The sequence below is a fragment of the Hemicordylus capensis genome, chromosome 3, assembly GCF_027244095.1.
Source record: "Hemicordylus capensis ecotype Gifberg chromosome 3, rHemCap1.1.pri, whole genome shotgun sequence".
In the NCBI taxonomy this organism is placed as follows: Eukaryota; Metazoa; Chordata; class Lepidosauria; order Squamata; family Cordylidae; genus Hemicordylus; species Hemicordylus capensis.
The window spans coordinates 152718940-152791028 of record NC_069659.1 but is presented as its reverse complement, the minus strand read 5'-3'; the positions used below and the strand labels follow the sequence as shown (position 1 = coordinate 152791028).

The window sequence follows — 72089 nt, the reverse complement described above, 5'->3', positions numbered from 1 at the left end:
CATGATTCTTTCATTCATCATTGGAGCTTAGCTTGATCTAAGTCCAAGGTTTTTAAAAATACACTTTTTGTGTTGGTTTTTTAGGCAAATTGTAAATATCTGTAACTCGCAGTACTTCACCCCTCTTAATCCCACGGTAAAGCCTGCTGTCTGGGAAAGCTCCTGCACTAACAGATCTTATTCCTGTGGGATGCTTTGGCTAATGTCAGATTCTTTTAGAACAACCTGTGTGCTGAGTGTGATGCTGGTGGGTTTACCTATCAGGATGTTTACATTGTTTTCCACAAACATTTTTAAAAGGATCTTTCCATTATTCTCCCCTCCCACAAAGAGCATTTTCCAGGGATTGCTTAATTGTTTCCTCATTATATGGAAGCAAGTCCCACTGAATTTACTTCTTTCTAGGTGTGCCCATAGAAGGCATCATCTCATACTATGTGGGAGATGGCAATGGCAAACCCCTCCTGTATTCTACCAAAAAACCCACATGTCTTTGTGGTCACCAGGAGTTGACAGCGACTTGATGGCACAACTTTACCTTTACTCCAGTCCAGCATCCTCTTTCTCACAGAGCTCAGCTACATGCTTCCACAAAGCTTCAAAGTGCAGCAAGGAAATCCCAGAAACCATTCCCACCCAGTGCCAACGTATTGTTGCGGTGTATATTGCCCTTGATTTCCTCAAGGAAATCCTAAAAATTATTCCCATCCAGCACCAAGAAACCATCATTCCGGTGTAGACTGCTCTTGAACATGGAGGTTCTAAATCAGAGACAAACTGCCAGTGAATATTAAAACGTCACTTACCCATACTTGAGAAATGAAGCCTCCATATTCAAGAGCAGTCTACATCAGAATTATGGTTTCTTGCTGCTGGGTGGGAATGATCTTTAGGACTTCCTTGTGGTCCCTTCTTCGGAACTTCCTAGCATGGGGTCCTTGGTCCCAATATTATACATCTTTATTCAGAAGTAAGCACCAAAGAAATAAATGAGGTTCCCCACTCAGAAGGGCTCCCCGCTTCTGTTCTTTGCTGAGGGTCTGGGAGGAAGTGCAAAAAAGAGAATTGACATTCTTGCCTAGGATCTCTGCCGGTCCTGATTCCTTTGTATGCTTATTCAGAAGTAAGCTCCAGTGGAATCAATGGACTTACTTTGCTGAAGGCCTCAGCTTCTCCCATTTGGTTGGGGTGTGTGTGTGAGAAAACAAATGCCCATGAAAGGAAATGGAGGGGGAGGAGGGGTTGTTTAACTATACAAGTGCCAGAGTGCTCATAGACGGTCCTTTATCAGGCACCGATGTTCAGAACCAGGAAGTCACTCGCTAGAAATTGCCAGGACTTGCTCTTCCCAAACTCGGGCTTAAGAATTCTCAGTGGGCAGACTCAGTTATGCTCTCAGATAACTTCCCCTTAGTTATTTCCCCTTTTATTATGGGGATTTCGAACAGTAACTCCTCAAAAATTACTAGATTGATGTTCTTCAAGCCAGCAAAAGGCATCAGTCTGTTATGGACCTGAAATTTGGGGGAATGCTGAAAAGACATCAAACTTTTAAAAAATATGCATTATCTGTGGTGAAAAAACATGGCCAACACTTCGAAACTTCTTTTTAGGAGTTTTGCAATGAATGTCTACCCAATTCAGAGGAGTGGTGTCTCTTGTCGCCTGGTTGATGTGTGAATGATTTCAGACGGATTGGTTGGATACTTTTGACTTTATAAGCAATAGAATGTCCAGAGCTTATAATGGCAGACGGTTGAAAACACTCTCCAGAAGGCTGAAAACCACTCTCTATGACTGTGCCAGTATAATAAACAGATATCCCCCAAACAGCATGTGTCTGCAGTACTCTCACTTCACAAGAGTCCTGTAAAAGGCTCCCCTCTTAAAGCCTCCTGCTACTTGGGAAACCGGGAGCTGCAAAACAGTATACACTGTATGTATGTACAAACAAACCCACTTTGCTCATGTGTGATTATCATACATATTTAAAAGATTGCAACTGTATAATGCTGAGATCTTTTAGCAAATGTTGAGGTCTACAGCAAGCCCCTTGCACATATTTTGTCCAGTCCTTGATGGGCAGAGTAAATGTCTGCCTTTTGGAGAAGCAATTTCATTCACTGCTGATTGCGTCCGGTCTGAGTGCAGCAAAATGATCTCGAACAACATCTGTTAATGTCAGCAGGAAAGCTTTTCCTATCCTAATTGTATCAAGGTAGGATGTGAAATATGTCGACTCATTACATAAATTACAGCTGCCTTGCTGAATACAGCCAGTATTCCAGACATCATTTAATGATCATTTGTGAGGCAGACATCCCACTTTTGCTGAAACATTAATTTATGAAGAAAATTTGGATGTATTCATTAAGGGAAAAATAAGGCTATTCTTTAAAAATTCAAAAATAAAGCTAAGGGAGCCCAGACCAGTTTCAGCTGGTCATGAGATCCAACGGGAGCCATGTGGCTCCTGGCAGTGGCACAGCGGAGAGCTCTAAGTTGCTTGCTGCTTAACCCGGGTTTCAGGTGCAGGAGCACCCTCCAAGAGTGTTAAACTATTGTGTGTTGGTGCAGTGCGGCTGCGCGCTACACTGACTCATGAGTAGCCTACTGACGGGGAGGCTACAACAAGCCGCCTGGAGTCGGGAGGCTCTCCAAAAGGCACCACGCATTTTGTGTGGTGCTTTTTGGGATTTCCGGGGGCCCAAGAGGCCCCAAAGCCCCACCACCCCAACCGGCTCCACGGCGGAGCTGGTAATCGTCCGGGTGGCTGAGCCCAGGGAGGGCTCCCTGATCGTCTGTGGGAAGAGCGGGTTAGACCCACTCTCCTTGCAACCCCCCTTTCGGCTCTACACACTGCTTATGTGTAGAGCCTCAATGTGTTTCCTGTAATATTAAATGGTAACTCTAAATCTGCTGTGCTATGTTTAAACAATTTGGAAAGCATGTGTTCTTTTTCTGTCATTTAGGGACAACAAAATAATTAATGAGGCTATTCTCACAATGGGGGAAAACTGGGCTAAAGGAGCCCTAGCCTGGTTTTCCCCTATCGTGAGAACCACTGGGCTCACAGGAGAGCCCAGTGGCTCTCTGGCAGCTAGCCCACCAAAGAAGACCTCCCCTTAACCCAGGTTAGCGGAGCTGGTTTTCTGGTCGTGTGCCGCCGCGGCGGGGCTAAAACAACAGCAGATGCAGATTCCCACTTCCTCAGTCACTACAGTTGAGCAAGGCGATCAGAGCCTGATGACCATTCCTATCAGGTAGAACTGAGCCAAAATTACAGATTTTGGGGGAAGGTGTTTGGCAGTGGGGATACCTGCCTTTGTCAGCAGATTTTCAAATGTGCCTTTGCAGATGTTTTCTTATTCATTTACACTGAATGAGAGTCATTCAGTGTAAATGAATAAGAAAACATTACCTTTGTTGATGTCATCACACAGACACATTTCTTTGGCTACGAAGTGTAGCAATATTATCCCATTTACTACGGCTCTTCACATGATTAGTGTGATGAGCCAAAAGGGGTTCGGCGGGGAGAGTGGCTTTGACCCTCTCTCCCTGCAGACGATCACTTACCCCGCTTCAGGCAGGAGGATCACCCCTGCCAGATGAGTGGCAGCTGGACTCTGTGTCTTGCCCAGCAGCTCTGGAGGTCAGGTGAAGGAAAGCACCACCGTGTGGCACCCCACCCGAGCCCCAGTAATGTACCACGCTAGTGTGCGTTACATTCCTGGGATCCCCCTCCCCGCTCCGTCCTCCCGAGTGTGCCCACCAAGGCTGCAAGAAGCCGCAGCAGACACACAGCAAAAAACCCTGAGGTTAACGGAGCGCAAGCTCCATTAACCTCATTTAAAGAGGTGGCTCTGTAAGTGGGCCTGTCACTGAGCTATCGCCAGGAGCCACATGGCTCCTGGCAGTTCTCATAACCAGCAGAAACCAGGCTGGGCTCCCTTAGCCCAGTTCTTGCTGGTCGTGAGAATAGCTTCACTATATAAGTTCAATTAGATTTTTATCACCCATGTGTCTAATCAGGAAAAACAGCGCAGCAGCATATGCTAGAAAACACAATTGTCCTGAGCAGGATCAAAAACAAAAATATCACAGAACTGGAGGAGGGGAAGGAGATTCTGCTCCACATACATAGTTAGTTTCTACCTAAAACTGAAAATTATTCAGCTTAGCTTAGTCCAATTAAAACATTGCAGGTTTATAAATTGTGGAAACCCGCTTCAACTGGTGAAATTTCTCTTTAAATACATGATCCAGTCTTCTATGTATGGATTTGATTGGTACATGTATATTATACACCCACCTGCATAAGCAATGGAATTAGGAACCTACAAGCCATCTACAACCTGAGTAAGGAAACTTCCTCAAAACCAGCTTCATCTTGGAACAAGCATGCAATGAACTGCAGGAAGGCACGTAGGCCTCATCACAAGACTTTAGTGAATGTGGCCAGACCTAAGTACCTAGAGACTCATCCCCTATATGCCCCTTGACCTGTTGGTCATGCTCCATTTTGCTCTTTGGCAACTCCTGTTGAGAAGGCCCTGCAGAGCAGATTTTCTGTGCATCACCTGCTGTGGGCTCTTGCGGCCCCAAGAATTCACGCAGGGTCCATCTGGTGGGTAAATATTAAGGTAACCTCTAGGTTGGCCATGTATGTTTACAAAATACAGGCAGGGTATGTTGTTGCAAACACAGTGCTAAAGTCATTTTCATCATTCATTAGCTTATGCTTCCTGCTGCCTTTAGGCTAAAACAGCTGGATCCTTAGGTGGCACGTTAAAAAGTCCAAGCCCTATTTTAATCAAGCCAAAGGACTCACATGCTCAGCTGAAGTGAACCCAGTGTAAGACTGCACTTATATTAAAACCTGTTTTGGTTTCTATGAGAGACCAGTGTGACAAACAGGATAAAGAGAGTGAAACTGGGCTGCCCGAGTCAGGGTTAGGCTGGTCGTGAGAAATGGTAGGATCCTCACAGATCCCTCCACGCTCTGCCCGCCAAAGCCCCTTAATCAACCCGATTGTTAGTCGAGGTTAAGGGTGCTCTCCCACCCTTAATCCAGCTACCGGTGATTCCTTGGGCTGTTTCTGTGGGGGGAATCCCCAATGCAACGCATGTGCCGCACATTGTATTGAGAGAGGCCTGGAGGCCAGAACAACAAGTTCCAGCCCTGGATCTCTCCACCTTGCTCCATGCTTCATGGAGCTGCATGGAGCAGGGCTGCCCATGTGGGTGTGTGGGAGGCGCACCAAAGAGGACCTGCTTGGTCATCTGGGGGGAAGGGAAGGTGAAGGCAGCTTCAGTGTTTGATTTTTGCTGAGGAAAGGCACACCATTCTTCACCAGTTGCAATTCTCAAGTTATTTTAGCTGCAGTTTAGCTTTAGTGTATCCCTGAAATACAAACGTAGACAAATACAAAGTTTTCTAGCATATGATGCTGCTTTCTTCTTCCTGATTAGACACATGGGCGATAAACATCTAATCTGAATGCATGTAGTGAGTGGGATAATATGGTTACACTTCATAGCCATAACTATATCTCGTTGTAATCAATATGGCTATGCAGGTATTTTGGGATCTTTGATTCTGATTCTAAATTGTGACCTGCCTTCATTTTTAACTTTGTTTTACACTTAAGTATTGATTTGTGAACCATTTTTAACAATCTTTTTTAAAGGACAAAAGAAGCAACATCTTGAGGCTATTCACAAGATTTGGGGAAAACCTGGCTAGGGTTTCCCCCACTGTGAGAACCACTGGGCTTGCCCGTGAGGTTCCCCAGTGGCTAGCCTGCCTAATAACCCCTCCCCTTAAACAATGGTAATGGAGGAAGCACTCTGTTAACCTTGTTTTGTTGATCGTGTGTCACCGCCGCACGACTCCGCGCCACGGTGACACGCTAATAGACCGCCTGACTGGGAGGCTACAACCAGACTCCCGGCTTTTGGGGTCTCCCCAGAATGCCCCGTTCACTCACGTGGGGCAGCCTGGGACTTCCAGGGGCAGGAAGTCCCCAATCCCTGTCACCCCTACTGGCTCCATGATGGAGTTGGTAGTCGTGTGAGCAATCGATCTGGCTGCCAAGGATTCCTCATTGGATCGTCTGCTGGGAGAGCAGGCTTGACCTGCTCTTCCCGCCAAACCTGTCCTGGCTCTACAGATGGATGGTGTGTAGCCTCCTTGTTAGACCAGCTAATTATTAGTGGGTCTGTGAGCACAGACAAGTAGGTTGCCTCAATCCATTTTTTCCCGTTCCCAATCAACATGTGTAGATTATGCTAGTCAGGTCAAAGTAAATGGACTGCTTTGATATTTCCTACTTTTTTTTCTGTTTCACAATGGGATAATGCTATCTGAAATCACTGAAATCCAAATGATTGTTCAATACACGTTTGCAGAAGGCAACAATAAACCTGGCATGGTTTTGAGCTGGTCTGAATATGAGAAGGCCAGGTACTCTGTGCTAGATTTACAGTGCATAGGAAATACTGGACTGAAAAAATTGGTATAACAGATGCTGATGTGCAAAGTGCAAGATCTGTACCATGACACATTGGAACAAATGCAATGGCTTTTGTTCTGCCTTTCTAATATTAAGAATAAAAGACGTCATCTGTTTATAATATGCAATATAATATATATAGAGAAAAGCAAATGTTTTCAAGTGAACACAGTATTTTGGGCCAACTCATTAGCTCTACATAAAACAGAATCAATATTTTTCATCACACTTTAAGACTTTCTTTTCCCCCTACAAAAAAAATTTAATAGTCCTGCATTGTTTTACAACTTCCACCCTTTCCTCCGCCTTCATACGACTTTTGTCTTCATGCCGGAAACAGACACTTTAATGAGCTTGTTTGCCTCTAGCACCTTAGACACATGCAGAAAAGATAGTTCAACTGCTCTGGAAGGCATGCCAATAGTTGTTGATGAAAAACAGGTCCACATATTTGGGAAGAATGATGAATGGGAGTTCATGCTTTGCTAACGGGCCATTGGGAAAATACTTCACTTTCGGAAGGGGGGAAAAATCTTGCAACAGGATAGTTTGCTTAACTTGTTGAGGATGTCAATAGCTGAAGTTAATCCTCCAGACTTAAGAAAATTAACTGTAAAAGAAATCCTTAGCATTACTTTTGTTTGGTCTCCTTTACAATTCACATAATCGGAAGCTTCCTCTTATGATATTTGAAATCTATAATCACTGTTGACAATGAGGTGTTCAAATTAAATTATGCAATGACCCCTGAATAAAACACAGCTGCAACTGAGAGAAATGAGCACAAAGACCATAGGAGGCCATTTGTATGCAGCAAGGTTGGGTTTCAGAGAGTTTCCTGGTACTGTCAGTCTTCAGTTTCTCCCACAAAGGAATAAACAGTCATGGTCTGGGCTGAGGGCCAGACTAGATGATAAACACGTGATAGCTGCTCAAAACAGCAGTCACGTGTCTAGCTCCTGATTCCTCTTCTGCAAAGTCGAAGAAAACGTACCATGTCCTAATGTCCTTCCCCTTCCCCCTTCACCACTGCTCCAGATCATTGGTGGCAGCTGACAGGACTGGAATGGATGGGAATCTCTCTAAATGCCTGCAAGCTGGTCATCCAAGGAACAGCTAGATTGTGCAGATAATGGGGGGGGGGGGAAGCATGGGCAGTGCCAGCAATATTTTATGCCTTAAAGCAAGCCCAGACAAATGACCCATTTGCCAGATATTCTCCCAGATATTTTACCACCACATCTGCACCTAATGTATGATAAAAAGTTCATTTCCACATTGCAGGATGACACAGACATTGCAGGATGATACAGACAATCTACTCCAAGGTGAGAAAGCTGACTCCAAGATAGATTAGACATCTTGCACAGCTTCAATGTATTTGTGTTTTCGTGAAGAGATTCCAACAAAAATGAAAAGGCAACATTAACCAGTGTTTTGCAGATTTTCTGATACAACTCACATGGGATCTCTTTTCTTTGTTTTACTAGAATCAAACAATTTTCCTCCACATATACTCTTAGAGCAATCCATACTCTGCCTTTTCTACTAGACTGTTATCTGAATAAAGCCATAATTATACCCAAACCAGCAGAAAACAAGGTTAGACATCTTGTCTGAGGAACGTGGAACAGGTCATTCTTTCCATGGTTCAGTACAGTTGTATCAAATCTGTATAGTGCATGGAAAATTAGTTTTGACCTTGTCGGCTTCAGCTATACCCTTCAGATATGGATCATTAAATTCAATCTTTGATGCTGCCAGCAAAAGACTCTGCAAAAGTAGTTTTCCATGTATGCGCCTAGTCTTAGATAGTAGCTTTTAATTTTCCAAACAGAAATTTGGTTTCTACCTTTCCCTGTTTTGAGAAGGCATAATTAGCTCATGTGGTGTATTTCAAATTCTAAGAAAACATCTGTAGTCAACATTTTTAAATGAAGAATTGTTCTAGGACAACAAAAAAGCCCTTTCATATTTATTAATAAGTCACCAAGTTTAAAAATCACCAAGAATGTAATCCTATACATTTGAGGTGAGACAAAGGCTGTTAATCAGACTAACTTTTATGTACATGGTTTTAGTAATATTCAAGAACATTGGGCTATACAGTTGTCCCTCGTTAATTGCGGTTTTCCCATTTGTGGATTTTGAGTATCCATGACTGGGAAATTGTGACCACCCTTGCCAACCGCAACCTGAGTACCTGCAGTTTGGTGAGGATTTTTTTTTTAACTTTTTTTTTTTTAAATGGAGGGATTTGTGGGTCCAGTGAGTCATTTCTGTGGGTCATAGTCTTTATTTTGGTCTTTGACCAGCACAACGGCACCCACCATTTCTGTGGGTCAAGGGGTCATTTCTGTGGGTCAGGGGGCAATCTTTGGGGGGGTTGGGGCAATTTTGGGGGGTTTGGGGGCAATTTTCAGGAGTCATATTAGAGGTCAGGGGGTCATTTCCAGGGTCAGGGGGAGATTTTCAGGGATCAGGGGAGATTTATTCTGTTTTTACCTTGTTTTTCGGTCATTTTGTGACCGCAGTTACCCTAAGCCCTGTGTCCAAGGATTCCCTATTGCTTCCCAACCGCAAATTCACCAATCGTGACAGTTTCCAGAATGGAACACACATGGTTGGCGAGGGATGACTGTACTTCTAATCCCTCCAAACATTCCTCACATGTGCAGCCAACTGACCAGGGTTGGAGCTACAATATGGCAGACTACAATATGGCAAAGAATCCATACCCCCTACCTCCTAAGCTGCCTTGCCCTGTCATAGGGGCATGCTCGCTCATTTTCCCCCGCCTCTCCTTTCCCATTGGCTACCTCACCAGCCACTCTTGCTGCTGCCTGGCATGGCACACCATGCTGCCCAACCACAGTGGTGTGTGGTGCTTCCACAGCCTGCTGCTGCTTCCTAGCAATACTTGGGATTCTGACTGTCTCAAGTGCTCATTCCTGGCCTCCTTGGGGTCAGAGCTGGCTGGAGCACGGGAGCATGAGCTGGGGAAGCTGCCACCACTAAACCTCTGCCATTGTCACTACCAGGGAAGTCAACCACCAGGGCAAAGAGCCCGCCATGGGAGAGCTGCCTGTGAGAACACAGACTACTGTAATTTGCCACTTTTCTTCATGTGACAGCTTCCTAACATGTTTGAGCACACAACTGCATGGAAAATTATTATGTGTGATATGGAAGTCTGCAAGCCATACCCAAGTCTATGGTAGCTTCAAAATATCATACAATCATGGATGTTGTGGTCATCCATATTATGTAGTTTCACCTTTTGCATTTAATTATTAATTATTATTATTTATTTACACAGTCAGACAGGTGTTATGGACTGGTTTGTTTTATCCAGACATCGAGTCCTTCCCAAGGACCTGGGATGCCAGAATTTTATTGTCAATGTTGTTGCTGTTGTTATAGATATTGTCGCAGAATATAGGCTGTTCCCAGTAAAGCTGCTTTTTGTAATTGGCTGATGGTGATTTCTGTGGCCCCTATGGTGTTGAGGTATTCTTCAAGGTCTTTTGGAACTACACCCAGGGCGCCAATGACCACTGGGATTATTTTGGTCTTTTTCTGCCACAGCCTTTCAATTTCAATTTGTAGATCTTTGTATTTGGTGATTTTTTTCTATTTCTTTTTCTTCTATTCTGCTATCCCCTGGTATTGCTATGTCGATTATTTTGACTTGTTTTTCTTTCTTCTCGAAGACAGTTATATCTGGTGTATTGTGTGGCAGATGTTTGTCTGTTTGTAGTCGGAAGACCCATAATATTTTTACATCTTCATTTTCTTCAACTTTTTCAATTTTATGGTCCCACCAATTTTTGGCTACAGGTAGCTTGTATTTTTTGCAGATGTTCCAGTGTATCATCCCTGCTACCTTGTCATGCCTTTGTTTGTAGTCAGTCTGTGCGATCATTTGACAACAGCTGATTAGGTGGTCCACTGTTTCTTTACAAAGGCGGCACTTGCAGTTTGTTGTAGATTTTTCTACTTTTACTCTTATTGCATTTGTTCTTAGTGCCTGTTCTTGTGTAGCCAGTATTAAACCCTCTGTTTCTTTCTTCAAGTTGCCATTCTTAAGCTATTGCCAGGTCTTGGTGATGTTTGATTTTCCATTTATATTGTGCAAATATTGACCATGCAGTGGCTTATTTTTCCATTTTTCTGTTCGTTTCTTGACTTGTTCTTTCTTTCTTGTAGGCCTGCTTTCTTTCATTGGTGTTGAATAGTTTCTCGTTATTGACCATTTGAAGTGCATCTTCTTCACTGTCCTTGATATATTCTTCAAGGCCTCTTTTCTCCTCCTCTACTGTTTGATGGACTTGCAGCATTCCTCTTCCACCTGAGCTGCGAGGGAGCTATAGCCTATCGACATCACTGCAGGGGTGCAGAGCATGATTGATGGTCATTATTTTCCTGGTCTTACAATCTAGCGTCTATAGCTCTGCCTGGGTCCAGTCTATATCTAATAACAGGTATAGCCCCGGTTTTTATGGCTTGTATGGTGTTCCTGCCATTGAGTTTGGACTTGAGGATTTTTCTAACTCTCCTGATGTATTCACTTCATATTTTTCTTTTAACTTCAGTGTGTGCGATGTTATCAGCCTGGAGAATGCCAAAGTATTTGTAATGTTCTTTCTCTTCTAGGTTCTTAATTTACTTCCATTGGGCAGTTCTATTCCTTCTGTTTTTCTTATTTTCCCTCTGTTCATTATTAATGCAGCACACTTGTCTAGTCCAAACTCCATTGCTATATCACTACTGAATATACGGACAGTGCTTAGCAGTGATTCAATTTCTGACTGGGACTTTCTATACAACTTCAGATCGTCCATGTACAGCAGGTTGTTGATTTGACTTGATGTTTTAGATGTTTGGTATCCGAGGCCTGTTTTGTTTAGTATTTGTGAAAGTGGGGTCATGGCGATTACAAACAACAGAGGGGATAGTGTGACCCCTTGGAAAATGCCTCTTCTAATGCTAACCTGTCCAAGTGTCTCGCCATTGATTGTTAAAAGTGTACTCCACATGCTCATTGTTTTTTAAAAAAAATATCTGAATGTTTTTGCTGACACCAGTTGTTTCTAAACATTTTAGTATCCATGTGTGAGGCAATGAATCGAAGGCTTTCTTGTAGTCAATCCATGCAACACTTAGATTTGTTTTTCTTCTCTTGCAATTTTCTAAAATCATTTTGTCAATCAGCAGCTGGTCTTTTCTGCCTCTGGTGTTCGGGCAATTTCCTTTCTGTTCAACTGGAAGCTGTTTGTTAGTTAATAAGTGTTGCATCACTTCATCTGCTATTATTCCAGTTAATAATTTGAACATGGTTAGTAGACAGATTATCGGTCTAGAATTACTTGGAACTGTACCTTTTGCTGGGTCTTTCATGATGAGATGAGTTTTCCCAGTTGTTAGCCATTGTTCAATATCACCTCCTTGCAAAATGTGATTGAACTGTTTTGATAGTTGTTTATGAAGGCTTGTTAGGTGTTTAAGCCAAAAGCCATGCAGTTCATCGTCGCCTGGAGCAGTCCAATTTTTAATTTTCTTTGCTCTTTCACTTATTAATTCTGGTGTTATTATAAAATCTTGCATTTGTTGGTTACATTTTTTGACCTCTTTCATCCAGCCTGCTTTTTTATTATAATCTATTGGATTGTCCCATAATTTCCGCCAGAATTGCACTGTTTCTTCTTTATTTGGTGTTTCTACATTTCTTGCAGTTTCTCCTTCTATGCTTTGGTAGAAACGTCTCTGATTCGACTGGAATTGGAGATTCTGCCTGTGTTGTGAAGTTCTGGCTTCGTATCTGCTAATCTTCTTTGACACTGCTGTTATTTGCTGCTTTATTATTTCCAGTACTTCTCTAATTCTCCTTAAATCTAGGTGGTATTTTTGGATCAGATACTATTATTATTATTTCTTGTTTACACAGTCAGACAGGTGTTATTGACTGGTTTGTTTTATCCAGACATCGAGTCCTTCCCAAGGACCTGGGATGCCAGAATTTTATTGTCAATTGTTATACATATCATCGCAGAATATAGGCTGTTCCCAGTAAAGCTGTTTTTTGTAACTGGCTGATTATTATTATTATTATTAATAATAATTCAATTTGTATATCACCCTTCCAAAATTGACTCCGGAGAGTTTACAAAGAGAAACAGCAAATAAATATGATGGATCCCTGTCCCCAAGGGGCTCGCGATCTAAAAGAAACACAAGATAGACACCAGCAACAGTCACGGGAGGTACTGTGCTGGGGGTGGATCAGGCCAGTTCCTCTCCCCCTGCTAAATAAAGAGAATCACCACATTAAAAGGTGCCTCTTTGCCAGGTTAGCAGGGGTTAACTTTCTCCATAAGACTACCTACTTTGAAGCAATCAGGAAGGTTGCCAGAGTGCCTTGCTTTCCTATGTAAATGGGGATGTCTCCTTTAAAAATATGTATTCAGTTCTCACCATGAAGTGATTACCAGTCACCCATTGATTTTTCTGAAATCTGCTCATATGCAGCTGAAATCAAGGCTTGATATTCCTACACACCCGAAACAGACAGAAGCTATGTTGGCTTTGCTGTGACATCATCACTGCTGTCTTTCTTTGAGGCCTGGTCATTCCTCAAAGTACCACTGTGCAAGAGCATAACAAAAAGCATGCCAGACAAAATATTTGTGTATCTACCTAAAGAGAAAAAGTGATGGAAAGATTGGGTAGATGCAGTAAGAAGAGAAAAGTTGTTCAGTGAGAAATCCCTGTAGTTTGTGTGTCATGACACAAGTTAGTACAAATAAGTCATTAAATGTTTATTATCTCCAATATTGTTTTTAATGCATATTTTAACTTGATTTTCCTGCCCCTTCTTCTTTTAAAAAAGGAGCAACTGTGTGGACCAGTGTTCTCTCTAATTTTTTTTCATCTGTGTGCCGAATGAGTTTTTTTCCTGGTGGCAGTATCAAGGCAGTGTGCGCGCACATGCATTCAGAGTGGGGTCTTTCTGATTCAACCTGAGAGGGATCTAAAATGAACTGAGTGGACATCCAAAAACTTGTGGGCGCATGCACATGCAGACTCCTCAGAGAGAACAATGGTGTGGAGAAGAGAGAGTGAATGGTTTCATATGAGTGGAGATGAGAAGAATGAAGGCCACAAGGTTAATGTCAGAAATAATTTTAAAAATCTCCCCTCCCCGCAAAAATTGCCCTCTTATTTGGCATGCCAGTATAAGGGGAAATTATTTTTATTTGATTTTTCTCTTCCTTTAAAAAGAAGTGAAGCAACTGTGTGGACAAGAAGGGGTGAACAGTGCTTGTTTCCTGCTCTTTTTGCCTTTTGCCCTGGTAAGAACTGAAAATAATTTCTGTCAGAAGAATTTCTCTCAGGGATGGTGAAATCTGCCCTTCCACACACCCCCAGGAAAGAGAAATCTCTTGAAAATAAAGGGCAGCCATTATTGCATTATTGCCCTATGGTATGGTTTAGCACACATCTCTGAGGTAGATTGGGCCTGTTCTATCACATAGACCTCAAATGCTTAGCTGTGTTAGTGTTGCTGCTTCTATACAACTGTGGCCTCTTCCTTCATTTTGTTTCATTTTACCATCCTCATATGGTAGATATGGACCTTACAAGGAACTTAGCGGCCACTTCTGCTTATGAGGTACAAGGTTGGGGGCTTGTAAAAGCCAAATAGGAGCACTGAAGCCTAGTAGTTCTGAGGTAAAATGAAAGAAGAGGTCACTGTCAGATAGAAGGAATGAAGGAAAGGGCCACTGTCACAGCTATGGAGCCAAGACCCATGTCATTGAGCCTGTTTACCTCAGAGACATGAGTTAATCATTCAAGTGTAATAATGGTTGCCCTTTATTTTCAAGAGATTAATCATTCCCTGGGGGCAGATTTCATCAGATTTTACCAGTTCTGATATAAATTATTCTTAGCTGTTAATAGGGTGAAAGGCAAAAAGAGCAGGAAACAGGCACTTTCTTCATACAGTTGCTCCCTTTTCTACTTAAGGGGGACAACAATAAAAAATATTTTCCCCATATTGGCATGCCATGTAAGAGGGTAATAGTTTGAGAAGAGGAGATTTTTTGGAGTTATAGAATCAGCTCCAATACTAACCTTGTGGTATTCGCTCCCCCTCATCTCCACTCCAATGTAATCTTTATTGCCAGCGAAGAAACATGTGATCATGCAGATTTCCTGGATTTCCTTTTACAAATCCTTTTCCAGCCATTTTCAGTAATCAGCACAAAACAAGTCCACACATCTCAGTCAGTTCTCCCACACATATCAGAAGGCTGCATGAAAGTTAAGCAGCACTGATGCCATAATCACTTCAACCAATGGGAGAGTGTTGCTGCTCTGCCAAGGAATTGTGAATCTTTACATAGGTTTTTTTAAAAAAAAACAAACTACTTTACGTGGGATGGAAAAAAATCACAACACTACCTAATGATGAGCTGCTTAATGGGTTAATACTCCTAAAAATGCTATCATATATGCAGTTTAGGAGACATCCCCATTCAGTAGTGCTGTACAGACCTTTTACCTTCAAAGGTTAATGTAAGGGTGCTTTATTAGTGTTCAGCTGTGGCAAATCCTGGAATGTGAACCCACCAGTTTTCCTGTAGGGGTGTGCATGGAACTTTGGCGGATCAGTTCGAATTTGAACTATCTGTGAGCTGGTCCAGTCAAACCAGCTGGAGGTCCAGTCCATTCAGTTGAACCAGGTCAAACCGATTTGACCCCATTCGAGGGGCTCTGCTTGTAAAAAGGGAATCCGGTGAGGGTTACAAGCAAAGGAGAATCCTTCCTCTAAAAGGGTTCCAAGGGTGGCCAGTGGGGGTGGTAAAAGGGCACCGTACTGGCTTTACTGTAGTTTTGGTGGTAGCAGCAGTTCTTCTAAACCCCGCTTGCACTCCCTCCCAGCAGTGCAGGCCGGCGGTGGGCTGGTTGGGGCCTCCTTGCATGTGCGGAGGTTGGAACTGGGCCGCCACTGGCCCATGCTCCGGGTACCAGTGGGGTTTTGAGGAGCCACCACCACTGCCATACCACTGCCACCAAAGACAGTAAGGTATCCTCTTGCTGTCCACCCAGATTCCCATTTTCAAGCAGAGCCCCAGGAACTGGGTCATACCAGTCCATATCAGTAATGGCATGATCCAGTTCAAACTTGAACTGGCTGCCTTTTTTTAAGGCTGGCCAGGTTCCACACACCCCTATTTTCCTTAACGGCTCTGTCAGCTCCTCAACAATTACTTCCAGAAGGAGCCCAGTCAATGAGCTAGGAGTGTCCAATGCTGCAGAACTTCTAAAGATAAGCTGGTGTGGACTTGGTCATTCCTTTGAATGGGAAACTACTGGAGCCTCATGCAGCAGCATAATATAATATAAAAACAAAACAACTACTTCCAGTCAGGAAAACCTTGTAGTAGGCTGTACTATTAGATACTTTATTTTGAAAATAGACTTCCTCGCTGGCAGAAACCTTTGGCTTCTAGTGCAGGACAATCAAGGTGGGGTCATCAGGAGGAAGAGGAGACATGGAGCATCTCATTCAGCAAAGTACAAGCACATCGTTGCTGACTGACTAGCAGTCCTTGCTGATATTCTTGGCCTACTAACCAGTTAGCAACTACATACAAGCACAGAGTCAGGGATGTGCACAAACTGAGGTTCATGCACAGGTTTGGCACCACTGGGGGAGAAGTGGTGAGCAGGATCTTTAAAATGGTTGCAGCTTCCACCACCCCATGCAGCTTCCTGCTGTGGTGGCGCTCGCCCTAAGAACCCACATGTGGAGCCAGCATGCACATGGCATCCGCTCATATGCAAATACCATGAGTGCAGTCAGCATGGTGTAGCTGACCATGCCATGTGCAACCTGACACTGCACACATGACCATGTCATGCACATGACAGAGCACATGACCTCTGAAAAGTATAAGCATGCATATGTATTCAGTACTTGGTTTGGGCCCCTTTTGCAGCAATTACTGCCTCAATGCGGCGTGGCATGGATGCTATCAGCCTGTGGCACTGATGAGGTATTATGGAAGACCGGGATGCCTCATTAGCGGCCTTCAGCAATTCTGCATTGTTTGGTCTCATGTCTCTCATCCTTCTCTTGGCAATGCCCCATAGATTCTCTATGGGGTCAGGTCGGGCGAGTTTGCTGGCCAATCAAGCACAGTACACTGTATACTTTTCAGAGGTCTGATATTGTTCTATTCTTCAATCATTGTCTTCTTGGTTCCATGTAATATTCTAATTTTCTGAGATTGTGGATTTGGGGTTTTCATGAGCTGTATGCCATGATCATCACAATTATAACAAATTAAGGCTTGACTTATCTCGCTTTGCATGTAATGCGTCTGTCTCATATATCAGTTTCACCTTTTAATTTGCATTACTGAAATTAATGGACTTTTGCACGATATTCTAATTTTCCGAGTTTCACCTGTATGTAAAAGCAGCTTCTTGCTGGATTGGGAACCACACATTAAGCTTGGATACAGATGTGCACCAGGGGCAGAGCCACCATTGGGCGAACAGGTTCAAAGAACCCGGGCCCACGGGCCATGCGGCCCCAGATATACTCCCTGTGTATGATGACAGACACGGGGGGTGTTATTTCTCTCCCAAACAGGACCATGCAGCTGAAATCAGCCCGCACTTCATTGGTAGCGTGGCCAGAATGGCTCTCCCTGCCTTTAAAAGCAGGGAGAGACACTCTGGCCTGCACTGCCCAGTGCAGTGTGGGCCGATCTCCCTTCCAAATGGGGCTGCATGGCCCCGTTTAGGAGGGAGACCCCTCCCCCACACCTGATATCAGATGCAGGGGCGTGGCTAGCCAGGGGGCCGCCACCAGACTCCCTCCACACCTGATGTGCACTAAGACAAAGGGCATCCAATGTGATCCCATTTGTGATGTGGACAGGTGCGTAGTTCCATATGTGTCCTTTCCCTGTGTCTCTGAATATGTCTATATGTTGTGCATGAGTACATAATAAACTCACACTAACTATGCCCAGTTTTAAGATATAATATGCTCAGTACATATTGGCTTATTTAGCTGAGTGGGTGACACATTCATTTTTCTATGGGTCTATAGCCCACAGTGGTTACCAGCCATTTTCTTTTTTAAAAATTTATTTTATTCATTTGGCATATTTCTATACTGCCCAAAATGCAAGTTCTCTGGACTGTTTACAGGACAATAAAAACCAATAAAAAGATTAACACATTAAAATTTAAAATATTAAAACTATTAAAACACAATTAAAACAATATCTAATTAAAAGCTTGGGTGAACAAATGCATCTTGACTGCCCTTTTAAAAGTTGTAAGAGATGGGGAGGCTCTTATTTCAGCAGGAAGTGTGTTCCAAAGGCTCAGGGCAGCAATGGAGAAGGCCCATCCCCGAGTAGCCACCAGAAGAGCCAATGGGAACTGCAGACAAACCTCTCCAGATGATCTCAATGGGTGATGCAGTTCATAGCAAAGAAGACATTCTCTTAAATACCCAGGGCCCAAGCTGTTTAGGGCTTTATAGGTTATAACCAAAACCTTGTACTTTGCCCGGAAACTTATCGGCAGCCAGTGTAGATCTTTTAAGATAGGAGTGATATGATCTCTCTGAGATGACCCAGAGACCAACCCGGCTGCGGCATTCTGGACTAACTGCAGTTTCCAGACTACGTACAAAGGCAGCCCCACATAGAGCGCATTGCAGGAGTCAAGTCTGGAGGTGACCAGCAGATGTATTACTGTTCTGAGGTCATTTATCTCATGAAATGGAAGCAGCTGACATATCAGCCGAGGCTGATAAAAGGCACCTCTGACCACCGCCTCAACCTAGGACACTAGGGAGAGTTTTGTGTCCAGAAGCACCCCCAGACAGTGTACCTGTTCCTTCTGGGGAAGTGTGACCCATTCACAACAGACAGATCAAAATCATCTCCCAAGGTCCAACCCCACACAATAAGTATCTCTGTCTTATCTGGATTCAGTTTCAGTTTGTTACCTCTCATCCAGCCCATCACTGCCTCCAGACAGGCATTTAGGGAGGTTATGCCTTCTCCTGATGATGTTGACATGGAGAAATAGATTTGGGTGTCATCAGCATACTGATAACACCCTGCACCAAATCTCCTGATGATCTCTCCCAGTGGTTTCATGTAGATATTAAACAACATCGGAGACAATATGGCGCCATGAGGGACACCATACCGGAGTTCAGTTTTTGAAGAACAACAGTCCCCGAGAGACACCATCTGGAATCTGCCTGAGAGGTAAGAGTGGAAGCACTGCAAAGCAGTGCCTCCCACCCCCACCCCCCAACCCCCTCAGATGCTCCAGAAGGATACTATGGTCAATAGTATCGAAAGCTGCTGAGTGTCAGTATCTGGCCATCTGGCAGGGAAATTCACAGTACCAAACGGAGCTGCAGAAACAAGATACAGCTCGGAACAGTTCTTCTTTATCAGGCTTGGCTGCAAGCTGTCGACATGAAAGTTGACAAACGTTGCTTTCCAGCAGTGAATAGAAAGCTAGTGATGTAATTCATAGCACAAGCCGAGAGCTCCCAGATGGCAGGAATTCAAGGCTTATCAGCCCTCTGCAAGAGGTGTTTACTATAGTTTCAAGCTGAGTTCTTCATCTTGTAACACGCCTCTGTTGTGGAGTCAGTGGAGGTTGCTTGCATAGCTCCTCTTCTGATTGGTCCGTCATGGTTTCTGCTGTCTCAGGTTGTTGTGCCTGCTCTGAATCATCAGCCGGATCTGCCTCAGCCGTTTCTTGGAAACTGACAGCCAAACTCTGCCCCTCAGACACCCCTGCATCGGCTGAAAAGTTGACAGCTTCCCCTTCCTCCTCGCTGTCTGAGATCAAGGGCGTGACACAGAGAGGTCCAAAAGGACCAACAGAGTCACACGTCCCCTGTCAATTTCCAATTGGAGATCATCCATCAGGCCGACCAAGGCAGTCTCCACCCCATAGCCCACCTGAACATCGGTCTTAAACGGGTCTAGATAATTAGTTTCCTCCAAGACTGTCTGGAGCTGGGAGACCACCACCCTCTCAATTACCTTGCTCAGCCACGGAAGGTTGAAGAAAGGCCTATAGTTGCTCAACTCTGAGGAATCCAGGGCAGGCTTCTTCAGAAGTGGTCTAATAATTGCCTCCTTAAGACAAGGAGGCATCCTGCCCTCCCTCAGAGAAGCATTTATTATCTCTACCAGGCCTTCTTCAACAACCTCCATGCCAGATAGTATTAGCCACGTTGGGCAAGGGTAAAGAGAACAGGTGGTAGGCTGCATCGCTCCAAGCAGCTTGTCCACATCCTCACGAGTCACAAATGGAAACTGATCCAGCCTAAACACATAAGAGGAGTCACTGGACACCTCCGATTCAGATACTGCAATAACTGTGGGGTCTAAATCCAAGTCGGCCCAAATATGAGAGATTTTATCCACATAAAAACCATTAAACTCATTTAAGGTAATAGATGGTTTCGAATTCTGATTCAAGGGAGGAGGGGACTCACTAGCCCTCTCACAACCCTGGACAACTCCGCCGGATGTGAACTTGCGGATGCAATACAGGCTGAAATGAATGCTGCTTGTATTGCCAGAGCATTGATCTTCAAATGTGCTCTAAGTTGTAATCTGTCAGATTCAAGTCGAGTCTTCCTCCACTTGTGCTCCAGTCATCTACCTCGCTGCTTCAGCCCCCGTAGTTCTTCCGTATACCAAGGGGCCAATTTTGAATCGGGTCAGAGGGGACGCTTAGGTGCGATCATGTCTACTGCCCTGGTGAGCTTGCTGTTTCAGTTCTCCACCAGGGCATCAACAGGATCACTGGCAGAGCCAACACTAAATCCCTCCAAGGCTTCCTAGAACCCTATTGGATCCAATAACCTTATTGGGTGGACCATTCTAATGGGCCCCTCACCACTGCGATGGTGGGGTGTGAGTCCAGCCTTAACCAGATGGTGGTCCGTCCATGAGAATGGGGAAATCACAAGAGTCCCCACCTATGGAACACCACCCTGATCAGAGTGAAAGACCAGATCAAGCGTGTGACCTGCAATGTGCGTCGGTCCCAAGACCCTTTGGGATAAGCCCATAGTTGTCATTGCCGCTATGAATTTCTGAGCTGCCCCAGACAAATCGGTCCTAAAGTGGACATTGAAGTCCCCCAGAACCACAAGCCTGGGAGATTCCAATGTCAAACCCAACACCAAGTCCGTCAGCAAAGTTAGGGACTCCATTGGGCAGCAGGGCAATCGGTACACCAAGAGAAGTCCCAGTCTATCCCTGGTCCCAAAACTTAGGTATACACATTGTATATGGCCAGACACTCTGACAGAGAACCTGGTCAGGGAGAGGTTATTCTTATAGACTGCAGCCACTCCACCTGCCCACCCACGTCCCCGCACCTGCTCCTCAACAGAATACCCTGGAGGGAGAAGCTGGGTCCAGACTGGGTCACCAGCCTCCCCCAACCAAGTCTCTGTAATACATACCAGGTCTGCCCCTTCATCCAGAATCAGATCATGGATGATTTCAGCTTTATTCTGGACAGACCAGGCATTACAGAGGAGCAAGGTGAGAGTCTATGGGAGGTTGGCACTGCTCCCCAAGGTCAAAGAGCTGACAGGGCAGCCAGAAGGGGAAACAGCTAATAGATAATTATATAAGCCAGAAAGATGGCTAATCTGGGCAGCTGACCCACAGGAACTGCTGACTCTCCCCCTCTGGCCCCGATCCTGCATAGACTCACCTGGAGGGCAGCCATAGCCCCACACACTAGGGGGCAGACAGGATGGCAAGCTGACAACAGCAGACAGCAACCATACACAGGCTCCCACCACTGGGCAGCCGCTATCTTTGGGAAGCAGATGTTAAAGCCTCCTCCTCCCTGCAAGGCCTCTGGCAACTACATTGTTTTTAAACAATTAACTAGCATACATTGCATAATGTTATGAAATAAGGACCTTTGTTTTTATAAAGACCTGTTCCAATCTAAGAAAATAATTCTACCTCATTGTACTTGGAGCATGAAATTCTACTTTACTGTCATGCTGCTATATACTTTGGGAAATGATATTTACTTTAAACCTTCTGAAAATGAAAGATGAATCCCATAGAAGACATGTTATAATAGAGATTCATTTGTTCAAGCTTAGCTACCAATGACACCAATTAAATATCTCCTCTCAACTTGTAGCATTTCACTTCCACACCGTGATGCTTTAATAAGCTTGTAAAGAGAGCTCATTTATTACTGTTTCCTTTGCATTTATTGTTTTATTGGAACCTTCTCTCCTATATATACATAGATCTGGTGAGAGAGAGGGTGTATAATTGTACCTTCAGCTAACAATCCTTACATCAGTCTTTCACCCACACATTAACTGGTGCATATTCTATCTGCCACTGCAGCTACACACTATCCACAAATATCAATGGAAGTTACAGGGAGAACCTGGCTCAATGCCTACTGAAATGTAACAAGGTTACAAACTGCAGCTCTTGCAGATGGAAATGTAAACAGCATACCGTGTTTCCCCGAAAGTAAGACCTACCCCGAAAGTAAGACCTAGCAGTAATTTCTGATGTGCCGCTAATATAAGCCCTCCCCCGAAAATAAGACCTACCCGAAAATAAGACCTAGGCGGGAGGCGGGGGTTCGTGGCCACGCGCTGGCCGCAGGGATCGAGAACAGCAGGAGACGGGGTTGAAACTTGGGGCACTACCTTGGAGTAAGTTGTTCTGTGCTTGCCTGCCGTGGCGGGGGAGGTGTGTGCAAAATAAGACCTACCCGAAAATAAGCCCTAGTGCATTTTTTGGGCCTAAAATTAATATAAGACACTGTCTTATTTTCGGGGAAACACAGTCGTTGCTGCTGTACCACTCCTGTCTTAGCCATTGATCTATTGAGCTAAGACTGCATTCTGCTGCCATTCACTTGCATGCTGAAAGTACACTTCTGCCCATTCCGACAGAAGACATACATACTCACAATGTGACACTGGGTTCTGTCCCAGTGGCATTGCTGAGATTTTCAGTTTAATTTGTCAGTGAATTGGATGTGCTCAAAGCCTCCCTATGGCAGAGAAATGCAGGTTGGGAGGAAGGCTAAGTTATCTGGCCTAGTCAATTTCACCACTGTAAATTTGCAGTGGATAGGGTTGTGCATTGTATCAAACCTATAATCAGGTCTGAAGTAATGCAAGTCCTAACAGAGCATTGTTCACTGGAAACTCCTCTGATGCAGACTACCCTCCAATTGCTGGCAAAAGTTATATTTGCTCTTGCAGGCCTGTGGAGGCTTTCCCACTGGAGTGCCTATCCACTGACCATGAGAGTGAGGGAGGATCTTGCTGATGAGTGGAAGAAGCCTTCCCTCCGCTCAGTGGCAAGAGCCATGTTCACTTTCATGGGCCTGTGGGGCTCTCTGCCAGAGTGCCCACTGCCTGCCTGTGAGAGCAAGGGATGCTCTTAATGATGGCCTGAAGCAGCTTTCCCTCCACTCAGCAGCAAGAGCCGTGTTTGCTCTTGTGGGCCTTCAAGGGCTCTCCCGCGGGAGTGCCCATCCGCCTGCCCATGACAGCAAGGGAGGCTTTCGCTGAAGACTGGAAGCAGCCTTCCCTCTGCTTGTCAGTAAGAGCAGCCTTTGATCTCACAGGTTGGTGTGTGCTCCTACTCACCAAAGGAGGAGCAAAGGCTGATGAGCAGAGGGGAGGATGCCCTGCTGCCTCCCATCTCAGTCTCCTCTCCCAGCACCCTCTTGCCAGTGAGCCCAGCAGAGCAGCTGCTTTCTCTCATGTGTGATGGGTTTGCTTCTCCTCTCTTGGGCCTTGCCGGCAAGCTTGCAAGCCAGGCAGATGGGCTGTTTGCTCTCTCATGCACGAGAAAAAGCAGCTGTTACACTGGCCTTGCTGGCGAGGTGAGAGGGTGGTGGGAGAGGAGGCTGAGACAGGAGGCAGCAGCAGATGGGGCAGGAGAAGGAAGAGGATGAGGTGGCAGCCGTGGCTGGGGACGGTGATTGGCTTGTTTTTATTTCTCATGAGAAAAGAGGCAGGAGGGGTAGAAGACGGGGGAAGTGACGGGTAGCAATGCGAATGGCCTCAGCATTGCTCCAATTTCTGCTTGGTACATCTTCTATGCATTTGGGAGCATTTCAAGCCATATTATTTGTTTGTTTGTTTGTTTGTTTGTTTGTTTTTATACCACCCAAAACATATGTCTCTGGGCGGTTTACAATGCCACCCAAAGCTTACATCTCTGAGTGGTTTATTGTTACAGTCCAGGCCTGATTTATATACTAAATATGCTCATTAGCTAGTATACAAAATTAGGTCTGGCTCATAGTGTCACCAAGTGACCAAGTTCTTTTATATTAGTGACCATGTATGATCTGGGCGCATGGAAGAAAGGAGATCAAACCATTCCTCAAAGATTCAATGGGCTTTATTGAGTATAAAAGACTAACAACATAATCTAGCAAAGCAGAAAGCAGAACCCTCTATCAATATCAGCAACAGTATTTAAACAGAACATCCTAACCACAACCAGTGTTCCTAACTACCATATGTGTGTGCACTTAAATCTTCCTAGAGCCTAATACAATTCAGATACAGACAGAAAAGGGGGCGGGGTGTAAGGAAAGCTGAGGGCTGGCATGGTTCAGGAGTTAGTAGAGGAAAAGGGTGGGGCGGGGAGATGGAGGGGAAAGGATGGGGGGGGCCCCCCAAGGCTTGTAATGGAGCAGCATATTTACCAGGATCAGAGACTTGAAAGTGGAGGTCTTTTCAGCTTGAAGTAGCGAGGCGCTTGGCGGGAGACAGGAGCATTTGCAGTTGCTCAGATCAGGGCTGAGAGCCAGAGCACCATGGCTGGGGAGTCTCTACTTCTCACTGCACAGTGAGGTCACAGACAGCTCCTGTCCATGAACAGAGTTCCTGCTGTTGCCCTGCGGCTTAGCAGCAAACTCTGGGATGGCGTGTGAGCAGATTGCCCGTAGGCACAGAACTGCTGAACTCTCTGTCTTGTAGCCTCCTTCTTTATAGTGCATTCTCCTTTGATCTTTCAGATCTCATAGGACCTATTCAAATCTCATCCTTTCCTGGGTCCCCCAAAAAGGTGACAACTTGCTGCTACCTTCTGGAAAATGTCCTTTTAATTATTCAGGATATTGGCCAGTCCAGAGAGATCTGAATCTCATCTTCTGTAAACTGTGCGCTCAGAAGGGAGGGGTGAACATTGCCCAAAGCAAATCTGCATCTCAGAGCTGCAAATTGCCTCTTCCCCCAAAAGGTGTTAAAAGTCAGGAGTTAGTGATAAAATTAGTTGTGGGACAGCAATTACATTATTTCTTGTGTACCTCTATCTAGTGTGTAATTATACATGTGTGAGACGTTCAATACATTTGGCTAGAAGCATCAGTGAGGTAAGAATTAAAGTCTACAGGTATTTACTTTGTATGCATTTACCTATGTGGAATTTCTATAGACAGCAATTGAGTTAATCACTGACAAGGATTAACACTGGCTTCTTGCAACAGGAAGGGGGAGTTCAGCCCCTGGCCTCTTCCACAGACATTTGGTAGTCAGTGGCATTTTAGCATATGAAGCATTCAGCATTCAGGCCTGGCTTTTGTGTTTCCTTGCATATCCATTTTTACAATACAATGCTGGATTGTCTCCTGTTCACAGAGCAGTTGACCTGGGCATCAGTTTACCTTGAGTTCAGGAGTTAATTCATTTCTTAATATAAAATGAAATCAGACACAGGCCTATATTTCACATACTTCTGAGTTGGTACCTCTGGTTCTGATATGTTATATGGACTGTCTATAACATTATCTGACTCATTCTAACTTTTCAGAACTTAATGCACTTCCTGTTTCAATAAAGCACCCCCCTTCCCCCATCTGGGAAACCTCCTGGTGCAGAACAGGGGGGAAATGGCTGTACCTTGTAACTATAAGGTTTGTCCGTTCTTTCCTCAGTAATTCACGAGGGAAAGGATGCAGCCTCAGGACACCTTTTCCTTTCCTGCACGTGATATGAGATTTGCATGGGTTAAAGTGTTGCAAAGTGTGACGGTATTAGGCAGTGGCTGGAAACTGTGAGCACAGCATTTTTCAATATGTTTTCCAATGCATCGTGACAGGGTTGTGTCTGTTCAAATTTCCCACCACTGCAGTGAGTTTTCCAAGCAGGGGGTGTCCATATTCCACCTGAATCACATTCACTGCCCCCTCCTCCTCCTCCATTTTGGGCCAATGGAGTCGCAGAGGGGGGTGACATGATGAGGTGTTTTCTTTAAAAAATAAAAAAAAATCTAGGCAGTTTTGTGCAAAGCCACCACTAGGGGGAGCACCATGGTGCATACTACAAGTTCTTGATTGCCTCTTGTGCAAGAACCCAAGCAATTTTTTTTAAAAAAAAAATCATATACAGAAAAGGGCTTTAGATATAAAGAAATTCTTGAACTGTGGAATGAGTCCTCCACACCCACATGACATTGAGAACAGTTTGCAGGCTTGCTGGTAAGTGATTCAGTTAACTGGGCTTCCTTGCAGTAAACAAGGGGGGGGGAGTCCATTGCCTTGCAGTAAACAAATGGGATTGCACAGAAGTAAATGATTTTGTTCAATGGGCTTCCTCTTAAGTAAGTGACCATTCTCTCTGTTGCCTTCTAGTAAACAAATGAGATTGCACAGAAATAAGTGATTTATTTCAATGGGAAAATGCAGGTCCTTCTGTTCTGCTTGTGCAAGCAAGAGCACTGGGAAATGAAAGGGAGTGGGGAATATATATATATATATATATATATATATATATATATATATATATATACACACACATACATATACATACATATATATATACACACACACACACATATGCCCTTACATATCAACAGATCCTCAATCTGCCAAATGATCCAGCCAATCCACAGTGCAAAAAAAAGGGGGGGGGAGGAGGAAACATGAATGGGTCCCCCAAAAAAGTCTGAAAAAACAAAAGGAGACACAATCAAAATCAAAAACTGAAAGCAGAAGAGAATCAGGTTGCACCTTTGTGCAAAAACCCAGACAAAAATTTTTATATATTTATATATAAGCTTTGAGGACTCTAGAGGTTACCATCAGCCTTGTGCCTTGACTGGAGAGCAGGAAGACTGGAGCAACAGGTGACTCTTTTCCTGCTTTTCCTTAGAGTAGTTTGCATGCTGGAGTCATGAGGAAGGAGCTGCAGCATACTCCTTTAGTAAGTCAGGGAATCTGATGTGGTATGTAGACAGTTATCAACTGTCTAGCAGTATTAAGGAGTGCCTGGAAGAGTGTTGTGAACCCAGATCTGGGACTCTCCCGATGGGAGGATGAGGCAGACAGTTTCAAAGGATGTGACAGAATGAGAAGACTCTACAAACTGGATGCTGGACAAACCTGTGCTCTTGTCCATGTTGGACCCATTCTCTCTTGCCAGGGGAACTGGACTCCCAGAGCCAGCATTGTCACCACAACCCAAGGAGAAGGCCATGCCTTCCTTATCTGACTCAGAAGAGTCCCTTGAGGTCAGTTCAAATAGAGTTCCCCATTGGTACTGGAGCAGGTGCTTACAAAGTCAAAGCAAGCTTCCTTCAACCCAAGATTCTTCCCCAGGAGAGTGGTGGAGCCAATCCACCCTATCTGGGCACCAGCTGTATAAATCAGCAGTCAGCTCCAAGCATCTGCTGGAGCAACATCTCTCTTACTATGCTGTGCTCAGTTCTCTTGTTCTTCACAGCTTGAACCCCTTTACTGCCCTGCTTCCATGAGAGCTGGCTAAGGTCTGTGTCCTGCCTGGAACACCTACCAAAATCTAGCTCCCTGCTGTGATGGAGGCTCTGGTAGACCAAGACACTTTGGTAGTGTTTTTGCTTGTATGCCTCAAAGGTGTCTCCTTTAGTGGAAAATAATTCACAGAATAACTGACCATTTGCTGCCCTTTGGTGATGCTCTGCTCCAGAATCTGCCAGCTGAGGTAGGTTGCCTCACCCTGCTTATACGAGGGCTGGCCTCATGGCATCCTACATGGTAGCAGCTTGATTTAGGAGGAGAGGGATGCAAGGGGCTGTTCTGTGCTCGCTTCTCTGTGTATGCAAAGTGTATGCAGGTCTTTAAAGAGAATAAGTAACATCATAAATCTTTCTTCCTTATGTTGATGCATTGTCTTCCCCTTGAAACATTTTCTCTCTCTCTCTCACGTTTGCAACAGGCTCAAGTCGGGGACTTGAGCCTTTTATTAAAGTGTGTCAGGATAGCCTGATAATGGAATGGTAATGTAGAAGAAACCCATTAGCAAAATGTGGAAGGATACATGTAACTTTCAGGCAGCATAACAAAGGCAAGCTTGTGTCGAATGCAGAAGAAACAGAATCCCTATAAACAGCCCAAGGGTTTGAAAAACCATTTACTGGCTCACATTATACAGTGACCCACTCTGAAACCACTGATTAATAACTCAGCTGGAAATTCAGCATATGTCCTGTGAGGTTCTGTTCCTTTCCCAAGGGAGTATCCATCCTGTACATCTTTTCACTGTGGCATCATTGCTGGCGTGTGTGTTGGTGTCCCTCTGTCTTCAACAGCTAGTCAGGCAACAGTCTTTGTGCCTGAATAATTTTTATTTCATGTTTGTGCATGTGTCAGGAGAAAGGTATTTAAACAAGAAAAGTCATGCCTCTATATTATTTATTCTGTATAACTTAAAGGCATATGTGTCCCTTCAAAGCACATATATAGATTTCACTTTAAAAAAAATGTTATGTAAATGTAAAAACAAAAATCCATACCTAGGTCAAAAATGGATACCAGGCATGGCAAAATTCAGTGCTCATTTGCAATATGAACAAAAATCAAAGCCTAAACCCATCAGGAATATGTCTGTGGTTGCTCTATAGAGCAATGGAAGTTACTTCCCTGATATTGCTACTAGTCTCTTGAATCAGTATAGGTAGCTTGACATTGGCACAAAAAGAATGAAGGAGGAAGGGAAACCTCACCATAGAGGGAGAAGTGGGGCACAAAAGTCAGCTCACTCTGTTTCCCTTATTCCTAATTGCATCCACTTCCCCATATTCCATTACTAGTGCTGTGCACAGGTCAAATTATTAACCCAATCCCAATAATGATCTAGGCCATTCTTGCATTGTGCACATGGTGCAAGGAATAATCTGGATGACACTGAGCTGATAATCAATACGACTAGATGCACAGGGATCGGGGTGCTTACCTTTCAACGAAGAACCAGCTTCTCTGAAGAAATCAGCTGTTTTCTGAGCAGCCACAATGGCAGTGTTAGAAATTGCTGCCCTTCCTTCCCTGGTTGCTCCCTCAGTGCACCAGGATGTTTTCTACATTACACACTGCAACAGTTTCACAATGTGTCTGCTAAGTGCCCCTCTGCATTGCCTGTGTTTTGCCATTGCAGTCACTGCGCTGTCAGCAAGGTGCCATATTTCTGATGGCTTCTTTCGGGTTTTATTGATGTGTTGCAGCCCTATAACGTTGTATATGCATTGCAGGAAAATAGCTGCATTTTTCCATTGTAGGAGGCTTGCTCCGTAGTTTATGCATTGCAGTGTGGTGTGGTGTGGATGGTTCAAATCACAGTGCAACAATTTGTTGATTTTTACAGCCCATTTCCATCTCGTGCACTATATATATAAAGTTCCCCTCCATTGTGCCCCATTACAACCTCTAATGTTCACCAAGGGCAGCCTATGGCTTTCATATGTGCCACTTAAAGCACTTCTGAGTCCTTCTCATGGTGTGCTTTGTGAAAAAAGCAGTTTTAAATGTGCCAATCAATGCCAAAGTAACAAGCATTTTAAGATTCTTGTTATCTTTGAGTCACCTGCATAAATAGGTGTTCTGCTTGAAGTGCATTTTTAGTCCTCTGCTTACCATTTGTTCCCCAAAGAGTTGTACACATTTACAAATGCCTCTCTATTTTTGCCACCCAATTCATAGGCAGTGAAAATTGTGGGGACGGGCCAAAAAGCGATCTTTTTGGCCTTGGATCTAATGTGACTCTCATCACTGGTGGTGGCAGTAAAGCTTCACCTGGCAAAAACCACTCAGAATAATGCTATGTGATCTCATAGTCTTGCTTGGAGCGAGGTTGTGAGAGAAAGTATGGCAACCACAAAACAGTGGTGGCAGCACAATATCAGGTAAGGCAGATTTTGGCTTCCATTTCACCCCTGAGTCCAAGATTTCAGCTTCGCAAAACAATGTTTTAATCTTTTCCTTTTCATCTGGAAGTTTCTTTTCCAGTCACAATTAGCAAGCACTGCATCTTTATTTTTATTTTATTTTATTTATCTATTTATTACATTATAAAATTGTGCTGCCATGTTTTTGCCTCCCTAATAATGGACTGCACTGCAATGGTTCTGATTTGCCGAGTTCTGAGTGCTTGAGTTTCATTGCTCAGAACCTCTCATAGCAACTCGCTAGCAGTGGAGTTACTATGAGACGGTTTTTGCTTGTTGTTTGTTTGCCTCCTTTTTATCTGAAACTTGTTGGGCTTGATAAGGAACCCAAGGGTTCCTCTCTTTTTGTGCCTTTTTGTGCCTTTTTGGTGGCACCCCCAGCTCCTGGTTTTCCTTCTTTTACTAAAATAGCCCAAAGCCTACCTGTTTCAGCTGGCCTTTGGGGTTCAGAGTTAAGTGGGAGAAAGGATGGGGAAATTTCGTGAATTCTGCTTTGTTGACTCTCTCTCTCTCTCTCTCTCTCTCTCTCTCTCTGTTGATTTTGTTGCTCATTCTAAGGCAAGCTATAAATTCAAATTATAAATAAAGGGCACTATGTAAAAAAAAAATCACGATTTAAAATTCACTGAAATTGGTCAGTAGATTTTTCAAGTGGAGGGGGAGTGTAAGGGGAATAAACCTCCATCCCACCACCTGGAAAAGCATCCAGGGTTTTTGCGGCTGGCTGGCTGGCTATTGAAAAACACTTACCATTCATGATAAAAGAATGGGCAGGCAGCCACTGGGTGTTAGGCAGACAAATAAAGTACATATTCACAGGCCTGCCTTGTGCCGAAAGCAATCAGAGAGTTAAAATCATGCATCTTGTTTTAACAGGAAGGTGGGAGAGGTGAAAGTGGGGGAGAACCCAGAATGAATTTGAAATCACATTATGTTACCTATAATTTTTTTTTAAACTTCCTGCCTTGTAAAAAATGGTGTACCTGCCCTGTGGTAATAGAAGCTTTGTGGATTTGCAGACAATGGGGCAACAGACAGAGTCACCTGATCCACCTTTCAGACCTGGTGAGAACTAGAGAATAAAACAGGCTACAAAACACCTGAAACTGCTGGCACTGGGAACATTTCCTGTCGAATTTAGTCGGACAACAGACACAAAGCCTGCCCTGTAATTAAATCCCACCATGATCTACATTTTCCAGTCATGTAATTAATACTTCCTCTCTACAAAGCAATGGAATAATTTAAAAAGCAGATTCCCCCCCTCCAAACCTTCTTTCTCTCTCCAAGCCAGGGTCTATAAGAGAGCTTGGCATGCACCTTTTAGCTACAGGGAAGTGATTTGCCTGTTCCATTTGCTAACAGAAAGCTGCAATTAGATGCTCAGTGCTCTCTTTGTCCTAGGAGAAGAAAATGATACTTCCTTCCTGTTTAAAAGCCGTGAGTGGAGCAGGAGCCGGGGTTGCGAGGGGGTGGGGGGGAGGAGAAGGAGAGCTCTATCTATTCAGCAAGGTTTTATGGAATTTATAAACAGAGGGGGCCAGGAAGGTTGCCCCAACAGAGTCAATATTGTCCTACAACACAAAAGTCAAGGTGTAGCCAATTATTGGAACACAGAATGCTATTCTCTAGGGAGACTTTTGTATTGATTTCCCTGCTCAACAGATGCCTTATGGGATTAGTGCTGGAACAGAGATCTGTGTGACAACCCTCCCTGTCCTGTTTACCACAGTCTTCAAGAATGCAGATGTGAAAAGTGGTTGTCAAACAGACACTCACTAAAACAGGCACCTATTTTTGATGCATTCATTCAATAACTAAAATGTGCCAAAACATGGGAAGCCATGGTCATTCTGTGCATTGTTCTGGGTAGACTGTCAAGCGTTTGAAGAGCTAGTTTATACTAAGGATCAGCAGATAGTTCTGGCTTACAAAAATTCTGGAACAAAATAACTACAAAATCTGGATCAGAATCTGGCAGCACACATGAGCAATACATTACAACCATCATAAAATGGCAGCTTTGAAGCCCTACAGAAGTTGGCTTATTTTCTTTGCCAGGATGCAACTCCTATAGATGAGGACATAACTCAGTGGCAGAAGGTCCCAAGCATCTCCAGGTAGAGCTGAGAAGACCCCTGTCAGAAACCCTGCAGTGCTGCCATCAGTTACATAAGAGCATAAGAACAGCAAACATAAGAACAGCCATGCTGGATCAGGCCCAAGGCCCATCTAGTCCAGCATCCTGTTTCACACATTGGCCCACCAGATGCCGCTGGAAGCATAAAGGCAGGAGTTGAAGGCATGCCCTCACTCTTGCTGTTACTCCCCTGCAACAAACATATTGACCAGGGGTCAAGAAATGTTGGCTCTGCTCACTAGCCAGATAAAAAAAATTACTTTCTGAGCTATGTTTGTACATTATTCATCAGGATTCCCTCCCCCCCATTCATCAGGCATCATTTTTCACTCATCACAGTTAAGTCAGCTAGTCAGATTTCCTGAGCCCTGTTAATGACTGTGATGGACCAAGAGTCTGATACCACAGAAAAGAGTTTTATGTGCTTAAGCCTGCACTGGGATGTGAGAGATGTTTTGTTTTCAGCCTAGTGCCAACACCAAGCTGTGAAGGAGGGAAATACACATAAACAATTTGGACTAGTTAGGGAGCCTCTTCACAGCAAGAGGACAGAACTTTTAGGTGTGCAATTTAAAGAAGCTAGGGCTTCACTTAAACAAAAACAAAAAAATAATGAAACAGCCCTAAGTTATCTGCCCAGTCAAGAACTCTTTCTCCATAATATTGCCATAACCATCTACTCATTAGAAACATCAGCAGTATAAAGCAATGTGGTCATTCTCTAGAACAGAATCCAAGCACACTTCCATATGCCAGCTTTTTTCCAGCAGTCACACCACTGTGCCTATTCCCATGCTGATTACTCCTCATCTGCATGTACTAATAAGATGAGCATGGATGTGGGGACATCAACTGTTGTAGGTTCCAAGTGACGGTATCCCCAGACTTCTGGGATAAGTACTTCTTCTATATTTCCTGGTTTAACTTTGTTGCTGGGAATGTTTACATCTAGAAGTGCCCCAAATGACTTTCTCCAAACCACCCATGGAGACTATGGCTGGAGAGAGATAAATGCTAGATATTTCGAAAGTGGTATGACAGAGGCACTGTTGCCCATGCTCATCCCAACATTGTCTCTGATAACAGGTTTTTGGGTTTTTTTGTAGTGCCTCAATCACCTGAAAAACCTGTGTTTAACTTGAAATAACGGTGGGGCAAAAGAAAATGTGTGTGTGGCAAACGATGCCTCTGTCATATCCTCCTCAACTTCCTGAAGCACTATTGGCAATCTCTAAAGATTATAATAAACTCTCTTCTCACGTTTCCCCCCCTACTTTAACTGAACACAAGGTCCAGGGAGAGGGATAGCAACTATGCTCACTAGCCCTGCCCCGCACCAAATGCTGATGTGTTCAATGCCTACACCTCCGGCAGCCCTGCATTTGGCTGTCTTGGGAGAAAGCCATGGGTATTCATGGTACCCAGCACGGTATTCATGGTACCATGTCATGGTTGTTGGGGGCACTGGCATAAGAGGCAGGACAAGAGGGTATGATCCTGTCCCCTTTCCCTGCATGCAGTGAACATGGGGAAATTATAGGAAGAGAGTTGTCTAGAGGTAGAAAGGGTTTAATATCCCCCATTCTGGGCTCAGAGACCTTCTGTGGTGAGGACTTCCATCTAGGATGGCAAGATGAAGTTCTTCCATCCTAGGCATTCTTCTGGGACACAACCTGCTACTTGCCTTTGTTTATCTGTTATGTACATCTTCCCTTGAGCCTCTACTTCTAACATAAAGCTACTTTAAAATCCAATGAGTTGTTCTAGAAATTCATGAAGCCCAAGAGTTCTGTTGCTTATGGTCCCTAAAACACCAGCCTTCTGACTTGGCAGGGGATTAGCCAAGTGATTATTTATCGACTTGCTATCCCTCTTCCCCTCCAAAGAGCTCAGGGCAGCATTCAAAGGAGCTTATTTTTATTATCCTCACAACAATTCTCTGAGTTATGAATTAGGCTGAAAAAGAGTGATGAGGCCATCCAGTTAACTTGACAGCTGGGCAGGACTTTGGTTTCAAGGTTCTATACTGGCATAGCCACTGCACCACACTGGTTCTCATGATCAAGGTCAACATGGACAGGGGTATTTTAGATTCAGTATTGTTGATCATCATCATCATCATCATCATCATCATCATCATCATCATCAATCATCAACAACATCATCATCCACAGATAGACAAATGGAAAGAAAGGAAAATCTGGTTCCAAGGCATAGAGATAGGGCATGAGACACTGACAAAGCCAACTTTTAAAAAGGAAGAAAACACTAAAAGTTTCCTTTTTATAGCGCAACCAGAGAAGGGGAGAAAGGAAGCTTACTAAGTGCTCTGTCAGCTGCTTATTGGCAGTTTACAAAATCCTATTTAGGGTACGCACTGTCATCATTAATTCATTGAGAAGCAAGCACATCACTCTTTCAACTGCTTTCCTATCTACATTTGACAAGTGCTTACTTTGAAAATAGTATTATTCAGGGCCAGCATTAGGAGTTCGGGGGATCTGGGCATGGGACCATCACTGGGCCTCTTTAACCAGAACGAGGTATAACTTAATGGCAGCTCCACAGAGCAAAGAGGAAAGCAAAACAAAAACTATGTTTGAAAGGTGATTCAGCTTACTCAGACTTTCTCAGCAAGCTCCCACATTGGCCTTAGGGGCTCCATCTGCTCCACCATGCTACTCCCCGAAGCTGGTAAGGATAGTATGGGCAGATACTCACTTCCAAAAACTGGTAAATAAGATTGGATTCATCCTGTTCTGACCAAGATACTGCTCTTAGGATGGGTGGTACATTAGTTTAACAGCCCATATGGTAACTTGCTTTCCTTCTTCTCAGTCTGTATATTTGTAAACAGATATTACAAAAACAACTGTCCAGTATTCTCTCCTCACTAGGAAATCAACCATGTAAAATTATCTTGGAACTTTTAATGGTTCCTCAGGGAAAGGGGAGAGCGTGAAACAATATTTAAACCCTTGACTTCAAAGTGGCAAGTCAGCCAAATATATCTTAAACCCATTCAGACAATTGGGCTCCACGTGGACATCTATCACAAAATGACTGACTATATAAAAATCCATCATTATGCAGACTTTTATGCAGGCAGTCATTTGGAGGCTGGTGGTGAAATACACACTGCTTTGTATGGAGTGCAAAACTGGAATGTTTGTTAAGAAACATGGGGTAGGATCCAAAGTTATCCTCAGTCTGGAATAGGAATGCTTGCTCACAAGCAGTGTTCCCTCTAACAGGAATTCCCAGATGTTGTTGACTACAACTCCCAGAATCCACAGCTACAATGGCTTTTGCTTGGAGATTAGGGGAGGTGTAGTCAAAACATATGGAAATCCCTGTTAGAGGGAACACTGCTCCCAAGTAAGGAACTCCTGTTCCATACCAAGGGCAATTCTGGATGCTACCAATGGTTTACAGTTGTTAACAAGAAATAAGAAATTATGAGGAATCACAAGTAGGGATGTGCGAACCAGTTCAAGTTTGAACTGGCTCGGTTCGACGATTCAAACTCAGACCAGACAGGGCTCTGGTTTTGCCCTTCCGGTCCGAGTTCGTACTGAATCCGAACCGGTTTGGTTTGAACCGGTTTGAACCTGTTTGGATGTGCCATGGAGTACCTAGGGTCTGTTTAAGACTTTGTGTGTGTCCGTCCTCCATTTTGTGGATCATTCCTCACTTTTGCTCCTGGGCTCCATTTTGTGAGCCTATTTTTCAGACTTTGCATTGGCTGGACTATTGATTGTTTGATTGGCCAGAATGAGTCTTGCATTCTGGTAGGCTGTTGAGTGTGCCACTGTTTGAGAGCTGGCACCCTGTTGGCCGAGTGGGGGTGTGTGTGTGCAAAGGTGGGGGCTTCAAAAGGAGGGAGTTTCAAACCTATTTAAGCCAAGCCTCTGGCCTGGAAAATTCTCTTTGGCTGCAGTGGTGGGATCATCGGGACCTTGCTATGCTGACTAGCTGGTGTCTGTGTGAGTCCTTGACTGTGTCTGTCCTCCTGCTCTTTCTTTTGTCTATTCTCTGCCCTGTGTCTGTGTTACCTTAAGCTTCTTTCCCCATCTATTATTGTTGTTCTGTTGTCTTTCTCTCATCCATCCATTCTTTCATTCCTTTATTATTTGGCCAGGGCCCTAGGCCTTGGCACTCCCCACCCCACCCCACCCCATCCATCTGCATTGATTTCCTTAATTTTACCCTGCCTCTCTTCTTGTTCATCTCTTTCCCTGCTGATTTATTTTTGCTTTGATTTTGTTCTTTGTTTAGTGTGCTTTTAAAAATTCTTCTTGTTGTTCCTCCCTCCCTCCCTACCATCCCATCCCCTTCCTGGATCCCATCCCAGGCCAGTCCACTGGCTGACCCAGGGCCTAGGCCCTGCAGCCTGGCCTGGTCTCTCCTGACCTCCTCCTGTGCCATCTGCCCCCCTCTGGAACCCCCTCCCTCTCTGTTTGTGCTTTGCTTTGCATTTGATTGATTTCTGCTGGGTTCATTTTTATCGATTATTGTTGATTCTTGATTATTGTTTGCTGTTATATATTTATTGCTGTGTGGATTTAATTATTGATTTTTGTGTGCCCCTTCTGGGCCTGCTGCCCCCTTCCTCCTGCCATCCCGCCCTCCCATCCAGAGTCCCCCCTCCCATCCAGATTTTTTCCCCCACTGCCCCCCTCCCTCCTAGTCTGTGCCTGTGCCTGCTGCCTGTTTGGGCTTTGTTCTGAACAGTTTTGGTTATTTAGAAAATATTAATTTGATTTCTGCTGTGTCCGTGTGCTCTCTGTTTGATTGATTTCTCATCATCAATATATTATTGAGGAGTTTGTTGTTTTTTGCTCTGTTGTTGTTCATTGATTTCTGCACTTTGCCCTTGTCTTGTTGTTCATTGATTCATTCCTGGTTTTTGTTGTTGATTTTTTGCCCCTTGAGGCCTGGTGCCCCCCCCCATGCCACTCCTGCTCCTCCTGCTCTGCCATCCCCCTCCCATCCAGATTCCCCCCACTGCCCCCCCTCCTAGTGTGCGCCTGCCTGCCGGCCTGTGTTGGTTTTTGAAGATTTTTGGTTTTTTAAATAATATTAATTATTAATAATAATATTAATTAAATTTCTGCTGTGTGTGTGCTCTGATTTGATTGATTTCTCTTATTAATATTATTGAAAAGTTTGTTTGTTCTGTTGTTGTCCATTATTTCCCGGGTTTTTTTGCTCTTTTGCTCTTGTTGTGTCACTCCTGGTTTGTGTTGTTGACGTTTTTTGTTGTTGATTTATTTTGTGCCCCTTGGAGCCTGGTGCCCCCCCACTCCTGCTCCTGCTCTGCTAATCTCCCTCTCCCATCCAGATCCCCCCCCCATCACACACACACACACACACACACAGTGTGGCCCTTGGGCCTGCTGCCCCCTTCCTCTTAACACCACCACTCCCTGCTACATCACCCCCACTCACCCCCCCCCTCTGCCCCCTTGGGCCTTCTGCTGCTCCCCTTCCTCCTAACATCCCCACTCCCAGCTACATCACCCTCACTCACCCCCTTCTCTCTGTGCTGCGCGCTCTCTCTCTCTCTCTTACTCCTGCTCTGCTCTCTCCTCCTCAGAGGCGTAACTAGGGAAAACGGCGCCCGGGGCAAGCACTGAAATGGCACCCCCCCACTGCGCCCCCCCCCCCACCGCGCCCCCAACATACTACATTATACTTAGGTTTTTCCTCACAAGCACCCACCGCCGCCACCAAGCCAGGCCACTGACTGGCCGCCAGGGGCCAGCAAAGCAATGGGGGGGGCGCAGGTGGTGCGGAAGGGATCGCTTGTGGGGAAGGGGGCACCAACGTGCTCCCTTGACTGCTGCAGCGCTGCTGCACTGAGCAGGAAACATTTGTATTAACAAAAAATTTAAAAAAATTTAAAAAATTTGGTCATGGCGGCGCCCCCCCCACTTGACCAGAAAAGATGGCGCCTGGGGCACATGCCCCCCCTGCCCCCCCTATAGTTACGCCTCTGCTCCTCCTTCACTCTCTGACACTGTCTGCTCTGCTCTAGTCTCTCTTCCTGTCTCCTTTCCTTCTTTCATTCCCACAGCTGTAGCCCACAGCACCTGCCATCGGTCGGGGTGTGTGTGTGTGTGTGTGTGTGTGTGTATCTATCTATCTATCTATCTATCTATCTATCTATCTATCTATCTATCTATCTCAATCATTTTGCTTGGGGGTGGGTGGATGAGTCACAAAAAGTGGCTCCTCATTCTGCCTTTCTCAACCATCCTTGACCACCCCGGCTGCCTGTGCCACTCTGTTTGTGTACCAGCTGTGGGGGGGGGGGGGGCTGGTTTGCATGTCTGACCAGCAGTGTGCAGCAGGAGAAGGACAGGAAGAAGAGGGGTGAATGTATGTGTGTGCATGTGTGCACCTTTTGTTGTCCCCTTCCCTAGTTGTTGGTTTTAAATAGGGACTCCTTGCAATGAATTTGGGTGTGGGGAAGGATATTTTGTGATGTGTTGTTGTATTGCTGTTGTTTGCTTGAAAACATGTTGCTTCTTTTGCAAGTTGTTTCTTTTTTCGCAGGTTCCCCCTCCCCAGGCTATTGTTATTATTATGTTGATGATTGCTATTGTTTGTATTGCTTGCTTGCTCTGGGTGGAGTGGGTGGCTTTTGTTAAAGGGGTCATTTAAAATAGGCTAGGTAGGTAGGGTTAGCAATTAAATTGTTGACCCTCCCCCCAAATCTTAAACTACAGTTTAAACTACAAAAAGTGAAACTTCTTTTCACTAAAGAAGGGTTTCATTTGATTTTCAGGTTCCCCAAGCTTTGACTCCATCCCTCCCCGGTAGGTGCTGTGTCCTAATCCCCCCCCCATCTATTTTCCCATAATAAAAAAACTGCCCCCACCCACAACTACTGCACCTAACTGCCTGTGCCACCTATCCAGGGTTCCCCCCTTTACTTAAATTTTAAAACTCCCTCCCCAATTGGCTTTTTCAAATGTAACCAAAACGTTCCCCTCCCCCCCTCAATTGGCCTCCCCCCCCACTAAACGTCTTCCCTTTGCCCCAATTGGCTTTTTTCCAAAAAATTCCCTCCCAGCTCCAAATTAATTAGCCCTTTTTGCCCCTTCCAAACTACTTTTTTTGCCCCTTTCTGGCCTCATACAGTCTCCCACCTTTACTATGTCTGAGCAATGTGAGCGCCTTGTTCAGGCCAGGCCTCGCCTATGGTTGCCAGGCAGAGGTGGGAGAGGCTGGGGGTGGGCTGTGCCTGCGGCTGTGGGGCAGAAAGGGAGAGGATGCAGGGATGAGCCTGACGCTACCCCAGTCCTCCTCATTGCAGACATTAAATCCTATGGGAATTTCCCCCCAAAAAATTCACCATTAATACTAGGGGCAACCAATTGCCTTGGGAATTTGTGGGTGGGGGACACCCATGGGTGCCTACCACCCACCCCAGATTTTTTCCCTAAGTACTCCATAACTTCAGGAGTTATGGGCAACAATGGAAAATATTTTAAAAATTCATAGAAAATCTTAGGAATGTCCAATTGCTTTGAGGTTTGGGTGGTAGTTGGCACCCAAGGGTGCCTACCACCCTACCAAATTTTTGAGGTTCAAACTGGTTCAAATTTGAACTGAACTGGGCGAACCGGTTTTATGCACATCCCTAATCACAAGCTAGGATATAGAACAAATCTGCATGAAGGAACAAGAAGACATGTGCATGTTAAGTTCTTAAAAAGACTGAACTAACAGAAAACAAAGAGCAGAATAGTCACTTTTCACTATACATAAATCTAAAGAATGGTCTACTCCATAGAACTGAGCAGAGTTTGTCCAGCATGTTTAGGAATAGAAGGAGGAGTGAATAGCTGGATGGTGGCTAGTAGTTTCAGTGTAGAGTGGTGAGGATGCATCAAGTGCAGAAGGAAGAAGAGGACTGATTCTGCTTAAGGCCTTTGCCAGCTAGTTTGGGAACATGTGTAATTTCATGGTAAATTTAGCATTGAGTATATATGGATGGCTTCATTTGATTCATAAACATCTGCAGCTGAAGAATATTCATAATGTCACTCTCTCTTGGTGTGGTCATAGATGGGATGACCACCAATGGGGGAAGGTGACTTAATCATCTCAGTATCTATTTGACCAACTGTATCATTGGAAACCTACAATATAACAACAAATTTCCTATAGAAGCGGAGGCTTCTTCCATAAACACAACCCCGCTGGCCTCCCAGGTGACCTGACCACAGCTGTGCTGTGGCCCATTTCAGGCCTTGTACAGGGGTGGGCATGACGGAGGTGGCAGCAGGGGCTCCTTCCACACCCCAGCCTCCCAAATGACCAGCCGGCCACACTGTGGCCTGTTTTGGGCCTCTGCGCATGTGCACGTGGTGGAAGGAGCCTCCGCCACCTCACTCCACCACCTCGCCGTCATCCTCGCTGCCCACACGAGGCCTGGAATGGACCACAGCACAGCCGCCCAGTCACCTGGGAGGCCGGCAGGGTGCTGGAAGAAGCCCCTGCCACCACCATCCTGGCAGCTGCGGGGGCTCCACCACAGCTTGGTTTTAAAGTTAAAAACACTTAAAGGCCACCATTTCCCTCATTCCTCCCCCACTCCTTACATTTATCCTTTTACTAAAGGAGAATCCTGGTCAGATTCCCCTTTACACCAAGCCAGCTCGCAGGGCAGGGGCTTGGCTCGACTCTCCCTTGGACCAGCTCAACTCCATTTGGTTCGAGGGTGAGCCTTCAAGCCGAGCTGGCTTGCACATCCCTAACAGATGGTCCTCGTTATTCACTGGGGTTCCGTTCTCACCTATAGGCACATTAAAAAAAACCACACACACACACATTATTAATGAAACCTTACCCCTATGGGGTAAAGAGCCCCTGGTGGTGCAGTGGTAAAACTGCTGCCCTGTAACCAGAAGGTTACAAGTTCGATCCTGACCAAGGGCTCAAGGTTGACTCAGCCTTCCATCCTTCCGAGGTCGGTAAAATGAGTACCCAGAACGTTGGGGGGCAATATGCTAAATCATTGTAAACCGCTTAGAGAGCTTCCAGCTATAGAGCGGTATATAAATGTAAGTGCTATTGCTATATTGCTATTGCTATGGGAATCCAGGGATTAGGTTCCTTAAGTTAAAAAAGGGCCCCAAAAGCAGAAATAAAGGGAATACAGTACAACACCTTGCTCTCCAGGCCTCGAGCAAGCCCCCGCCCCCAACCCATGAATCCTCAATTTTTTTGTGAATTTTTGCCAAAAATTTCAGGATGTGTGTGTGTGATTTAAGAGCCACAAAATGGCTCCATATTGCAAAATGACAGCCGGAAATGTTAATGGAAGTCATTTTTGGCCACCAAAGAACTAGGTGAATTTTGCCTATTTTTAAAACTGTGAATAAAGAAACTGAGTCTCTTAGATCCAACAGCAAATATGCAAAACTGTGATCTCTGAATCCACAGATAATGAGGGCCACCTGTACTGCTTTTTGTGCAAAAGCATGTGGGACAGAACAAGTGGGTACAAACAGTATCCATTTAGTGTCTGTAAGTGCAGTTCTGCTTTCTTCATTTCTACTCTGAATATTTTGGTCAATCTGTCCATTTCTACAATCCCCAGAATATTGATCAACCATTCCTTGATTTCATGCATCAATGTTTTAGATGAAGTATTAAATTCATATTTACATCCTTGGTATCAGAATGTGTTGTTTTGCTGAAGTCTTTTGGTCTTGGCTGACTTAAACATGATCTTGACCAGGTGTAGAGGTATGGTTGCATAATATAATACCATATTAAGTGTCACCTGGAATCATCATTTTAATTAAGCTTCCAGCTGTTTGAGGAAAAGCAATGCCCTAGTGTGGAATCAATCCAGAGATTCTCCTTAAGCAATGAAGTAAAGTTCAAGTCCCATTTTTTGTTAGATGTCAGGCATACTTTGCAGGGTATGAAGTGCTGGTATTTGAAGAACAGAAGATACATGGTAGAGAAGATTTCTCAGATCTGCGGTTCCCTGTTCAGTTAACTTCCTGCAGCATATTGTCTAATGGCGCAGTGGGGAAGTAACTTGCCTAGGGAGCAAGAGGTTGCTGGTTTGAATCCCCGCTGGTATGTTTCCCAGACTATGGGAAACACCTATATTGGGCAGCAACGATACAGGAAGATGCTAAAAGGCATCATCTGGTACTACACGGGCGATGGCAATGGTAATCACCTCCTGTATTCTACCAAAGACAACCACATGGCTCTGTGGTCACCAGGAGTCCACACTGACTCAATGGCACAACTTTAGAACAGAGTTCATATTTTTAAAAATGTAATCAAGTTAATTGGCACAGTTAATTAGGTCTCTGAGGCAAGCTCATGCCACAATACATTGATCAGACTTTTAAGAGCAATATTTGGGCACAGTTGGCATAACTCTAAAGACCAATATTACAGATGACAGAAGAGATTTTAAAAAAAAGAGGTTCCTAGATGGTAGAGGTAGTCCCTGGGAACACAGCTTGCCTTCACCTTGTGTAAGGAAACCCATCTTGGTGTCAGATATCTCACAATGTCTCCTGGTAAGCACAAGTGAAGTCATGGAGAGAAAAGTGCTCTCCATCACCCTTCTTCATCCCTCATCTTGGGCTCAAGAATCTCCTAGCCCCACAAATCACACATCTGCTGGACCTCCCAACCCCCTACATCCCACATCTGTTATGTATTCCAATATACAATGTAAAAATAAAAATCACTCCCTTTTTTGACACTTAAGAGCAGCTACATTATCCAGTGATAAGTTAAAGATGGAATGCAAGAGTACCAGATGTCCCAATTTTCATGGGACTTTCCACCCTGAAATATAAAATTCCCCTCTCCTCTTGGCAGGAGCCACTGGCTCAAGACCTGCAGATGCAGCACCCTCCTAGCCGTGGAGTGTGGGAGGGATGCACACTCTGCTTCCGCTCTGCACTGAGAGAGTTTCAGATTCCTGCAGCTGCATCATATGTGATGAGGTATCCAGAATGAGGGACAGGAGGAAACCGCTTAAAGAGCAGCGACAACACTGGGAATAAGATGACATTCAGCTAAGGAAGGAAAGAGGCCTGAGGAGTAATGATCTTCTCCAGAGACACAGGCAGGGTCATAGCCATGAGAAGTGCGAGAGAAGACAAAACAGCAGATTAGGAGAGACAAAAAGCATATGTTTCCAGATCTGCTTTCTTGTCACGGAGGCCTATATTTTGCTTGGGTGTGTGGAAAGAGGTCATTTAATTCAGGATACTATATACATGATCCACCTTGAAAAGCAGTCTACACAAGACTATTCATAGTGTGATGTACCTGAATCAGTTGCTTGTGGCAAATTAATGGCCTGAAAGTGACATCAATTCCTCATTCCTTGTTCTCATTTGCTCATTCCTTTGGCAGTGTGAACTGGTTTGCAAACTTTTGCATGTGTACCTTTAAAAGCAGTGGCTGACATACCACATAAAGGTATGTCAGCCCAGTAACAATACATGCATGTTCTGCAACTGTGCAAATGCAAAAGATGATACATAGAGTAAGTCCACTGGAAATAATGGCCTTATGCTTGTGTAACATTTTCATAATCTTTACATTCGCACAGTTGCACAACTTGTGTGCATGCAGGGCTACTGGGCTGATGTACCCTTGCTTGTGTAACATTTTCATAATCTTTACATTCGCACAGTTGCACAACTTGTGTGCATGCAGGGCTACTGGGCTGATGTACCCTTTTGCAGTATGTCAGGCAGTATGTGATTCTTAATACATTTTAAAAATATGTATAAATGTTTCCACCTGCCTGGCTGCCTGCAGGCAATTCTTACTCAGCCCAAGTGTATGGGCAAGTGGCTATCTTGTGTAATAGTGTTGGCTGTCTTCTTTATAAGGCAGAATACTAGAGTGCAAGTGGGGAAGAACTCAACTTGAATCTGATAAAATACAACACAAAGTCCATTTAAAGGCTTATACTGTGGTAATATGTGTTGGGTTAAAGGACTTTGCGCTGTCTCAGACAGTGGAGGACAGACTAGTAAGTCAGAGGGCTAGAGAGTCAAGACATTGGTCACCCCTTCTCCACTGCTCTGACACGATCCCTTTGATATGTAGATTGCTAATCTCAGGGATTAACTTCCTTCTTCTCTCTCTTCCCTACCTGCCCTTCTACCTTGCAACATGGCAAGCTCCTCTCCCTGCACCATGTGTGCAGAGAAGATGCAGAATCCATCTGCATCCAGCTAGATAGATAGATTAGAGATCCTAACTCCTCACTTTCCTATCTAGAATGGAGTTCCTTAATAAATGCCTTATATATTGATTTGAAACTATGAATTGGCTCCAAGTTACTTTACTCTCAGCATACACGCATGCCTAACTAAATTCCTCTGTGTTATGTCTCTGTGCACTTTGCTATAATGAGAAAGGGATTCTCTCACCACAGAGAATTTCCAACAATATATGCAGCAAAGAAGCAATTATATTCTGCACATATTGCATTTGCAAGTTCACGTCCAGTGGAGTTTTTCAGAATTGTGAGGGGATTGACTCAGGTCCCCTCCTCTCTGAACTTGAGTTTGGAGTCGTCGTCATCCTGCTGTGATGCCTTTAATAACCTTTTTGTGGATAAAATATCTTGGATTTGGGCCTACTTGACCATCACTGTCAATGGTAGGAGGGTCCAGTAACTCTTGTTTGATTAGAATGGATCAGTTTCAATTTATCACCCCTGAGGATGTAGCCAAGCTTCTTGGAGGTGTTTGTCTTACCACCTGTCCTCTGAATCCATGCCCAACATTACTTATATCACCTAGTAGGGAAGCTGTTAGAGATGGCCTAGTTGACATCATAAACACCACAGTGGGGGAGCACAGGATACCTCCCTGTTTAAAGGAGGTAATTGTGAGGTCTTTACTTAAGAATCCTGCCCTAGAGCCCTCCATGTTGCATAGGTTGGTCTCCAACCTCCCTTGGGTGGACGATGTGATTGAGAGGGTAGTGGCTGATCAACTACAGGTAGTTTTGGAGAATACTGATTATCTAGACCCATTTCAAACTGGTTCGGAGCAGGCTATGGGGTTGAGAAAGCCTTGGTTGGCCCGATGGATGATCTATACCAAGGAATCAACAGAGGGAGTGTGACTTTGCTGGTCCTTTTGGATCTCTCTGAGGCTTTTGATACCATCAGCCCTGGTATCCTTCTGAATCGTCTGTTGGATTTGGGAATAGTGGGTACTACTTTGCAATGGTTCCATTCCTATCTCTCAGGCAGATTTCAGATAGCATTACTTGGGGATAGTTGCTCTGTGAAACGAGAGCTATTGTATGATGTCCCTCAGGGCTCCATCCTATCTCCAATGCTTTTAACATCTACATGAAAACTCTGGGTGAGCTCACCAGGGGATTTGGTGCACGATGTTATCAATATGCTGATTAAACCCAAACCTATTTCTCCATGACATCATCATCAGGAAATGGCATAGCTCCTCTAAATGCCTGCCTTCAGGCAGTAATGAGTTGGATGAGGAACAATAAATTGAAGCTGAATCCAAACAAGATGGAAGTACTCTTGGTAACGGGTCGTGATTTGAGGGACATAATAGATCCTGGATTAGGTTGCACTCCCTTCCCCACCCCAAGGAACAGGTACATAGCTTGGGAGTGCTTCTGGACCCAGGCCTCACCCTTGTGTCTCAGGTGGAGGTGATGGCCAGGAGCACTTTCTATCAACTTTGGCTGATACAACAGCTGCATCCTTTCCTTGAAGATAATGATCTCAAAACTGTGGTGCACTCACTGGTAACTTCTTGGCTTGACTATGTGCTGTACTTTGTATGGCTGCCTTTGTATGTCATTCAGAAACTTCAGTTAGTTCGAAATGCAGAGTCAGATTTGTCTCCTTGGTTTCTCAGAGAGAACCCCCCCCCCACTGGTGCTCCATCTTTCTAAATTCCATCAGGGTAGCAGCATACCTCCCTGCTGCCCTGTATCCAATGCACCTGTGTATGCTGGGCACAGGCACACAGCCATCGCAGCCACGCATGTACACGGTGGGCACATGTGTGTGCTGGGCGAGACAGGCACAGTGGGTGCAATGGGCATGCCCAGCGTGCACAGGTGCTTCAGCTACTTCCAGTTACTTCCAATAAAGGTGGCAACAGGGTGGCAGGGAGGTATGCTGTTGCCCCCATGGACTTTAGAAAAAAGCAGCGCCAGCAGGGGAAAAGCGGAGGGGGTAAGTGCTGTTGGAAGTTAAAGGACTTTGCGCTGTCTCTTTGTCTCAGACAGTGGAGGACAGACTAGTAAGTCAGAGGGCTAGAGAGTCAAAACATTGGTCATCCCTTCTCCACTGCTCTGATGCTATCCCTTTGAAATGTAGATTGCTACTCTTAGGGATTCAACTTCCTTCCTCTCTCTCTCTTCCCTACCTGGCTTTCTACCTTGCAACATGGCAAGCCTCTCTCCCTGCACCATATGTGCAGAGAAGATGCAGAATCCATCTGCATCCAGCTAGATAGATAGATTAGAGATCCTAACTCCTCACTTTCCTATCTAGAATGGAGTTCCTTAATAAATGCTTTATATATTGATTTGAAACTATGAATTGGCTCCAAGTTACTTTACTCTCAGCATACACGCATGCCTAACTAAATTTCTGCTGTGTTGTGTCTCTGTGCACTCTGCTATAATGAGAAAGGGATTCTCTCACCACAGAGAATTTCCAACAAGTGCACCCTCCCCTGCCCTTAAAGCTGCACCCCCTCCACCTTTGAACCACCGCCACCCATTTCCTTGCACATCCCTCGTTCTTTGACCTTGGGGAGCAATGCCAATCTCCCACAGAACCTCATCTTGCTTCTTTGTAATGCCAGGTCAGTTCAAAATAAAACAGAAATAATCCATGATTTGATTGTGGGTGATGCAGCTGACCTGGTATGTATTACAGTGTCCTGAATGGGGGAAGCTAGTGGTCGGGTTTGGTACCAGCTTCTTCCGGCAGGATACTCTTTTGTAGAGCAGGTGAGAGGACATGGGCAGGGAGGAAGAGTGGCTGTGATCTATAAGAGTAATGCCCCCCTTACCAGGGTTCCTGTCAGGGAATTGGCCTATAATGGATGTGTGTACCTATGTCTGAAGACCAAGGATAGACTGGGACTTCTGTTGGTGTACCATTCACCCCACTGCCCAACGAAGTCCCTAACAGAGCTGGCTGATGTGGCTTCTAACTTGGTTGGAGTCTCCTAGACTGGTAGTTCTGGGGGACTTTAATGTTCACTTCAGAACCAATTTGTCAGGATCTGCTCAGGAGTTCATAGAGGCCATGACAACTATGGGCCTATCCCAATTGGTCTCAGGACCAACACACGTTGGTGGTCACACTCTCAGTTTAGTTTTTTACTATGAACAGGTAGAGGTGTTCCATGAGTGGGGACTCATGTGATTTCCTCATTGTCATGGATGGATCACCATTTGGTTAAGGTTGGACTTGCAGCCTCAATCCTCCTCCGTAGGGGTGAATGACCTATTAGGATGGTCCACCAAAAAAGGCTATTGGATCCAATAGGATTCCAAGAAGCTGAGAAAGGCTTTAAAGTTGGTTCTGCCAGTGATTCTTTAGATGCCCTTGTTCAGACTTGGAATAATGAACTTACTAGGGCAGTAGACACGACTGCTCCTAAACACTGACCCACTTCTAAATTAGTCCCTTGGTATATGGAAGAACTATGGGGACTGAAGGGGCAAGGTAGATGGCTTGAGCGCAAGTGGAGAAAGACTCAGCTTGAATCCAACAGGTTACAACACAGAGCACACTTGAAGATCTATGCTCTGGCAGTGCTTGCAGCCAAGAAGCAGTTCTTTTCTGCCCGCATTGCTTCTGCAAGCTCACGTCCAGCAGAGCTGTCTAGTGTTACGAGAGGGCTAGTACATCCCCCTTCTCCCCTGAATGAGTACTTAGATAAATCAGTTACCTGTTGTGACATTTTAAATAAGTTTTTTGCAGATACAATATCTTGTATTAGAGCTGAATTAGACTTTACAGTTATTGCAGAGTCTACTGTGGAGGTGTCCAGCAGCTCCCCTTGTGTGGTTAAATTGGATCACTTTCAGTTTATGACTCTGGAGGATGTGGACAAGATACTTGGGACACTTCACCTTACCACCTGTCCTCTGGATCTTTGCCCAACATGGCTTATACGATCTAGCAGGTAAGTTATTGGGGAGGGTCTTGTTAAGATAATTAATGCTTCTCTGAAGGAGGGCAGGATTATTATTAGACCACTTTTGAAAAAGCCTTCATTGCATTCCTCAGAATTAGGCAATTAAAGGCCTGTCTCCAACCTCCCATGGTTGGACAAGGTGATTGAGATGGTGGTGGCAATTCAGCTCCAGGCTGTCTTGGAGGAAGCGGATTTTCTGGACCCATTTCAAACTGTCTTTCAGGCAGGCTATTGTTTTGAGACAGCCTTGGTTGGCCTGTTGGATTATCTCCAATTAGGAATTGACAGGGAGAATGTGACTCTGTTGATCCTTTTGGATCTCTTGGTGGGTTTCGATACCATCAACCGTGGTATCGTTCTGGGGCACCTGAAGGAGTTGGGAGTAGGAGGCATAGCTTTGCAGTGGTTTGATATCTACATCTTGGGTAGGTTTCAGATGGTTTCACTTGGAGACTGTTGCTCTTCAAAACAAGAGCTCCGGTATAGAGTTCCACAAGGCTCTATACTATCTCCAATGCATTTTGACATCTACATGAAACTGCTGGGAGAGATCATCAGGGGATTTGGTGCAGGGTGTTATCAATATTTATTTATTATTTTATTTATTTATTATTTATTTATTTAATTAATTTATGTACTGCCTGACTCCAAAGGCTCTAGGCGGTTTACAAAAATAAATACAATAAACAGAGAACAAAATCAACTATTAAACAACAATTAAAATGTAAAACATTCAAAGATTACAACAATTAAAAAATTTAAACAGCAATTAAAATTTTAAAAAATTCAGAGATTATTTAAAGCCTGGCTTTAAAAGTGTATCTTAAGGGCTCTTTTAAAGGCTGGTAAAGATGTTAAGACACGCATGTCTATGGGGAACACATTCCACAGCCCAGGAGCAACTATAGAGAAGGCCCACCCCCGAATCACCACCAGAAGAGTTGGTGGTATACGGAGATGGACCTCTCTTGATTATCTTAATATGCAGTGGGGATCATGCAGAAGAAGGTGCTCTCCCAGGTAGCCTGGTCCTAAGCCATTCAGGGCTTTAACGATACTAGTACTTTCTGTTTTGCCTGGAAACGTATTGGCAGCCAATGCAGTTGCTTTAAAACAGACATTTGCTTTAAAACACAGAAACCCCGGAGACCAATCTAACTGCTGCATTGTGAACCAACTGAAGTTTCTGAACTACATACAAAGGCAGCCCCACTAAGAGCGCATTGCTGTTGTCAAGCCTAGAGGTTACCAAAGAGTGCACCACAGTTCTGAGATAATCATATTCAAGGAATGCACGTAACTGTCGTATCAACCGAAGTTTATAGAAATCACTCCTGGCCATGGCAACCTGAGAAACCAGAGTGAGACCTGGGTCCAGAAGCACTCCCAAGCTATGTAGCTGTTCCTTCGTGGGGAGGTCCATCCCATCCAAAACAGGAAGATCTATCACGTCCCTCAAAGTATGACCCCTTACCATGAGTATCTCTGTCTTGCTTGGATTCAATTTCAATTTATTATTCCTCATCCAGTCCACTACTGCCTGTAGGCAGGCATTTAGGGGGGCTATGCCATTTCCTGATGATGATGTAATAGAGAAATAGATTGGAGTGTCATCAGCCTACTCATAACACCACGCTTCAGATCTCCTGATGATCTCACCCAGCAGTTTCATGTAGCTGTTAAAAAGCATTGGAGATAGGATGGAGCCCTGAGGGACACCATATAATAGCTCTCATTTCAGAATGAAACTAAGCTGCGCAAGCTGCCCTTAGTCTCTAAGGTAAAGTGTGCTGTCGAGTTGGTTTTATTCCTGGTGCCCACAGAGCCCTGTAGTTTACCATTGCCTCCTCCTGTGCAGTATGAGATGATGCCTTTCAGCATCTTCCTATATAACTGCTGCCCGATATAGGTTTTTCCCCAGACTATGGGAAACATACCAGTGGGGATTCAAACTGGCAACCTCTGGCTTGATAGTCAAGTCATTTCCCCACTGTGCCATTAGGTGGCTTAGTCTCTAGAGAGTATATATCATATGTCTAATGGGTCCCATTGTTTTCCTGATGCACATATATCATGTCATATGCTCTGACCAAAAAAATGTACTTCTGTACCCTGGCAACCACTTGCAGCATGTGTTATTACCACATTTCCCCTTTTCTGTTCCTCTTAGGGCCCAGCTATGCAAATCACATGGTACAGGCTTCCTAGGACTATACCACTGCAGAATGGAGGAAAATAACTCCCTAACCTTGGGAAACCAGCATATATCTGTTAAGTTCACAAGGCATCTCATAACTCCTCACATGACAATTTGCTGTAGTTTACTTCGGGCAACTGTCCACCCAACAAGCTAAGCATAGTTCTGTGGTCACAGATCTACATCTCACTATGAAAAGCATAGTCACCATTGACTATGACTATGGCTATGACCTGATTATGAAAAGTACCATAGTAGAGTGCTTTTTTCTGGTGAAGGAAAGGCCCAGGGGCTCCAGAGAGAAAGAGCTATTCGGCAGCATTTCACATTTCAGAAATGGCCATGAACTCCCAGAGCTGTCCCCACAATCAGTGCAAACAGCTGCTATTGGAACCACTATGCAAGGCATATTCTTTCCAAACTATGTTACAAGGGGAAACACAGGCTAAGTGCAAAGAAAGGACAGCCAAATGTTATGTAGGTAGTGGGTGTGTGTTAACCAAATTGCATTTGGGACAATATTGCTCAGTACAGCTTTTTGCTCACCCCTCTATCAGGTCTGCCATTTTTGTCTGGAGATTTAAGTATGCATCTCATCTCTCTTTTCTACAATTTGTCTTTCAATAAAAGCAATGAAATCAGACCCTAAAGACACTCTGTATTTGGAAGGTGCTAACATATCCTCATATACAGTATCTCTTCTGAGAAACTCTAGTTTGATATAATGGGTGGGTTTTCCAATACTGTCAGGACCCTCCCCAAGGACACTGGGGTCTCCTGGGAGAACGAAGCATCGGACAAGAAGCTAGAAAGGAAGGGTCATTCCTGATGCAGGGCCAGACCATGAAACCTCTTTCAAGACCAACAAGGAGCCCCTCAATGAGCAATGAGAGGCTCCTACTGGCCAGGAAACTTCCATGCCAGATTCCCTGGGCATTCCTGTAGAAAAACCCCAAACAGGCAGAGTCCTGCAGCCTGTTACTGCTCCCCACCTCACCCTGGTGGACCTGCAAAAACTGTGACACCCCCACACAAATAAACACAGCTCATCAGTTCACGAAGTATTGGGCAAGCAAGGTGCTTAACAACCCCACTTACCCTTCATCTTACAATCCCAGGCAGGCGGCAAAAGCAGGTGGTTTATGAAGCCCTTCTGGGCCACCATAGATGGCCAGTGAGCTATATTTACCTTGGCAAGTTACAAACTCCACAGGCTCAAGACCCACCAGGGCAGCCCATAATAAGGAATGCAGAAGCCATTGGAAGGCCCAGGATCACATGGGAAACATTCTGCTAGCACCACAATGACCCCCTCCGGTCTTGATGCTTTCATGGTTCTAGTCACTAGAACCTGCCCTTCCCATCTAATTTCTACATTCATGGGTTCCCTGAGTGACATGGGATGGAGGCACAGCAAATCTGTAGCCAAAGCGCTTGCAAAACATAAGAATTGTGCCTTGCATCTCTCATACTCATAAATCATGCAGTTGTACTGGATTTCCATGCTTAGAAGTTGTGCAAATGTATTGGTATGGCTTTCTAAAACTTCAGAGTAAGAAGCTAATTTTTGGCAATGCAAAAATAATGCATCCAGAAAAATATTACCCCCTCACCCAAATTGGCTTCTTGACTCTGAAATTTTAGAATACCAAGCTCCCCTGTATAGATCTTTTCATCAATTGTTTATTTTTAATTTCATAATTTGAAACGTTAAGAACTGAACAAAAGACCAAGACCCATACAGCAGTGCCTCTGGGATCTGTGCAAGCCATTCGACTTAAAACAAATCTGACTTCAGACTCTGCATTGCTTGGCCATCCTGAGCTTCTTGAGTTTATGTTGGCCAACCCCTGTTGTTGCCATCTTCTTGAAATGCTTTATTTTTGCAATGCTAGTCAGCTGCAGGTGAGGGAAGGAATTTAAAAACAAATTCAAATTCCTTTTGGCTGAACTGAAGCAGAATGGGGTGGATTCCATGAGCATTTCTGCCCCATGAAAAGCTCCCGCCTTTCCCAGAGATCCTTTGGAAGGATCCTCTAGCAGATTAGAGTTGCCATATTCTGGCTTTCCAAATGGGTGTGTGTGTGTGTGTGTGCCCCTAATTTGCATATTATGTAAATTGGCTTGAAAATAATTTTTCAGCAGAATAGTGACTGCATCTTTTGCTCCATAACTCCACTTCTACAAGGGCTAGAGCTTAGATTTTTATTTATTTATTTTTTAAAATGAAAGCTGAAATCTGGGCAAATCTGAGTGGGCTAAGCAATCTGGGTAAGATGCTTAAAATCCAGGTGAAGCCCGAAATTCTGAAATCCCCCCAATGAATTTGAAGAGTTCTGCCAATGTTTTGCTGAACTTCCCTCCTGCCAAACCTAGTCCCATATCTTCAAACTCCCAAATATATTTTAATCTCCCAAAAGTATCTTTCCTCTCCCCTAAAATTTTTTTTTAAAAATTAAGTGAGGAATTGCTCCTCAAGCTTCCCCTCTCTCTGCATCCCTATCCGCACTGCCTTGCTTGGCTGCCATTTCAGTGTCAGTTTTTGTATGAAAAACAGCCCTTCTTCTTAGCTACAATCATGTTGTCACACAGCCAATCTATGCTGGCCTTGGGCCGAAATAAACAATACATACAGACATACACAGCCAATCAAGTCTGGCTGCACAATAAGGCCATTCTCATGACCAGCTATACCCAGGTAGGGTAGCCCTACCTGGGCATAGCCCTCTCATGAGAAGCACTGGGATCGCTCCTGATCCTGGCCCTCACAACAGGGTACTCTGGGTATTTTACCCAGGCTAATAATGGAGTAGAAGCGCATGAGTGCACCCTTCTATCCTTCTCCCCATCGTGTCAGTGCTTGGGCAGCCTGCAGCCCGAGTGTTCACAAAACCGGGCAGCATGAGTACCCGGCTGAGGGGGATTCCCTCAATGCATCCCACTCCTGGCATGGTGCAATGAGGAATGGTGGAGGACTTCCTCCTCCAGCTCCCGGCTCTCCTGCTCGGCACCATATGGCTCATGTGCTGCGTGAGCGGCAGAGCTGCCTGTACAACTTTGATCGTGTGTGGGGAGACAGGTAGGAGCCTGCCGCCCCGCCATCCCTCCCCATCCCCACCTTTTCGGGCATGAGAATGACCTTAATGATGTCATGGAGGGCAAATGACACAAGTTAGGGCAAAATCTATTCAGAAAGCACTGCTCTCATGCTGGACGGGTTTTCTGTCTTCAGTGATGTCGCCACATATCCACATTGGATTGCAGCATCACTATTACTAGGGAAAACAAGGGCTACTTTTCACACAGAAAATGAAGCTGAAGTGGCAGCCAACTGGAGCTGTGAACTGTGGCAAACTAGTGCAAAAATGGGGTCTTGGGGGAAACTCGCCACCCCCTGGCAAGTCCTCTCTTTCCTCTGAAATGGCTTGCCAGAGAACAGCTCAGCCTTAAATCCCACTTACCAAAATAATGCATTCAAAAGCCAACGAGGAACATCAAAAGAATTACTTCATTTCCCCCGTACGTTAAAAAAAAGTCTACTGTGTGCAGATATGTGTGAACTCATTGAAATCCATAAAAATCCATAAGAGAGGCATAAAAATATTTATGACTAAACCAATAAACTGAGTGAGAGCTTTTAAAGGTGCTTATGGAATGTCGTATTTTGCAAGCAAAGACTTGCACAGCCATTCAGTGTCAAAACAAAGTCTGTGAAACATGATAAGATCTGTCATATTACAGCCAAATTAGTCAAATAAATGGAAAAAACAGGAATGTAATCTGAGGTGAACTAATATGAAGATGCATTACAGCTGGCTGCAAAGGTGTGTTTTCCCCCCAAAAAAGCAAATTAATTTCTAAAAAATTAATTACACCCAGCACGTGAAACACAGATCCCTTTCATTGCAAATGTCACTCCACACCGTGCTAGGTACACAACAGCCAAGAAGTGTTTTCAAGGAAAACTGGTTGCTTAAAACAACTGTTGCCACCTAGTCATCATTTCCTTTCAATTTCATTTAATTAAATTGACATATCAGCGAAACCTCAAGGTGCTTTGAAGGGTATCAATATAAGATCCTAGTCATCAAGAATCGAAGTTGCTTATGTCTGTATAGTGCCATTCTGGGATAGGTTCCTTGGTCATGCTAAAGTGTGACATATTATTAGGACAGCTCTAACAAAAAGTTGGGAATTCTATCAGATGGATGGATGTTTGGTGTGTGTGTGTGTGGGGGGGTGTTGCATATTATGAGGACTTCTTCTGGGATGTGGATTGCAATAAAATGTATTTAACAATACTGTGGAAATTAATAATTGAAGGTGGGGCTTATACCAACAGAGGTGTCTGGGAAGAAGAACTCTCTAGCCATTATGACTATGTGTTGGGTAACATGGCTGAAGCTCCTGATACTATGTTGTATCAGACAATAAACCAGTTTACTTATCTCTGAAGAAGTAAGGCCTATTCTATTTTTAAGGCCTAGAGGTATGAGTATTACAGTTACAATACAGTTGTGTGAGCACATGTATGCATGCACATGCACACACAGGTATGTGGTATGTCTTTGTGCACTCTGTAATGTGGTTTGGGCCATCCTGTGTCAGAACAATGGTCAAGTCTTGGCCCCACCACAGCACCATCCCCAAGTACAGCACATTACTTTCCCCCACTGGAATGAATAGCAGCCATTCACCTACATGGGGACAAGATGTGCACTCAAAAGACCCCACTGGGGTAGGGACTCAGCCTCACACTGCCCCTGATGCACCCAGTGACTCCAGTAACTGAGAATCTATTTTTAAAAAACATTTGAAAACCACTTTTTTTATCCAAGCCTTCTCAGGTTTTTAATTAAAAATACTGTTTGTTAATTTTATGGTTTTTAAATTATTGCATTGTTTTAATTTTGATATATGTGTTATATGTTGCCTTGTTTTAATTTTTATATATGTTAGCCGCCCAGAGACGTATGTTTGGGCGGGATATAAATTAAATAAAATAAATAAATAAATAAATAAAATCAACTCAGTTTCTTTCCCCGTAGTTCCTCATCTGTTTGGCCCTATTTCTGCTTCTTGGGCACATTAAAATGTGTGAGGATGTTGGACAAGCAGAGCAATATGTCAAGAACTTATACATACAGATGCTGTAACTACTGTCACTGCACAAGCTTTCAATGGAGAGGCCTCATCCACACTGAAGTTTCAAAAGCACTTATGGACTGCATTAAGGTAAGCTTATTTGCTTCTATCAAAACAACACTAAGAAGATGCAATATTTATTGCTCCTGAAATGTGTTCCTGAGTGTGGATAGTTTATACAGGCAGACAAACCTTTGCTTTTACTAGGAAGTTTTAAAAAAAATTAAAATGTCCAGAGACATTTTTAAATGCCAGTTAAGACCGTCTGCAAATAATTTAAGCTGCTGTGCATGCACTTGAAACCACTGAATTCTAATTTGATTTAAACTGATTTAAGTCATTGGTGGAGTTTTTTGCAAATTGTCCAGCCAGATCTGCATTCAGGGATGGCCCTTCCATAAGGCAGGGTGAGGCAGTCGCTTCAGGAGCAGGTACAGGGAGAAACGTAAGGGGCAGAAAATGCCAGGCCACTGCCAACATGGGAGCCTCCCACTGTTCCCTCTAACAGGGATTCCCAGATGTTGTTGACTACAACTCCCAGAATCCCCAGCCAAAGGCCATTGCCTTTGGGGATGCTTGGAGTTGTAGTCAACAACATCCAGGAATCCCAGGTAGAGGGAACACTGGTGCCACGCCAACATTCACTATGACCACCCTTCCACATCCCCCTTGGACACACTATTCACTTTCCTTTTCTTGCCCTGCTGGGGCATATTTTTTCTCTCCCACTTCACTCAAGCTAGGAATGCCCCTGCCACCCGTGCCTGGCTTGGTGGCATCATCTGAGAGTGCTCCTATGTTGCCACTACTGCCTCAGCAGCATGGCCTGAGAATGCTGAGCACTCAGCTGTAGGTGGGGAGAGCACCATATTGTCCTTCACTTCAGGCAGCAAAATGTCTTGGGCCACCCCTGTCTGCATCTGAATAACTTCACTCTTATATCTTTCCATGAAGATGAATGCAAGTCGGGCGTTCTAAACAGAATACACAGATATTCTTCTAATTGTCGCAGGTAATATTAGTATATAACCAAGTCATAAAGAGACTCCCTGGCCGCATTCAGACATAACAGCTAACTGTAGTTAATCTTGGCTGGGGTTCCAATTCTTAACTTGAATGCCACAAATGCAGACGTTCTCCAAACCACAGCCAGGCAAACTCCAGATGCAGGAGAAGAGAGCCCCTCCCTGCTGCTCAGCCTCCGAGCATGATCCCAGCCTGCTCTATGGCCAGACTGTGGGGAAAACATCACCGTGACAATGGCTTGGCCATGATTGGCCACAATCTCCAGGGTGACGTGCCGAGCACAATCGTGCATTTTCAGAGTGCTCCGCCTGCCCGTGGCAGGGAAAGGGCATTCCGAGCCCTTTAAATGCCCTGTAATGTCAGTGCCTTTTCTCCCAGCTATGGCAACGCTGCCACCTTCCAAGTCACCGCACACCCCCAAAACACTACGCCAACACAAATTCTTGGGCGGTTTTGGACTCTTGGGGGTGGGGGTGGTGGAATTCTGCTTTCATTGTGGGAGGTGAGGCGGAAAACCACATTTGCTAGCATGGGATGTGCAGATGGGGGAGGACAAAGGATGCTGGGGGATCTGTCCCACCATGACCAAGGAGGACGTTGCGAGGGGAGACCCCGGTAGAGCAGTCCAGGCAGATCCATCACAAACCCACTGCAAGTAGCTTTGCAAACCCACTGCAAGCAAAGGAACCAGTGGGCTCACACTCTCATGAGAGGGTCATTCTATTGGTGATATGGCTGTGCTTTGTCCACCAACAGGTGATCTCCACCCTTGGACTGCGAGCTCACGAATTCAGCTGCCCACTTAACCACCAATGAACCCAAGGTGGCCCCACTATAATGGGACCCTCAACTTTCTCTTTTAAAAAACAAAAGAAGATTCTCCACTACCTCCCTTTCCCCAAATCCCTCTGAAGCCTTGCATGTACCCCAGAGGAGATCCTTGCACCCCATGTGCCCATATATTTGCGCAAATTTAAAAATCCTGTGTCCACTCCCTCTGTGAACCGTATGCAGATGAGCAGGCATGGTGCATCATGGGAGAGGGCCCTCTCCTCTTCTCTCCCAGCCCCAGGGCAGAGGGGTCAACTGCAGGGGCTGTAGGCGAGGGTGCACTTGTGCACAGGTGTGGATGGCCAGGCAGGGTGCTTGTTTCCATGGGACCTTGGCCGCCATCCTCGGGATCAAGAAAACAGTCTCTGGGCTATCCCTGCCTGCCGCTTCCCAACACACAGCAACACAGCACAACTCTACTTAGAGCACCCATGGCCTGACACTCTTGTGAGTGGGCGTAGTCTGCATGGACTTTGGTGCCCATCATCATCACACGGGAAGTATATCTCAAAAAAACTAAAGTGATTCTGATCCTGCTGGCCCTCCTCATGAGTAGGCCTGGGTTGTAAATCGCTCCCCACCCCCCAGGGGAAGTGGCTGGGCCCCACTCCCCCACCCTTTCTTTGTTTTTAAAAATAGAACCAATCCCTCTAAATCCCCCACCCTCCTTTCCTGTGCAGACTTTTGCAAGCACCCAGATGACATCTTGATGCTCCATGTGTCATTGCCTGGATGGGAGAATAGAACTGGCACAGACCTTTACACCCAATCATAATCCTGGGTCATGCTCCATCTGTGTGCCATATGCTGATCTGCAAGCGTGAGGAATCATGGGAGAGGGGAGCTCCCATTCTCCGGTCACCCCAGGACAGCGGGGCAGCCATTCCAGGACGCTGGCAAGGGCACACATGTACACATGGTCGGGAATGCTGGCGGGGGGACAGTTTCACAGGACCTTCTCTGCACCCCCCAAGACTAGGAGAGCAGTCTCCAGGGTAGCCCTCCCCGTGGCTCACCTGCACATGGCAATCTGACTCTATTCAGAGCTCCCATTGTCTGATGCTCTCGTGAGGGAGCTCTTGGGGAAAGGGGATGTGTTGAGGGTGTCCCCATGGCCTTTCCCTCTCATGCCTGGCCAGTGAGCCCTGGGTCAAGTGACTGGATCATTGAAAAAGATTGATCCTGGTGACCAACCTTGATCATGAGTAAGGATGGGGGGCACAAACCCCCCAAAAGGGGAAGGGGCTGGCCACCCCTTCCCCAACCTCTCTGTGAAAAAGATAGAACTTGCCTGGCCTGCTATGGAATCCCTGCTGGGGGGCTGTCTTTCAAAGCCTGCCAATGGCACTCCCACCCAAAACATTCACATGGATGCTGTGGACAAGGGGCTGTGGCACAGACCCTTGAACCCATTCAAAATTTCTGGGTCTGGCCTGGCATGGCACCATATGCAGATCTCCAGGTGTGGTGGTTCCTGGGATGACCTCCTTGGGACAACTGCATCACCCATGGGGTCACAGGCAGGGCTGCACATCTCCAAATGGGCAGGCAGGCTAGCAGGGGGCATATTTTCGCAGCAGCTTGGCTGCGGTACCCAAGACATGGAAAGCTGTCTCTGGGGCACCACTCCCAATAGCCGCCTTCCAAAAAGCAACCTTTAGAGCTCTAATGGCCTGACACTCTCGTGAGAGGAAGAAGGAGATGTTTTGCCGTCAGGCATCAGTAGAGTTTTTGCTGGGCAATTCTCTCCCCTCCCCTCTGATGGTCCTTCTGATGAGTTGTCTGGGGGTGTCCCCGTGGCCTGGCACTCTCTTGAGCCATGGTTTTTGGTGCAGGCTGTTGATGACGCATTGCCAATCCAACCACCTGGCCCTGCTCATGAGTAATCTGGGGGGGGGGTGGCAAAAAAACCCCACCAAGGGGAAGGGGCTGGGGCCCCGTTCCCCAGCCTACATGTGAAAAAAGTAGAACTTTAATGCTCCTGAATTCCTGCTTGTGGCAGCCCTTCAAAGGTGGACAGGACCACTTCCCGCCGCCACCCCCGGCACTGAAATATTTGCTCCCAGGCCCAAGAGGGGATGTGCTGAACTTGCTGGCTATCTCTGCCATGAGGGGGCCATTTGCCAGGGGATGCCTTTTTGTGTGGATTGTGTGGGCCCTGGACATGGACCTTTAAATGCATTCAAAGCTCCTGGGCTGGGCCCAACATGGCATCTTTTGCAGATATCCCAGCACATGGATTCCCAGGAACTGAAAGCTCCAGTTTCTTGCTGGCCAGGGACAGTAGGTTTGCAATTCTGGGCCATGGGCAGTGGCTCGCATCCACACATGGTGTGCAGGCTGGCAGGGCGCAGGGTTTGACAGCAGCTTGGCAGCAGTCTCCGGGACTGGGACCGCACTCTCCCAAGTGCCTGTCCCCGCAGCTTCCCTGCACAGAGCATCCTCCCTCGCTCCCTTTAGTCTGCCACTCTTGTGAGAGAACATTCTGTGGGGTGATGGCTTAGCTCTCCAGCATGATTATGTCCGAGATGGGACATCACAGCTGGCCGCCCCTTCCCCAACCTAATGTGGCCGCCCCTTCCCCAACCCAATGTGAAAAAAGTAGAACTTGCTGCTCTGCCCTTTATACCTGATCCTGGTGACCCCCTCCCACCCTGGGCATTTTCTCCCCTCCCAGTGCTGTGAGGGTGTGCCCTGCTCATGCTGCCACTTGGAGTGCTTGTGCTTGTCAGCATACATGAATGTTGCTCCCTTCTCAGGGAGCAAAGCACTTAAGTGTCCATCCTGTCATCCTCTGCCCTCACCCTATAATTTGCCAGGTGGGGGGGGGGGAAGCAAGGGACAGAGTGGGAATCGGGGCTGCCCCTGAGCAGCTGCATGGCTCAACAGGCTGGCCAGTCCAGGAAATCCTAATTTTCACTTCCTAATTTATTTGATGATAACACAAGGATAGACTTGTGCTCCATTCCCATTGGGTATTTTTAATTGCCTTGCCCTCTCATTTTCCTCACTAGATCCAATTTCTTCCATTAATTGTGTAAAAGGAGTAAATGTTATTCCTCCTTTAGGACTGAAATACTCTTTCCTGATATAAGCTGGTGAATTTTCAATCCCCCCCACCCCCACCCCCCACTCTTTTTTGAAAAAGAAGGGAAGACTACAAGAGGAAATTGCTTTTCTGGCTAGTAGCCATGCTGAAGCTGAGAACATGTCTTTTAGCAAAGAAAAAGCATCCCAGTGAATAGTTTGCTTTTGAAAGGCCCAGAGACAATCCTTGCAGTCATTCAGTACAAGCTGCTACTAAGGCTCTAATGGAAGAAATAGAGACAACTTCCCATGTGCAGTTTGGTGTACATCACATTAAGCAGAAAGCTGCTTACAGACAATTAACATACCACCAATCAACATTCTGAATCGCTTAATTAAAGGAAAAGAGACTTACCAAATCTATATTTGGTCTATTTGCTCAACTCCCATGTATATCTCCAACTATATAGATGATTCATGCAATGCAAAATTAATTCATGGGATTTGTGGCCAGGGGATGTGATGATGACCATTAGCTCTTTTTGCAGTCATAGGGTTTTTCAGATGGTCTTCTAGGTTTTAAGGGGGGGGTAGAGGGGGAAAGACTCGTCACTGGCTAATAGTCATGGTGACCATGGCCGCATTCACAAGTAACGTGAAACCAAGAGTCCAATGGACCCATAGTTCCACTCCCCACCCTGCTCTCCTGTCCAAATTCAGACGCCACAGAGAGCACTCTCTCTGCAGTCAGTGAGACTGCAGAGGGGAGGGGGGACTGACTGTGTAGGCTTCCTTCTGGCATGAAGGACAGCCTGGACAGTCTATCACAGCTAGAGGGAGGGAGGAGCTTCCTTCCTCAACTTTGGTCTCAGTAAACGCAGTCTGCAGTTCCAAATTGGGACGACAGGCAGGCTGCATGGAACCTCGGATTGGAGCAATGAAACTCACTACAACCCAAGGGTTCAGAATGCAGTTAAAAAACTGAAACCTAGGGTGGGTTGCCTTGAGGAACTGGAGTTGTACGCATTCAGACGTCACGGTGAGAAAACCTCCGCCCCCTAAAACTCCAGTTCTGCATTATGTGCGAATGCAGCCACAGTGGAGCATCTATGTTCAGAGATGGTATAACTTGGAATATCAGTTGCTCGAAGGAGAAATAGCAGAGAAAGGGATTATTCTCATGATCAGCCAAAATCGGGCTAGGAGAGCCTAGCCCGATTTTGATTGATCGTGTGAACCACCGGGCTCGCAGGCAAGCCCAGTGGCTTACAAGCGGCTAGCCCACATTTTAGCCCTCCCCTTAGCCCAGGTTTGCATAGCGAGCACTCCGCAAACCTGGGCTTTCTGATTGTGAATAGCCGTGGCGCGGCTCCATGCTGCAGCTCCACGCCACGGCTACTCACAAGGAGATCCCTGAAGGGGAGGCGAAAAGCCACCTCCTGGCTCCGGGGTTCTCCCCAGTATGCGCTGCGTGCTTGCGCAGGGCATACTGGATATTTTGGGGGCCTCGCAGCCCCCAAGCTCCCCAGCCCCCGCCGGCTCCGTCACAGAGCTAGCAATCGTGTGGGCGGCCGATTTGGCCACCCAGGGCCCCCGATGGGATCGTCTGCAGGGAGAGCAGGCTTATCCCGCTCTCCCCACAAAAGTGGCAAATGTGGGTCTCACTGATCATGAGACCCACCTCAAAGGCTACTGTCATGATGCCCTGATCATGGGCTTCTTCCCAAAGGCATCTGGGTGCCTATTGTATCAATATGGTACTTGACTGACTTATCAAATGAATTTCTCGCATGACACCTTCACCCTATTTTTTTAAAAATAGCACGTATAACCCTACTGACCACTTGCACCCCCGATCTTTGCTGAGTACATCGCTATATCAGAGCCACCTCCCTCTGTACACTGCAGTACAACAGATATCAGAGCATCAGTTCCTTCCTCTAGCAAAGGAGATCACAATGGTATAGAGAGTAAAACCTTTGGGTTTTGCTGCGAGCCTCCACCTGGAGACTCCTAGTGCTTTTCAGATGTCCAACTGAAAGTTGATGCACTGTGTAGCAAGTCTTATAATCTCTTGGAGCAAAGGGCATCCTAACTCAACTTCCAATAAAACAGCAATGCGGTAGCACAGGCAATATAGGAAATATGTAGGAAATTTCATGTAGGAAATGAAAATCTTCATTTCAGCAAAACACTGGGCAAGGTTCCCTGTGATAGCAAACTGGTCAAAAGTGGGCAAGATGGCAATTTATTATTTCTTTATTTATTCATCAAATTTGTATACCGCCCCAAACTTTCATCTCTGGGCGGTTTACAATAACATAAAACCAGTTAAAAACATATACAAAAACTTAAAAACACTTCAACAATTTAAAAATAACCAGAGATTAAAACCCAAAAATATTAGGAAGCTGAGGAAGCTTGGGCGAAAAGATGGGTTTTCAGGTGTTTTTTGAAAATTGCCAGAGATGGGGAGGATCATATCTTAGCAGGAAGCGCATTCCACAATCTCGGGGCAGTGACTGAGAAGGCCCTTCTCTGTGTAGCCACCAAATGAGTTGGTGGTAACTGGAGACGGACCTCCTCAGATGACTTCAATGGGCAGTGAGGCTTGTAATGAAGAAGATCCTCTCTTAAATACCCAGGGCTTAAGCCCTTTAGGGCTTTGTAAGTTATAACTAGCACTTTGTATTTTGTCTGGAAACCTATTGGCAGCCAGTGTAACTCATCAGTGGAGTAACATGGTCTCTCTGAAATGACCCAGAGACCAACCTGGCTGCCGCGTTCTGAACCAACTGAAGTTTCCGGACTACGTACAAAGGCAGCCCCACGTAGAGCGCATTACAAAACTCACGTCTGGAGGTTACCAACAGATGTACCACTGTTTTGAGGTCGTTGATCTTGAGAAACGGGCACAGCTGGCGTATCAGCCAGAGCTGATAGAAAGCACCCCTGGCCACTGCCTCAACCTGAGAAACCAGGGAGAGGTGTGAATCCAGAAGTACTCCCAGACTGCAAACCTGTTCCTTTTGGGGAAGTGTGACTCCATCTAGAACAGGGAGATCAAAATCATCTCTAGAGTTCTGACCCCACACAATAAGTACCTCCATCTTATCTGGATTCAGCTTCAGTTCATTCTCCCTCATCCAGCCTATAACTGCTTCCAGGCAGGCATTTAGGGAGGATATGCCAGCTCCTGATGATGTTGACATGGAGAATAGATCTGGGTGTCATCCGCATACTGATGTATGCTGGGTAACACCCAGCTGGAGCTGGGTAACACCCAGCTCCAAATCTCCTGATGATCTCTCCCAATGGTTTTCACATAGATGTTAAAAACCACTGGAGAAAGTACAGAGCCTTGAGGGACACCATACTTAAGCTCAGATTTTGAAGAGCAACAATCTCCAATCGACACCATCTGGAATCTATCCGAGAGGTAGGAACAGAACCACTGTAAAACAGTGCCTCCCACCCCCAACACCCTCAGACGTTCCAGAAGGATACTATGGTTGATAGAATCGAAAGCCGCCAAGAGATCCAAAAGGACCAACAGAGTTACACTTCCTCTGTCAATTGCCAATTGGAGATCATCCATCAGGCCAACCAAAGCAGTCTCCACCCCATAGCCCCCCCAAAAACCAGTTTGAAATGTGTCTAGATAATCAGTTTCCTCCAAGACTGCCTGGAGCTGAAAGGCCACCACCCTCTCAATTACCTTGCCCAGCCATGGGAGGTTGGAAACAGGCCTATAATTGCTCAACTCTGCAGGATCTAATTCAGGCTTCTTTAGAAGAGGTCTAATGATTGCCTCCTTAAGACAAGGAGGCATCCTGTCCTCCCTCAGAGAAACATTTATGATTTCCACCAGGGGAATGCACAACTGGTTTGAAAACTCCCAGAGCACTCATCCAAGACTGAAAGAGCACTCATCAAAGGGTGCTCATCAAACTGGAGGAAGGTTTTGAGTGAGGTGAAGCAGGGCTGTGTCCTGGGCCTGGTACTTTTCAGCGTTTCTATCATTGACTTGGATATTATGGGGTGGAGGGAATCCCCATCAAATTTGCAGTTGACAGAAAATTGAGAGGGATCACTAGTGAACACCTTCAGCGAATTGATAGGAAGAAAAATTAAAATGATCTTGAAAGAATGGAGAAGTGGGTTGTATTTGATGTATATGATCCCTGATTGTAAAATAAATCATGGAGAAGTGGGCTGAAACTAACAAAATGCAATTCAAGAGAGACAAATGCAAAGTTTGGTACTAAGGCAGAACAGCTATAAGGTGGGAGATACCTTGCTTTAGACTCTGGTGCAGTGGATAGAGTGTTGCACTCAAAATTGTTGCAGAGTGTGTTCTGTCTGCATGGTTTACAGAGAAAACAGTACCAGTGAAAGGTTTTTGCAATAACTTTACTTGGGAGACAAAAGCACTCAGAGGTCAGTACTGAACTTCCTGACTTATATATAAAGGAACAGGAACAAACAAAAACCAGTAAGGAGAATAGAAACTCCTAGCTAGCCCAACCAATACAGAGGACACAATAGTGCCCCCTCTGGCTATGTAGTAGATTGCATGCAATTCTACTCATGAAGTAGAATACAGCAAGCTAAACTGCAGCTGTTGCTTATCTCAACAAATATGTGGTTCAAATCCCCACTCATATACAAGACAGAATTGAGAAAATCATGTCTTAATATTAATTTGCCTCACAGGATTGTTGTGAGAGCAAAAAACTGTGCTGCACACCTTGCAAGAAGGATGAGAAACAATGTTTACATTAACAAACCATTAATAAATAATACTGAAGAGCAACACTAATTTGTCGGGCAGGATTCCTAGGCAGATGCAGTCCTGGCTGGCAGCTATCCTACCTTACTTTGGGAGCTAGAAATCATTGCCTATGTATTTTGCAAGGCTAAGCCTGTATACTATTTTATTCCTGGACATTCTCCAAAAGTTAATCCCATACATTTTTGTCCAGATTGTCCTGGACAATGGACAAGACAGTAATTTCCTGAACTACTCTGGCCAATCCCAGACATCTGGCAGCCATATATATTGCAGCTCCAATATATGAATGAAGGGAAAAAAATCTCCATGTAGGTACATGGAGCTTACACAGGGTTTCACATGCAGCCTTAACAGCAGCTTATGAGCTCAGGCATAAGGACTCAGACTGAGCTAGTGTATGGTATAAAGACATGGAAGACCATCTGAAAAATCCCACTACTGCAAAAATGGTACCATTTTCTGTTGGTAATTTCAAAATCTTAATGTGCAAGGAGGGGAAAAATGTTGTAATCCCCGGGCATAGCTGCAGTGCCAAATGTTGCCTCCCTCTGGCTTAGTGCATTTAAGAAGCTACAGGTTGTTCTATCTCTAAAGGATGCCACAGTTATCTGACTAGTGACCATCTATTTCTATAAAGATGATAAAGTGTGCCATCAAGTCGGTGTTGACTCCTGGCGACCACAGAGCCCTGTGGTTGTCTTTGGTGGAATACAGGAGGGGTTTACCATTGCCATCTCCCATGCCTTTCTGCATCTTCTTGTATCACTGCTGCCCGATATAGGTACTTCTGGAAACATACCAGCGGGGATTTGACCCAGCAACTTCTGGCTTGCTAGTCAAGTCATTTCCCCACTGCGCCATAGATTAATTATCATTACACTTGAGATACCACTGAAGACCAGTTCAGTTTGATTCCACAAGCAACCCAAATTTGGGGCTGTAATATTTCAGGGAGCACCAATGGAGGAGCATGCCCTCTCCAAGAGTTCCTCAGCCTCCCTTTGTGACCTTGAAAAAGATCCTGGGGTGCATTTCTTGATCATATAGAACAGTCCCTTGGGATGTCAAAGCATATTGAAATTAACCATGAAGAAGAATATAGGGGAACATGTTCTCAAGGACCCATTTGCTTGAAATGCATCTAAAACTGCAGGTGAGTGACGCTGCTTCTCTCCAGGTTTCCTGTAACTTCCATTTCATAGCCATTCCAGATCCCTTGCAGTTTCAGCAGCAAACAGGAAAGGAAAGGGAAACTATTCAGACACATGAAATGCTGGAATACCTGCCAAATAACTTTAACCAAAAAAATCTGACAGTCATAATGATTGTGTCTGTACAGTGAGATTTATCAGTTTAATAGGCTAAGCAGGGAAGCAGACTCCTTTCTAAAAGCTCCACCAGATGTGATGGGGCTATCACTCACGTATCTGTCCCATGCCCATTCTCTAGCCACTTTTGTCCATTCCTTGCTCCTACAGTGGGAATTAACTGGGAATGGAGAAACATAGCTGGAGCAATGAACGGAGGGCATTGGGAGGGAGCATCGATGCCTCCCTCCTGTGTGTTTCTTTTACTATTAAAGTAAGACTCCTCCACTTCCCACTTTAGTAAATGTGAATGGAATGGGACCAGTGTTCCCTCTAACAGGGCTTCCCAGATGTTGTTGACTACACTTCCCTGCATCCCCAACTGCAATAGCCTTTGCTTGGGGATTATGGGAGTTGTAGTCAACAACATCTGGGAAGCCCTGTTAGAGGGAGCACAGAATGGGACATGGGGAAATTTGCTGTTATCTCCATAGAGGATAAAATACAGGTATTTCCTCCTCTCTATGACACGTCTTATGGAGGTGGTTTTGATTGTGTAAGGAAGGCTGGCATTGCCATAAATCAGGGTTTTAGTAGCCCCTTCAGGAAGTGGATTTTAGGGCATTTGTCAAGCTTGGTTACTTACTCACATGTATGAGAGTTTAGTTTCCTTATATGTGTAACTCTTGAATAAAAAGGAACCTTTTAAAGTGGTGATTCTCTCTTTATAGCGGGAGAACAACCGGCCCTATCTAAAACCCAACACAGTATCTTTGCAGAGGCTGTTGCTGGTGTCTGCTCTTCATTTTTAATTCAATTTTAAAATTTCCCTTTTTGGACAGGGAACTGCTTGATTTCTTTATTTACACAAAGCTTCTTTGGACTTTTTTTGTTGAAAAGCAGTATATAAATATGCATAATAAAGTAATAAAAATAAAATACGGAGAGAACCAAATGAAAACCTTTAATTTCACATTTGCTCTCCTAAGCACATATAAAAGACGGAGAGATTTAACAGAAAATTAAGAAAAGGGGAGAGATTTTTAAAAAGGAAGGATGTGGTGTGTGTGTGTGTGTGTGTGTGTGTGTGTGTGTGTTTAACAGAAAGAAAAAGAAAGTGGGGAAGGGGAAGAGATGCCATTTGGTGCTCTGTTTCAGGCAGCAAAATATCTTGGGTTGGCACCATGAGTAGTGGCAGAGGAATTAAAGGTTAAACACAGCCCCACACAGACTACCAATGCTGTAAGCAGTGTGTTGCAAGTCTGAGGTGGACCCTGAGACAAAAGGTGATTTTGGCCCTTGCCGCCACCCCCTTCATTTCCCTGCCTTCTTTTGAGAGGTGGGAAAGGGAGAGTAAAGAGCAAGCTCTTGCTCAGCTGGTGGAGCCCCACTTTCGGGGGGGGGGGGCTGCCGCCTTTTGTTGCCTCTGGCTGCAAGCAAATTCTCTGCCACATACACACACACCACACACATGGCTGCTTTTCAGTTGTGTGTGGGGGGGGGAAGCAAGAGATACCTTCAAAAATTGTGGCCCTTTAAACTGAGTTGACCCTTTCATGAGGTGAGGTTGACAGATTATTTACAGATTACTGGGGATTATTAACAGATTATTGGAGCACTGGTACAGCAGCAAAATGCCTCCCCTGCTGCCCTTGCCACCTCATCTGCCTCCTTTTGGCCTTGCGGCCTGCAAGCCATGAACACCTCTTTGCCGAACACTGGCAGAGCCACTGCTCAGTAAAGAGCCACTCTAAGAGATGCCCTCTTGTACACCACTTGACTTTATGAAGAGGAGAATGGTGTGGACGAGCAGGGCCAACGAGAGGGAGGGGCAGCCAGTACAAATTGTGGTGGCGCGGGTGGAGCGGGAGCGGCCGCTGAGACTGACCATCCAGCCCAGCAGCCCTCGAGGTGCTCCAGCACACATGCACAGTTTGAATAGAGCGTCAACGCCACAAGGGGGTGCTCGGCTCGCGCCCCACCCCCAGCCACGCACATGGCGGCTAGAATTATTTTAAAGATTGGCAGTTCAGCATTATGGGGGTGGTGGCAGTGGCAGAGGGGCCTCATGGTGGTGGCGGGGGGGGCCTTGTGGTGAGGGCCCGGAAAAAAATTTCACCGGGGCCCGAACCTGCTCTCGGCGGCCCTGTGGATGAGTCTGGAAGGGCAGTAGAGTACTGGAATTACTCGCCTTTTGGTACTTCCCTTCCCTTTCCATCTCCTTTTTCATAGTGAGCCTAGTAGCTAGTTAAGGAGGGGGAAAGGTATACACTGAGTCAAATGGTGTTGCTATGAAGAAGGAGGAAGCAGAGGAAGCAGGTGTACATGTATGCCCACTTGTGTATGAGCATCTATCACTACCACTGAAAATAAAAATAAAGTAAAGAGGAGAGGGCATGTGCATGAAGAGAGGGATTGGGTGGCCTGCCTCAGGCATGCAAAGGTTTCTTTAAGGAAGTAAAACCAGAATATTTTGACTTGATGTATATCCGTTAGACACATTTTTTATGGTTCCAATTCTTGATACTTTACCTTTTATGTTCCGCAAGCGGGGGTGGGGGGGAGCAGCCTAGGATTGTTTTTGAGCTGCTTCCCTCACAAACAGAAAATAATCTTATATAGATTTAACTAAGAGTTTATTCTGAAACAACTTCATTTTTTCCTTCTCCTTTCCCTCCCCTTTTCTTTTCTGACTCCACACCCTGCCCTAAACTCTCTACAGGATCCTCACTGGAACAAACTTCTAAACAACAAAACATAAAAGATACTAAATAGAATACAACAAGGATATTTGTGTCTTCTTTAGCTACTGTATTGTACTTCTAGTAGAAAACCATTAAAATGGCATCTGTGTCAACATATATTTGATATTGTTTCCATTGATTTGATTACGTTGCTGTATGGAGGCAATCTCTATAAAATATGTGTTCTCTATAGAACACACAGCTAAAATGAACTATAAAATATGCTTAACATTTATCACCATGCCAAATATCAACATTTGCATTCTGAAGTCAAAATTTGATCTCTCAGCATTCAATCTATTTTGATTTCAAAATCATAATTTAATCTAAAAATTTTAATCCAAACATTTGGCTTTTTGTTATCTATTCAACAGAATGCTTCTTGATTAATCAATGAAATTAGTACCTACTTTACTAATGCTATTACATATCAGTGCTCTAATATTTTAAATCTTTATTGCTACTGTGTGCCAGCTGTCAGGTGCCATCAAACCATGACACTGCATGCTAGCAAATACTATTGGACACTAGCTGTCAATTAATTTCAATTTTAAATTCAAATGACCAAATAGCAATAGCAATAGCACTTACATTTATATACCGCTCCATAGCCGGAGCTCTCTAAGCGGTTTACAATGATTTAGCATATTGCCCCCAACATTCTGGGTACTCATTTTACTGACCTCGGAAGGATGGAAGGCTGAGTCAACCTTGAGCCCCTGGTCAGGATCGAACTTGTAACCTTCTGGTTACAGGGCGGCAGTTTTACCACTGCGCCACCAGGAGCTCAAATACAGTTGGATGTCAAATGCTGATGCCAGATATCAAATATTCACATATATGGAGAATATTCAACTCCAGTATTTACACAGGGGAAATTTAGGGAATAAATTAATTTTAGCTACAATTTGTATCATAGCATACCATACCATACCATACCATACCATATTATACTATACTATACTATACTATACTATACTATACTATACTATACTATACTAAACATAAAAACAACCCTGATGGATCAGGCCTAAGGCCTATCTATTCTTGCATTCACACAGATAACCCTGGGGAGCCCATAGGCAAGAGGTAAGGACATGCCCTCTCTCCTGCTGTTGCTCCCCGGCAACTGGTATTAAGAAGCATCATTGGGGTCTCACAGGGTTTGATTTTGTCCCCCATGCTGTTTAACATCTACATGAAGCTGCTGGGAGAGGTCATCCGGAGACTTGGACTGAGTTGTCAGCAATATGCAGATGGCACTCAGCTCTATCTCTCCTTGTCACCTGATACTAGGGAGGTGGTGGCAGGCGTGGCTCGTGAACGTGCCTCCGGGGGGGGGATGTGGCAGGTGGCTTCTTTAAGGTAAATGGAGCCGGTGCTCCATGTCGCCCAGCAGCCCCCGCAGCGGGGAATCGCCTCCGCCACTCACCTGCTGCCTCCGCCAGCAGCCAGGTGAATTGCGGAGGCGATTCCCCGCCGCAGGGCTTGCTGGGTGGCACAGAGCACCGGCTCCATTTACCTTAAAGAAGCTGCCCACCACCTCCCCGGAGGAGAGTTCACAAGCCACACCTGGGCGGTGGATGTTCTGAATCAGGGATTGGAGGGCGTGATGGGCTGGATGTGGGCTAACAAACTGAAATTGAATCCGGATAAGACGGAGGTACTGTTGGTCAGTAGGAGAGCCAATCGGGATGAGGAGATTTTACCGGTTCTGGATGGGGTTGTACTCCCCTTGAAGGAGCAAGTACTCAGCTTGGGGGTACAACTGGATCCAGCTTTGCTTTTGGAAGCTCAGGTGGAGGCAGTGGCCAGGGGTGCCTTTGCATGGCTTCGGCTAGTGCGCCAGCTGCGTCCCTTTCTCGAGAAGGCAGATCTGGCCACAGTTACCCATGCCTTGGTCACGTCACAGCTGGATTACTGCAATGCACTCTACGTGGGGCTGTCCTTGAAGAATATCTGGAAACTGCAGCTTGTACAAAATGCGGCAGCTAGGGTTTTCTCTGGAGCTGCCTGGTGTGATCACATCACACCTATTTTGGAAGTGCTGCACTGGCTACCAGTGTGTTTCCAAGTCCAATTCAAGGTGCTGGTTTTGACCTTTAAAGCCCTTAACGGTTTGGGCCCCAGATACTTGAGGGACCACCTGCTCCCAAGGGTTTCTGCCCGCTTGACGAGATCATCTGAGGGGGCCCTGCTCCAGGTGCCGACAATGAGGGAGGCTCGGTTGTCGTGCATGCGAGACAGGGCCTTCTCTGTTGCTGCCCCCAAGTTTTGGAATGCTCTCCCTGTGGCCATTCGCTCCCCGGACTTCGTCACAGTTTTTAGAAAGCTGGTTAAATCTTGGCTTTTTATCCAGGCCTTTACATGATTGTTTTATTGCTGCTTCTGTGTGTTTTTATCCATGTATAGTTTTATGTGTTTGTATATTATATTTTTTAATATCAGACGTGTTTTTATATTTTTAGCTACATACTTTTAACTCATTTTTATTATATGTGTTTTAACTTTTGTAAACCACCTTGGGATTGTTTTTAATGAAAGGCGGTCTATAAATCTAACAATAAATCATGCCTCTGAGGCTGGAGGTGGCCCACCGTCACCAGACTAGTAGCCATTGATAGACAACAGCAAATAATTATATTATAATTTAGATTTCTGTGCTACTTTTCTTACAAAGCTCAAAGTGGTGAAGAGTAATAAAATACAAATTAAAACATTAAAAGGCAAACATTAAAACCACACACACACACTCAGCTGAGGAAAGCACATCTAAATAAAAATCTGTTTATTTGGTGCAAAAGATGGGCAATGAGAGGATATGATGAACTTCCAGAGA

The 72089-nt window shown here is 45.1% G+C and overlaps 1 long non-coding RNA gene across 1 annotated transcript; it reads left to right on the top strand.

Moving 5' to 3' along the window:
* The first annotated feature begins 35823 nt into the window (after positions 1-35823).
* On the top strand, positions 35824-69374 carry LOC128351637 (uncharacterized). Its single transcript, XR_008319926.1, has 3 exons — positions 35824-35938; positions 55424-55610; positions 69229-69374. It is a non-coding gene; the product is annotated as an uncharacterized LOC128351637 (long non-coding RNA).
* Positions 69375-72089: the final 2715 nt, after the last annotated feature.